Source organism: Dromiciops gliroides, chromosome 3, assembly GCF_019393635.1.
Source record: "Dromiciops gliroides isolate mDroGli1 chromosome 3, mDroGli1.pri, whole genome shotgun sequence".
Classification (NCBI taxonomy): domain Eukaryota; kingdom Metazoa; phylum Chordata; class Mammalia; order Microbiotheria; family Microbiotheriidae; genus Dromiciops; species Dromiciops gliroides.
Genome location: NC_057863.1, coordinates 648,543,766 through 648,615,615, shown reverse-complemented (window position 1 = coordinate 648,615,615; position 71,850 = coordinate 648,543,766). Strand labels below are relative to the sequence as shown.

At 42.9% G+C, this 71,850-nt stretch overlaps 2 protein-coding genes and 1 pseudogene across 2 annotated transcripts in view; all 3 read left to right on the top strand.

Annotated features, from left to right (window-relative positions):
* LOC122748245 (carcinoembryonic antigen-related cell adhesion molecule 21-like) overlaps positions 1 to 16,664 on the top strand; it is a 19,091-nt gene extending 2,427 nt beyond the window's left edge. Inside the window, exons 3-7 of the mRNA XM_043993915.1 lie at positions 432 to 707; positions 790 to 1,062; positions 6,635 to 6,696; positions 16,311 to 16,364; positions 16,578 to 16,664. Coding sequence (XP_043849850.1) covers positions 432 to 707; positions 790 to 1,062; positions 6,635 to 6,696; positions 16,311 to 16,364; positions 16,578 to 16,664 — 752 coding nt within the window. The remainder of the gene's footprint in view (positions 1 to 431; positions 708 to 789; positions 1,063 to 6,634; positions 6,697 to 16,310; positions 16,365 to 16,577) is intronic.
* A 15,022-nt stretch (positions 16,665 to 31,686) lies between these two features.
* LOC122748244 (HEPACAM family member 2-like) lies at positions 31,687 to 67,410 on the top strand. The gene is made up of 15 exons (XM_043993914.1): positions 31,687 to 31,804; positions 32,701 to 33,060; positions 39,029 to 39,304; positions 39,387 to 39,659; positions 45,763 to 45,895; positions 46,479 to 46,528; positions 47,461 to 47,522; positions 49,378 to 49,431; positions 49,640 to 49,699; positions 56,488 to 56,941; positions 62,001 to 62,133; positions 62,738 to 62,787; positions 64,206 to 64,267; positions 66,128 to 66,169; positions 66,381 to 67,410. The coding sequence occupies exons 1-15, from the start codon at positions 31,771 to 31,773 to the stop codon at positions 66,444 to 66,446; spliced, it is 2,109 nt and encodes a 702-aa protein (XP_043849849.1). The 5' UTR covers positions 31,687 to 31,770; the 3' UTR covers positions 66,447 to 67,410.
* LOC122748878 lies at positions 41,895 to 42,947 on the top strand (annotated as a pseudogene).
* Positions 67,411 to 71,850: the final 4,440 nt, after the last annotated feature.

The window sequence follows — 71,850 nt, the reverse complement described above, 5'->3', positions numbered from 1 at the left end:
TTCCCAAGGGTTTTGGAGTAGGGATCCCTCATCAGGCCTGTGATGACCACTGAGGCCCAGAAGCAAAGAATCCCAGAGGCCTCTGGGGGATTTCTGGCTCTGAGGGTTTGTGGTCTGTGAGGGTGACAGTCTGGTTCTTCAATGGGGATCATTCTGGAAATTGTCCTGACCACCTGTCCATGGCAGGATGCATTCAGTGGCTACAAGGTGAGAGGTGAGGGACAGCATTTACTCACCTTCCTTATTAGCACAACTGCTAAATCAGGGGGCATGACTTTCCTCATGGTATCAGGAACCATTGCCATATGTCTGTAATAGAAGTGTTTGGGGATTGATTGGTCTTTTGGTGAGGTTTTTTGTCATGAACACATGACCTGGTGAAGTCACAGGCCATTCCCTCACACATCTCCCTCTTCTTTTTCTTCCTATAGAAAAACCAGCAAAAGCCAAGATCAGTGCCAACAGTACCAACGTCATAGAGAATGGCACTTTGGTCTTCACATGTAGCACAGAAAATGAGGGAATGAATATTCACTGGTTCTTCAATAACCAGCCCCTGTCACTCAGTGAGAGGATGAATATGTCTGAGGATAACCACACCCTCACCATCAAGAGTGTGAAGAGGGAAGATGCTGGGTCTTATCAGTGTGAAGTCTGGAATCCAATTGGTGCCCACAGAAGTGACTCCCTCACCCTGACTGTGAACTGTGAGTGACTTTGAGTCTCCTCCCTCTCCAATACTTTCTCCAGCAAGGACTCACATCTCATCTCCTTTTCTTCTTTACACAGATGGACCAGACCACATTGTGATTCTTCCAAGCCCTGAGAGTGGAGAGATTGAAGTCAGATTCAAAGAACCATTGATCTTAGTGTGTCAAGTTGAGGCTTACCCAGCTGCCCAGTATGAATGGCAAGTCAATGGCACCATGAAGACAGAGTTCTCCCATACCACCTATATCATCAAAAGTGTATCATGGGAAGATGCAGGAAAGTATGTATGTTTGGCAGAGAACAATGTGACCAACTTATCAGTCTCTAAGGATGTTACAATCAAGGTGGTTGGTAAGTGGTCTCTCCCTTCCCTCAGAGAAGAAATTTCTTGACTTGGCTAAGGATGAGAAGTGAGGAGGAGATGCCCAGGCCTAATAATGAAGGCAGTTTTTCTTGGTGAACTGGGAGAGGACATGGAAAGAAAGAACCCGATTCTCGGGAATGTGGTCAAACTTGTAGTGAATATCAGTCCATTTACTGATGTGTTCTACTTGGTAAAAATGGAGACCAACCTTCCTGTCTCCTATAATAATCTTAGAAATTGTCATGTAAAGTACAAGTTCATTCATCATTTGACACACATTTAGGTTTAGACCTTGTGTTGAACACTTTGGCAGGCACTGAGGAGAATACAGGGTTTAGCTAAGGCTCCATTCTATTTTCAGGGACCTTACAATCTAGTAGAAGGATCAGAGACCAAGACAGGTAATGGATGCACAATATTACATGATAGGCATGCTTAGATTTTGGCTGAAATTAAAGTGTTAAATTAATTAATTAATTAAGTGTTAAATTAATTAATTAAATTAAAGTGTTGTAGGACACCTGGGGGGAAAGACCATTCCAGTTGAGGGTGGGGGGCAGAAATCAGTCCAAGTTTCATAGAAGAGCTATTACTTGAATTGTGTTTTAAAGGATGGGGGTGGAATATGTCAGATGAAAGGGGAGAATAATCTATTTCTATGGAGAAATATCTTGAGCCAAGGTTAAGAGCTGGGAAAGTAGAGTGTGTGTCACATCTCTACTTCATTTGTGACTTGATCCAAATAACCTGGATGTGTAAAAATCTGGGGATTCTAAAGTTCCTTTGTAGACCCTCAATTCCAGACAAAATTGGCCTCTGCTCCTATCTAAGGTGATGAGAATATAGGAAATAGAGCTAAGAGTGGTCAGGAAGCATTAAACACATGCTTTTCATATAATGTTCTGTCACTGAGAAACCAGGTAAGGTAGCAGAAGGGAGAGGAGAAAGGCATTCTTCTTGGCCTGGTCTCTGTCACAACCACTCCAACAAAGGCCAAGGGGAAAACTCAGTGAGTCATTTTTCATGCCCATGTCAGCACAGTTACAAAGACCAAAGGCTGGGCACATGGACTAACCAGGAAGGGGACAAGCCTAGAAACTGAATAAGGGACTCAGGATTGGTATTTGGGGAAGAAGTGGTGAGGAATCCAGCAGAGACGAACCTGGGACTGTGCAGAGAACAGGAAGAGAAAGCAACTGACAGCCTTGCAGTCTGGATACAGAGTTAGGTCACAGAATCAGTGCTGACTGAGAAGGGGACCTGTGTCCAGCAGTAGGAGAATCAGGGGCCCCCAGCTGTATAGTGGACAAATAGCTGCAGTTTCATCCTCTATCTGGGTATTAGACCTGAAGCTGAGTGCCCACAGCAGAGAGCTCAGAGCAAGGGGAATCCTGAAATTCTATACCTATAGACCTTTTCGCCTAGTTGATAGACACTGGTGCCAGTAGCAGTTTACCAAAACTCCAACTAGAGACATGTCCGCAGTGGTGTGGCCAAGACCCAAATCTAAGGCAAGAGCTTCTACAAAACTCAGACAAGGAGGGCAGTGATCAGAATTCTCTCTACATAAGACTGCTTAGGGCACACTGAAAGTTAGGAGGTCACCATCCTGAGGCAGTCCTGAAAACTTTAAAGAATACAACACTAAATACCCAGAGAAAACAGCAACAAGATAGCAGAACATTTAAAGCAAGATGAAAGAAGGCTCAGATGTTCCTTCCAGAAGGGTGCAGAGCCTGGCCCTAATAACAATTAGGCTTCAATTCAGGAAGCAAGTTTAGAATATTGAATAAACCAAAATTAATTCTTTCCTTTAAAAAAAACTATTGTGGAGACAGGAAAGTCCAAAATAAAAATTCAGGGGAGAAAAATAATCCAAAATATCTACAAGCACAGTCTCAAATAAAAAAATCTAGCTTGGCCAGAAGGTCAACTACCCTTCCTGGAAGAAATGAAGCAATAATGTTTTGGGTTGGTTTTTTTTTTTTTTTTTGGTGAGGCAATTGAGGTTAAGTGACTTGCCCAGGGTCAGACAGCTAGTGTCAAGGGTCTGAGACCAGATTTGAACTCAGGTCCTCCTGCATCCAGGGCCGGTGCTCTATCCATTGTGCCACCTAGATGCCCCAATAATGTTAAGAATTTAAAATTATTTCATAATTAACACTTATATAGAACTTTAAAATTTACAAAGCACTTTACAAATATTAACTAATTTTATCCTTAGAACAACCCAGGAAGGTGGGCACTATTATTGGTTGGCCCTATTTTACAGAGGAGGAAACAGATTTTAAGTGGGTTGTCCAGGCTCGTAAACCTGGTAAGTGTCTAAGCCTGGATTTGGATTGAGACCTTTCTGACTCCAGTATCAGCCCCCTATTCTGTCTACCTTCCTAGCCATGAAGGAAAGACTTAGAAGGAGAATCAACACCTTGATACAAGAGGCTCAAAAATTACCCAAGTAAAGGACAAAACAACAACAACAGAGGAAGGAAGAACAGTAAGAGGACTATTGAAAAAATGCAGATAGAAATTGATGAGGGCTTGAATTTAGTCACAGTGGTGGGGAGGGAGATAAAGGTAAATTCACAGGATTTACATCTGAGAGGAGTATTATAGATAGATCACCAAGCCCACAAGGTATCATTTTATACATTTGGAAATTGACGTGCAGAAAAGAAAAGGAAGTTGCCTGAGATGCCACAGCTAGCAAGTGACATGGCCAAGATGGTATTTAATGACAATTAGATGGAGACAGTGAATGAAGGACAGAAAACTATTGCAATAATTTGGAAGAGAAGTGATGAGGGGGGTCTGGATTGGAGGCTGAAGGGAGGGAATAGATGTGAGAGATATTGTCCAAGTAGATTCAATGCAAAGAACCATAACATTAAAATTAATTCAACATGAGGTTTGAAGGATAGAGATTGTCTAAGATATTTCCACTTTGAACCTAGGTAACCGAGAGGTTGATTCTGCCATCAACCGAAATAAAGAAGGGAAGTTGGCACAATGTGGGGAGGAAATTATGAGTTCAGAGATTGGATAGGTAGAGTTTGATGCACTTTTCCAATACTCAGGTGTCCAGAATTGTTTGACCTGAAATGTGACCTTGCCATAGGGATACTCAGGATCAGAGGAACAAAGGCCAAGTCAGCTTCATTGATCAACAAGCATTTCTTAAGTATTTACAGAGTACTGGGTCCTGTGTACAAGTACATGTTGGAGACTCCTGAAAAACACTCAAGGTTCTTCTCCTCTTCTTGTCCACAACAGATACGTCTCCAGGTAATGGTAATAGCCCCTCACTCTCTGGAGGAGCCATTGCCAGCATTGTGATTGGTTTTCTAGCTACAATGGCTCTCATCAGGACCCTCATCTATTTCCTGTTCTTCAGAGAGACTGGAAGGTAGGATGATGATCCCTATGGTTGTCATCCCTGTCTGTCCCCCTGAATTGGGGAGAGATATCAGCTTGGTCTTCTGCACCCTGTATCCTCTTCTAGATATGATCAAGCTCCCTTCCCCAAACTCCTACTTTTTAGCACTAATTCACTTGGGTGGTCTCCTCTGGGCTTTCATTCACCCTCATCCCTTACACTTGATTACCTCTTAGAAGCATGTGTTCACTTCCCTATTGGGGTGGGGACTAGACTTTACCATTTTTCTAAGACCTTCAACCAAAGGGACTGAGGTCCAAAAAGGCACAGAGGGAAAGAATGGAAGAAGCAGCAAGGAGAAAGGAGATAGGTTGCTACCCACAACTCAGTGAGAAACCTAGTGAAGGAAAAGGCCACTGAGGCAGATCCAGATTGCATGGACAAGCTGAGTAAAAGACTAATACTACCTTTAGGTGAAGAAACTAACAGTGAGGAGGTTGTATTAAGGAATAAAACATGAAGCCTGAGGGTATCCAAAGACAAGCCTTGACTTTACTCCAACTGTCCCATCCAGCTCAGGCAAATCGTTGACTTTGTTGGGAACGTCAGTCTCACATGTATGTTCTTTTTTGTTTGTTTGTTTGTTTGTTTTTCATGTCCTTTCCTAAGGGACAGCAGACAACACCTTTCAGAGAACTGTTCAGCAACCAAACATGGTAAGTAAAAGCACCAACCAGTGAAACTAGCAATTAATGGTGGCCTTGAGAGATCAAGTTCCAACCACAGTCTTCTTTCTTTATTTTAAGGAAAACCTAGGAGCTGTCCTTCCAGGGATGGCCAACTCCCTTTGCTTTGCTTTGCTAGGAAGGCCATGAAACCTCATACATTTCACCTCTGAAAATAATCCTCTGTTCAATTTATTTTAAACAGCATTTATAAACACATGTACTCACCAGGCATTGTCAAAGCCGCTAAGATTTAGATGACAAAGAACTAAGTTACTATTTGTTCATGGCCTGGGGATGGGGACTCTCAACACTCTCCACTCCCCTTTCTGTTCCTCTGCTCACATTCTGACTCTGTACTTAACACTTGTGTAACCCTGGGGAAATATCCCTCTGCCACAATTTCCTCATCAATATATAGAAAGAGCTAGAGTAGTTGCCTCAGTAGTCCCTCCCACTTCCTTACATCTGCTCCTAAATCATTGCACAAATGCAAGATGACTTTTAAGCACAGGATCAAAGATATTCTGTATTGTTTTATTTTCACCATGGGTCATCCTGGCCAAGAGGTCATTACCAGATGGCCATTCTACTGAGGATGAGCCTCTGTATATTTAGTGATAGAAGCCTTTCCAGAACAGAGGAGCCTTGTAGGGCTACCAGAGCAGGGGAAGAACCTTTGGGGACTCTGGGTCACCTCCGTGCCTTGATAAGTCACCAGAGCTAGGCATTGTGATCACAAGGACACATTCCTTGTCCTCACTGAGCTCAGATTCTCCTGGAACTTTTCTATTCATCAAGGCAGATGCAGAGATGAGTGGAAGTGATAAGATGGGACCATCTACAGCCAGACTCTAGAAGGCTGACTCGTGGAACCCATGACCTTGACTTCTGAACACATATGAGCATGTGCATCCCATTGTAAAAAATTAGGACCCCAGAACCTCAAAACCCTGCATGACAAAGACCCTGGAATTTCTTCACTGGGCATTTTAACTGGTTGTCCCCCATAAATGGAACGGTCTTGCTCCTTCTCTTCTTCACCTCCTGGTTTCCTGGCTTCTTTTCAGTGCCAGCTAATATTACGCCTTTCATGAGAAGCTTTTCATGAGTCCCCTTAACTCCAGTGTCTCCTCTTTGTTGATTATCTCTCCAATGTATCCTGTCTAGATCTTGTTTGCACACAGTTTACAAGTCATCTCATCGTTTACACTATAATCTCCTTTAGGGCAGGGATTGTCTTCTGCTTTTCCTTGTATGCCCAATGCTTAGCACAGTGTCTGCTACATAATAGGCACTAAATGCAGGCTTATTGACTGACTCTTTGTGGGAGATGAGGAAAAAGGAATTCCTCTTCATCTGGTAGTAGGGGAGGGAAGGAGGAGGAGACATTCCCTCATGTAATTAAAGCTGAGGCTACACCAAGGAATTCTTCTGTCTGGGTTTCTGTCCCTCCAGGTGAGAACTCCAACTTGTATGAGAACCCTTCTTGGATAAAAGGCTCAGCTCCATCTGCACAGGTATGGACAGAAGGTCTCTTTCAATCACTTCCAAGACTTTGGGTTGTCTTTCAGGGAGTGGGAAGGGACCCCTTTGTGCAGATCTGGAGATTCTTCCAGGCCCTGAGCCTTAAGAATTTGATGGGCTTAAGAGATTTCAAGATAACGAGAGCACCCTTATGAGCTAGAAAATGTCAGAAGGAGGGTAAAAAGAAGGGTGAGCATTTCCTGGCATTGTGGAGAGACCTGGTTGGGGTCAGGCTGAAGAAGATAAGACATTGGGAATGGATGTGGTGGTTCATGGGGACCTGATAATTATCTTTGTGTGGGGAAGATTAGATTTATTTTTCTTGTCCCCACAGTGCTCACTAGGGAACAAACAATGGAATCTATAGAGGTTGATTGAGGCTTGATATTAGGGAATCTTCTGAGTAATGAGATGTCATGTGTTCTCTTCCCATCACCTCGTTCTCTGCCCTCCAACAAGACAATATTCGAGTTCAAGATATCATCAACCCAGCACTGGACTATAGCAACAGCTTGTTCATTGGTGACCCAGGCTCCAGGGTCTCCTCTCTCCTTCACCCTACTGGCAAACATACACCTAAGGGCAAGTCCCTTCCTGAATCAAGAAGGTTCAGTGGCTCCCTATTGCCAGGGGCATAAATTGTCACCACTGCCTTGTTTGTTTGGGTCAGTTGGTGATTTCACTGGTTTGAGGAAGTCCCATTCTCAACATTGAAAAGCAGTCTTAGAGTTCTCCTAAGGGTTTTGTCCATCTTCTTTTTTCTTTTTTTTTTTTTTACATATAAGGTATTTTATTTTTTCCATTACATGTAAAGATAGTTCTCAACTTTTGTTTATACAAGCTTTACAATTTCAGATTTTTCTCCCTCCCTCCCCTCCCTCCCCCCTTCCCTAGACAGCAGGTAATCTGATATAGGTTATATCTATATATCTATATACATATAGATTTATAGATATATAGACACATAATAACATTAATCCTATTTCTGCATTAGTCCTGTTATAAGAGAAAAAATCAGAGCAACGATGAAAAACCTCAAAATAGAAAAAAAAAACAACAGCACCCAAAACAAAAGAAATAGTATGGTTCATTCAGCATCTATACTCCACAGTTCTTTTTTTTTTTTCCTTGGATTTGGAGATCCTCTTCTATCATGAGTTCCCTGGAACTCTTCTGTACCACTGCATTGGTGAGAAGAATATAGTCCATCACAGTAGGTCAACACACAATGTTGATGATACTGTGTACAATGTTCTTCTGGTTCTGCTCATCTCACTCATCATCAGCTCACGCAAGACCCTCCAGGTTTCTCTGAACTCCTCCTGCTCATCATTTCTTACAGCACAATAGTATTCCATTGTATTCATATACCACAACTTGTCCAGCCATTCCCCAATTGATGGGCACCCCCTCAACTTCCAATTCCTTGCCACCACGTAAAGAGCAGCTATAAATATTTTTGTACATGTGGGTCCCTTTCCCCCTTCCATGATTTCTTTGGGAAAAAGACCTAAAAGTGGAATTGCTGGGTCAAAGGGTATGCACAGCTTTATCGCCCTTTGGGCATAATTCCAAATTGCTCTCCAGAATGGTTGGATCAGCTCACAGCTCCACCAACAATGCATTAGTGTTCCAATTTTCCCACAGGCTCTCCAACATTTATTATCTTCCTTTTTTGTCATTTTAGCCAATGTGATAGGTGTCAGGTGGTACCTCAGAGTTGTTTTAATTTGCATCTGCTAATCACTAGAGATTTAGAGCATTTTTTCATATGGGAATAGATACCTTTGGTTTCTTCATCAGAAAACTGCCTGTTCATATTGTGGCAATTTATTTTGATTTGGGGACCCTACCTTTAGGATGAGATTGGAAAGCCTTAGGCTCTCAGGGTCTCTCCCCCTCCTCAGCTTCAGCTAAGCGAAAAAGCACCGTGGGCCATACAAGACGCCAGGTCAGACAGCTGGGGGGGGGGGGAGAAAAAGCCCCCAGCTCCCTCTGACCTGAGCAGAACTATCGGAAAGATCCTGGATAGCCTGTGCTGAGGCACGTGAAACTTGGAGCGCACCCCACCACCACCACCAATAACCGCAACCCTGGTTAGCATATTAGCTTGGTCTGTGGGGGTGAAGGAAGCCCCGAGATTTAAGTGGAGAGAAGAAAAGGTATATATAGACCTGGGAGTTAGGAGAAAAAGGAAGGAGACTAGGGGAGACGGACTAGAAAGAAGGGGGGCTGACTAAAAGAGGACAGAATAGAGGAGACTTGAGGATGAACTAGGAGAGAGGCTGACTAGAGGGGAGCCCGGACAAGGACAGAGGAGAGTTCGGTTCGGAAAAGGAGAGACGGGTCTGACAAGGTTACAGGCCTTAATACAAACCAGGGAAAGTGTAACATGCCCTGAGGCCGGAGGCGGCTAAGGCCCTTATTGTATTCAAGAAGTTCAAAATGCAGCAGGTGAGAAAGAGACACAGTGGAAAGAGACTGCAGGAAAGCAGTCAGGTTGTACACTTTATTTCCCTGTATTCCTAATTTTAAACAGTATCTCATAAATAAACTCCGCTTTGATTATTTGGTTAAGAGGCTTCTTAATCTTTAGTCTTATCAGTTTGGGAGCAGTGTGGTGGAACTTTATAAATGGCCTACATTAAATTAACGAAGTCAGATAGCCAAATAGTCAAAAGTCCCAGACTAGTCATCCATAGATCAGTCCCCCCAAATTAGGCCCAGTCAGGTCAAAAATATTTCACATTTTAATGGCGACCATGAGGGGAATTATGGCCCAATTATAATTTTTCTAAGTTTATCATTTTTCATATAATCATTATTTTTCATAAGTCCAATTATATATAATTTTTCCAGGTTAGTTATAGTTATGAATAATTAATTTTTTTACAATATTCTTTGACCATTTCTCAATTGGGGAATGACTTGGATTCTTATAAATTTGATTTAGTTCCCTATATATTTTAGAGATGAGGCCTTTATCAGAAGTACTGGCCACAAAAATTATTTCCCAGCTTTCTGCCTCCCTTCTAATTTTGGATGCATTGCTTCTGTTTGTACAAAAATTTTTTAATTTAATATAATCAAAATCATCCATTTTGCATTTTATAATATACTCTATCTCGTTTGGTCATAAACTGTTTCCTTTCCAAAGATCTGATAGGTAGACTATTCCTCTCTCTCCTAATTTACCTATGATATCACCTCTTATGTCTAAATCGTGTATCCATTTTGACCTTATTTTAGTATAAAGTGTAAGATGTTGGTCTATGCCTAATTTCTGCCATACTATCTTCCAGTTTATCCTGCAGTTTTTGTCAAATACTGAGTTCCTATCCCAGAAGCTGGAGTCTTTGGGTTTATCAAACACTACATTACTAGTGTCATTTACTACTGCATTTCCTGAGCCTAGCCTATTCCATTGATCTACCACTCTATTTTTTAGCCAGTCCCAGATAGTTTTGATGACTGCTGCTTTATAGTAAAGCTCCAGGTTTGGTACCGCTAACCCACCTTCCTGTGAATTTTTTTTTTCATTATTTCCCTGGATATTCTTGATTTTTTGTTTTTCCAGATGAATTTTGTTATTATTTTTTCTAGCTCTATAAAATAATTTTTAGGTAGTCTGATTGGTATGGCACTGAATAAGTAAATTAATTTAGGCAGTATTGTCATTTTTTCTATATTAGCTCTGCCTATCCATGAGCAATTGATGTCTTTCCAATTATTTAGATCTGATTTGATTTGTGTGAAGAGTGTTTGGTAGTTGTGTTCATAGAGTTCCTGGGTTTATCTTGGCAAGTAGACTCCCAAGTATTTTATATTATCTACCGTTACTTTAAATGGAATTTCTCTATCTCTTGCTGCTGGACTTTGTTGGTCATGTATAGAAGTGCAGATGATTTATGTGGATTTATTTTATATCCTGCTACTTTGCTAAAGTTGTTAATTGTTTCAAGTAATTTTTGACTTGATTCTCTAGGATTCTTTAAGTGTACCATCATATCATCTGCAAAGAGTGATAGTTTTGTTTCCTCCTTGCCTATTCTAATTCCTTTAAATCCTTTCTCTTCTCTGATTGCTAAAGCTAACATTTCTAGGACAATATTAAATAATAGGAGTGATAATGGACATCTCTGTTTCACCCCTGATCTTATTGGGAAGGCCTCTAATTTATCTCCATTGCATATAATAGTTGCTGATGGCTTCAGGTAGATACTGTTTATTATTTTAAGGAAAGCTCCACCTATTCCTAAGCTCTCCAGTGTTTTTATTAGGAATGAGTGTTGTATCTTGTCAAAAGCTTTCTCTGCATCTATTGAGATAATCATATGATTTTGGTTGGTTTTCTTATTGATGTGGTTGATTATGTTAATAGTTTTCCTAATGTTGAACCAGCCCTGCATTCCTGGTATAAATCCCACCTGGTCATAGTGTATTATCCTGGTGATCACTTGCTGTAATCCCCTTGCTAATATCTTATTTAAGATTTTAGCATCAATATTCATTAGGGAAATTGGTCTATAATTTTCTTTCTCTGTTTTTGCTTTGCCTGGTTTTGGTATCACCACCATATTTGTGTCATAAAACGAATTTGGTAGAACTCCTTCTTCCCCTATTTTTCCAAATAATTTGTATAATATTGGAATTAATTGTTCTTTAAATGTTTGGTAAAATTCACCCGTAAACCCATCTGACCCTGGGGATTTTTTCTTAGGGAGTTCATTAATGGCTTGTTCAATTTCTTTTTCTAATATGGGTTTATTTAAGGATTTTATTTCCTCTTCAGTTAACCTGGGCAGTTTGTGTTTTTGTAAATATTCATCCATTTCATTTAGATTGTCAAATATATTGGCATACAGTTGGGCAAAATAATTCCTAATTATTGCTTTAATTTCCACTTCACTGGTGGGAATATCACCCTTTTCATTTTTGATACTGGTAATTTGGTTTTCTTCTTTCTTTTTTTTTAATCAAATTAACCAATATTTTATCTATTTTATTGGTTTTTTTCATAAAACCAGCTCTTAGTTTTATTAATTCTATAGTTTTTTTGCTTTCAATCTTATTAATTTCTCCTTTAATTTTCAGGATCTTTAATTTAGTGTCTAATTGGGGATTTCTAATTTGTTCTTTTTCTAGCTTTTTAAGTTGCATGCCCAATTCATTAATCTCCTCTTTCTCTTTTTTATTCATGTAAGCATTTAGAGCTATAAATTTTCCCCTAAGCACTGCTTTGGCTGCATCCCACAGATTTTGGTATGTTGTCTCATTATTGTCATTCTCTTGGATAGAGTTATTGATTGTTTCTATGATTTCTTGTTTGGCCCATTCATTCTTTAGAATGAAATTATTTAGTTTCCAATTGATTTTCATTCTACTTTTCCCTGGCTCTCTCTTACATGTAATTTTTATTGCATCATGATCTGAGAAGGATGCATTTACTATTTCTGCCTTTCTACATTTGACTATGATGTTTTTGTGCCCTAATACATGGTCAATTTTTGAAAATGTGCCATGTAGTGGTGAGAAAAAGGTATATTCCTTTCTATCCCCATTCAATTTTCTCCAGACATCTATCATGTCTAACTTTTCTAGTAATCTATTCACCTCTTTCACTTCTTTCTTATTTATTTTTCGGCTAGATTTATCTAATTCTGAGAGGACGAGATTCAGATCCCCCACTAGTATAGTGTTACTGTGTAATGCCTCTTGTAACTCATTTAACTTCTCCTCTAAGAACTTGCATGCTATACCACTTGGTGAATACATATTTAATATTGATATTACTTCATTATCTATAATACCTTTAAGCAAGATGTAATTTCCTTCCTTATCTCTTTGAATGAGATCTATTTTTGCCTGCACTTTGTCTGAGATAAGGATTGCTACCCCTGCTTTTTTTACTTTAGCTGAAGCATAATATATTCTGTTCCAGCCTTTTACCTTTACTCTGTGTCTATCTCTCTGCTTCAAATGTGTTTCTTGTAAACAGCATATTGTAGGATTCTGGTTTTTAATCCACTCTGCAATTCACTTCCATTTTATAGCAGAGTTCATACCATGCACATTCACAGTTATTATTCCTGACTGTCTATTCCCCTCCATTCTATTTACCCCCTTTGTACTTTTCCCCCCTTCTTTCACCCTATTCCTCCTCACCAACATTTTACTTCTTACCCCTGCCTCCCCTGATCTGCCCTACCTTTTTATCACCCCCCTCTCTTTTCTTTACCCTTTTCTCCCTTCCTTTTGTCCTCCCTTCTATCAGTCTCCCCCTTTCCCTTCCCCTTTTGCTTCCCTAAAGAATGAGTTAAGTTTCTTTATCCCAATGAATGTATATGTTTTTCCCTCTTTGAATCAAATCTAATGGGAATAGTGTTGAAACAATGTTCACCACTCCTTTCTTTCCCTCTATTGTAATAGGTTTTTTTTTCCCCACCTCTTCATATGATATAATTCATCCCATTCCACCTCCCCTTTCCTCTCCTCCCCATAGACTCCCTTTTTAACCCCTTAATTCTTTTGTATCATCACATCAAAGACAATTTATATTTATACCCTCTATGTAAAGTCCTTCTCCCTGCCCAAATACATTTACAGTTCTTAAGAGTTATGAGTATTATCTTCCTGTGTAGGGATATAAACACTTTAACCTAATAGGGTAACCTTTTTTGCCCCCTCTGTTTGCCTTTTTAAACTTCTCTTGAGTCTTGTATGTTGAGATCAAATTTTCTATTCAGTTCTGGTCTTTTCACCAGGAAAGACTGAAAGTCCCCAATGTCATTAAATGTCCATCTTTTCCCCTGAAAGAAAACGCACATTTTTGCTGAATAATAGATTCTTGGCTGCAATCCAAGCTCCTTTGCCTTCTGGAATATCATATTCCAAGCCTTGCGGTCCTTTAATGTTGAAGCTGCCAGGTCCTGGGCAATCCTGACTGTGGCTCCATGATATTTAAATTGCTTCTTTCTGGCTGCTTGGAGTATTTTCTCCTTCACCTATTAATTCTGCAATTTGGCTACAATATTCCTTGGAGTTTTCCTTTTGGCGTCTCTTTCAGGAGGTGATCGGTGGATTCTTTCAATCATGATTTTATCCTCTGATTCTATTATATCAGGGCAGTTCTCCTTAATAATTTCCTGGAATATGGTGTCTAGATTCTTTTTCTGGTCATGGCTTTCAGGCAGGCCAATGATTCTCAAATTGTCTCTCCTCGATCTGTTTTCCAGATCAGTTGTCTTTCCAATGAGGTATTTCACATTTTCTTCTATTTTTTCATTCTTTTGATTCTGCTTGACTGATTCCTGGTGTCTCATGGATTCCTTATCTTCCAACTGTCCCAGTTTAATTTTTAAGGCATTGTTTTCTTCAGTGAGATTGTGCACCTTTTTTTCCATTTGGCCAAGTGAATTTTTTTAAGGCACTGTTTTCTTCAGTGAAATTATGTGCTTCCTTTTCCAAGCTGCTGATTCTTTTTTCATAGTTTTCTTGTTTTCCTTTCATTTCTCTCCCCATTTTTTCTTCTACCTCTCTCAATTGATTTTTAAAATCCTTCTTGAGCTCTTCCAGGAAGGCTTTTTGTTCTTGAGACCAATTCACCTTCCTTCATGAGGCTTCAGATGTAGGCAATTTGAGGCTATTGTCCTCCTCTGAGTTTGTGTTGGCTTCTTCCCTATTGATACAGAAGCTCTCAATGGAGAGGGCTCTTTTTTGCTTCTTACTCATTATTGCAGCTTATTTATTTATTTTTTAAGTTGAGGTCTGCTCTGGGGGCACCAGGGTCCCTGTTTTGGGCTTCTTGTGCAGGGGTATAGGTGCTGTGTGACTGGCTTTTTACTCTGAGATCCCCTGCCCTGCACTTCCTGTCTGATTGTGCTTGGCCAGCCAGGCGCCGGACCCCGGCGTCTGATCCCGCCTGACCCGTTTGTGGCCCTCTCGGCCGGTGCAGGTAGGTTTTTCCACTGTCCTTCTTGGCCACCAGATTTTTGAACCAGGTTCCAGGGGCCTCAGTTGTTCAGCTGTGGCCCGCAGCTCCTGCAGACTTGCCCCGACCCCCTCGGCACTGGGTTGCTGCCCTGCGCTGGGCCTCCCTTTTGCCCGAGTCAGACCGACCTTTTCCTGAAGTCTTCTAAATTATCTCTGGTTGGAGGGCTGTGTCTCTCTGTCTCTTTGCAGGTTCTGTAGTTTCAGAATCCGTCCAGAGGTTTGATTTAATGTTCTTTTTGAGGGAACAGAAGGAGAGCTCAGGAAGCTTGCTGCTTCCTCACTGCCATCTTGGCTCCACCCCCTTGTCCATCTTCTTAAGGCCAGTTTGTATCAGAGACCAGATCTGAAATCTACTTTGGATTTCCAGACCATGTCTTTACACCCTACTCCCTGTCCCTTGGATGTGTCTTAGGTCAGTGTTTGCAGCTTCATTACACTTTGTTTTCCTTCCTGAGCTCAAAGGTTCAGACTAATTAGCCCTTCTTTTGTTATAAGAAAGCCACCTTTTACCTGCCCTCTGTCCTTCTCTGCCCAGGTGATGTTGCAGGCCTGGAAGGGGTTCCCTACTCACCTCCATCTCATGGAATCATTACCTTCCTGACTATTTTAGCTCAAGGGTCAGCCCCAACTACAGCTTTCCCTACTCCTTCCTGTTGCCAGTGCCCTCCCTGTGGTCATCCTTCTCTATGTCTTTATTATTTGATTATATGCTTACTAATGGCTTCTTCCCCATAGAATATTATCTCCATGATTGCAAAACTTTCTCATTCCTCCCTGTTACTCTAAAAGAATGAATGATTCCTATTCAAGTCATACTCAGTGCTTACTAAGTGAAGAATTTACTAATACATGGAAAAGTGCTCATTGTCTACAATGAGATTATGTTTAAATTGAGGGAGAGTCCACATATGGAGAAATTGTAGGCAGACAGGGATATTTTGCTTTGGGAAATCACAGGGATGGCAAATGGAATCAGAAGTCAGGACAGAGTTGATTTGATGGTGGGTCCAGCAGTGGAAAGCAGGAGAGAAGGGGTGGGAGGGGGAGGGGGGAATGCCCAAGCTGGGAGTTCCAGGAGTGAAAGGGTCATATCCTGGTGGGCTTCTTTTGTGGATCAATCATGGCAGCTGGTGAGGAGTTGTCAGGGAAGGAAGTGCCTCATGCCTAGAGCCCAGGGCTTGGGTGGTGGGCAGCTACTGAAACAACAAATACTGAGAACATAGAGGTGGAGTTCCAGGCAGGAAACTAATATGTCTTTCCAGGATTTATGATCCAATGTCTGGCACACAGTAGGTGTTAAGTAAGTGCTTGGTGAATGAATGCAGGTGGAACGGGCTACCTGGAACATGGTGTTCTCCACGCTGGGAGTCTCCAAAAAAGGCTGGATGATCTCTTGTCACATGATTCATAGAGGACATTGGTGTTAGGGTTTAAGTCATACTAGATGACCTTTTAAGTGTCTTCTAAAGCAGGGGATCTATGACTGTGAGCTTAGACCCCATTCTGATTGTCACATGTCATAAGGTTCCTTCTTTATCAAGCATTCTCTGTCCTAAATTCCTTTCCACCTCTGTCTTTTGGAAGTTCTTACTAGCTGTTGTTTCCCCTTCCACAGGGCCTGGGCTCCTCCTCTGCTTTTCATGAAGTCCCATCTGAGAGTCCCTATCAGGTATGTGCAGAAGGGGAGGCCAGGCCTCCCTCAGAAAACCAAGGCAAGGGTAAAAATACCAGTTGAGGATGAACTTTTTTGTTGTTTACGGGAGAGAGAACAGGAACCAGGCCAGGATGGAGAGAAGCAGGGACAGGGTTTGAAGAGGGAAGAGTCCTCCTAGTCCCAACTTCTATTCTGGATGCCACTGACATCTCTTCTCTCTATCCCCAGGTATTGAATACCATCACCTTGGATGTTTATGACAGGATTGAGACCTTGAGGAACCCTCAAGCCTATGGAAGAGAAGAAAGTCCCTAAGACTGTTGGGACAGGCTTTCTGTTTCCCTTCATAAAGGAGGGTTCAGAGGCATCTCTCAGGGGAGAAAACTGAAATGCGAATTGAAACACCTCTGAGGTACCACTTCATAACTATCAGATTGACTAATATGACAAAAAAGGAAAACAATAAATGTTGGAGAGAAGGTGGCAAAATTGAAACACTAATGCATTATTAGTGGATTTGGGAACTGATCAAATCATTCTGGAGAAACATTAAAACTATGACAACAGGGCAACCAAACTGTGCATACCCTTTGATCCAACAATACCCCTACTAGGTCTGTATCCCAAATAAATCATTTTTTTAAAAGGAAGAAAAGACCTACATGTGCAAAAATATCTATAGCAGTCCTTTTGGCACAAAATAATAGAAGTGGAGGAGATGTCCATCAATTGGGGAATGGCTGAACAAATTGTGGTACATGAGTGTAATGGAATACTGTTGTGCTATAAAAATAATGAACAGGAAGATTTCAGCAAAACCTGGATAGACTTCTAAGTGCTGATGCAAAGGGAAATGAGCAGAAAGAGAACAATATTGCACACAGTATCAGCAACATTCTGTGATTATCAACTATGAATGACTCAGCTGTTCCCAGCAACACAATGATTCAAGATAAGCACAAAGGGCTCAGAAGGAAAATACAGTCAACATCCAGATAAACAACTGATGGACTCTGAATGCGAATGAAAGCACACTTTTTTTCAATCAGTTCATTCTTTTTCATTTTTTCCTTTGATTTGTTTCTTTTTTCTTTTTTTTTTGTGGGACAATGGGGGTTAAGTGACTTGCTCAGGGTCACACAGCTAGTAAGAGTCAAGGGTCTGAGGCCAGATTTGAACTCATGTACTCCTGAATCCAGGGCTGGTGCTTTTATCCATTGTGCCATGTAGCCGCCCCCTGATTTGTTTCTTTTTTTCACAATTGTAACGTTTGTAGAAATAAGTTTTATGTGATTACACATACTTAACCTATATCAAATTTCCTAGCACTTTAGGAAGGGATGGATGAGGGAAGGAGGGGAAAAATTTGGAACTGAAAATCTTGTAAAAGGGAATGCTAAAAATTGTCTGGACATGTAATTAGAGAAAAAAATAAAATACTATTAAAAACATATTGAAGGGTAAGCTAGATAGTGCAGTGGATAAAGCACCAGACATGGATTCAGGAGGATGTAAATTCAAATCTGGCAACTTTGGATCATTCAGAATCAAAGATCCCTGACTCCATAGACAGAAGAAGATAAGAAATTATAAATATACTTATAAAATAAGTATCATAGGACCATGGAATCCAAGAATTTGAAAATCTTTGTTGTTGTTTGTTTGTTTCAATCAAGTCCTACCCTTCATGGCCCCATTTGGGGTTTTCTTGACAAAGATACTGAAGCAGTTTTACCATTTTCTTCTCCATCTCATTTTATAGATACAGAGCTGAGGCAAACAGGGTTAACTGACTTTCCCAGGATAGCAGAGCTAGTAAGTGTCTGAGGCCAGATTTGAACTCAAGGGGATGGGTCTTCCTGATTCCACACTGTGCCACCTTGATGCCCCTCTGATGTCAAAAACAGACTTTTCCCTCTGGAAGGAACCTTGGATAATATCTAAATAGTTGTTCTGGAGGAATGTGGGCAAAAGTTTTCAAAAAGAATTTTTTGTTTGGAAATTTGGTGAGGGGAAGCCATTCACTATTGGTGAAACCATTTGGGGGGGCAATCTGGAATTATGCCCAAAGATTTATTAAACTATCTATATCCCCTTTGATCCAATGATGCTACCCCTTATTCTATTTCAAAAATGAGAAAGGGGAAAGGAAAATAATCTAAATGTTGTAGAATGTTTATAGCAGTATAGCAGCTCTCTTTGTGGTGTCCAAGAAGTAGAAATTGTAGAGATATCCATCAATTGGGAAATGGTGGAACAGGTTGGGATATAGGACTGTGATAGAGTACTACTGTGCTATAAAAAATGATGAGCTCTGGGCAGCTAGGTGTCACAGTGGATAAAAGCACAGGCTCTGGATTTAGGAGGACCTCAGTTGAAATCCGGCTTCAGACACTTGACACATACTAGCTGTGTGACCCTGGGCAAGTCACTTAACCCTCATTGCCCTGAAAGAAAAAAAGAAAGAAATTAGAAGCTCAATGATCTTGGATAAACTTGGAAAGACTTGCATGAATAATGAAGAAGAAAACAAGCAAAGCCAAGAGAATATTATGTTCCAATATTGTTTGTTTGTTTTTTGTTTGTTTCTTTGTTTTCTTGCAGGGCAATGAGGGTTAAGTGACTTGCCCAAGGTAACACAGCTAGTAAGTGGCAAGTTTCTGAGACCAGATTTGAACTCAGTTCCTCCTGAATCCAGGGTCAGTGCTTTATCCACTGCACCACCTAGCTGCCCCCTCCAATATTGTTTTAAGAAGCATTTGGGGAATAAGGGCCAAGATGGCGGAGAGGAAGCAGCAAGCTGCCTGAGCTCTCCTTCTGTTCCCTCAAAAAGAACATTAAATCAAACCTCTGGACAGATTCTGAAACTACAGAACCTGCAAAGAGACAGAGAGACACAGTCATCCAACCAGAAATAATTTAGAAGACTTCAGGAAAAGGTCGGTCTGACTCGGGCAAAAGGGAGGCCCAGCGCAGGGCAGCAACCCAGTGCCGAGGGGGTCGGGGCAAGTCTGCAGGAGCTGCGGGCCACAGCTGAACAACTGAGGCCCCTGGAACCTGGTTCAAAAATCTGGTGGCCAAGAAGGACAGTGGAAAAACCTACCTGCACCGGCCGAGAGGGCCACAAACGGGTCAGGCGGGATCAGACGCCGGGGTCCGGCGCCTGGCTGGCCAAGCACAATCAGACAGGAAGTGCAGGGCAGGGGATCTCAGAGTAAAAAGCCAGTCACACAGCACCTATACCCCTGCACAAGAAGCCCAAAACAGGGACCCTGGTGCCCCCAGAGCAGACCTCAACTTAAAAAATAAATAAATAAGCTGCAATAATGAGTAAGAAGCAAAAAAGAGCCCTCTCCATTGAGAGCTTCTGTATCAATAGGGAAGAAGCCAACACAAACTCAGAGGAGGACAATAGCCTCAAATTGCCTACATCTGAAGCCTCATGAAGGAAGGTGAATTGGTCTCAAGAACAAAAAGCCTTCCTGGAAGAGCTCAAGAAGGATTTTAAAAATCAATTGAGAGAGGTAGAAGAAAAAATGGGGAGAGAAATGAAAGGAAAACAAGAAAACTATGAAAAAAGAATCAGCAGCTTGGAAAAGGAAGCACATAATTTCACTGAAGAAAACAGTGCCTTAAAAAAATTCACTTGGCCAAATGGAAAAAAAAGGTGCACAATCTCACTGAAGAAAACAATGCCTTAAAAATTAAACTGGGACAGTTGGAAGATAAGGAATCCATGAGACACCAGGAATCAGTCAAGCAGAATCAAAAGAATGAAAAAATAGAAGAAAATGTGAAATACCTCATTGGAAAGACAACTGATCTGGAAAACAGATTGAGGAGAGACAATTTGAGAATCATTGGCCTGCCTGAAAGCCATGACCAGAAAAAGAATCTAGACACCATATTCCAGGAAATTATTAAGGAGAACTGCCCTGATATAATAGAATCAGAGGATAAAATCATGATTGAAAGAATCCACCGATCACCTCCTGAAAGAGACGCCAAAAGGAAAACTCCAAGGAATATTGTAGCCAAATTGCAGAATTAATAGGTGAAGGAGAAAATACTCCAAGCAGCCAGAAAGAAGCAATTTAAATATCATGGAGCCACAGTCAGGATTGCCCAGGACCTGGCAGCTTCAACATTAAAGGACCGCAAGGCTTGGAATATGATATTCCAGAAGGCAAAGGAGCTTGGATTGCAGCCAAGAATCTATTATTCAGCAAAAATGTGCGTTTTCTTTCAGGGGAAAAGATGGACATTTAATGACATTGGGGACTTTCAGTCTTTCCTGGTGAAAAGACCAGAACTGAATAGAAAATTTGATCTCAACATACAAGACTCAAGAGAAGTTTAAAAAGGCAAACAGAGGGGGCAAAAAAGGTTACCCTATTAGGTTAAAGTGTTTATATCCCTACACAGGAAGATAATACTCATAACTCTTAAGAACTGTAAATGTATTTGGGCAGGGAGAAGGACTTTACATAGAGGGTATAAATATAAATTGTCTTTGATGTGATGATACAAAAGAATTAAGGGGTTAAAAAGGGAGTCTATGGGGAGGAGAGGAAAGGGGAGGTGGAATGGGATGAATTATATCATATGAAGAGGTGGGGAAAAAAAAACCTATTACAATAGAGGGAAAGAAAGGAGTGGTGAACATTGTTTCAACACTATTCCCATTAGATTTGATTCAAAGAGGGAATAACATATACATTCATTGGGATAAAGAAACTTAACTCATTCTTTAGGGAAGCAAAAGGGGAAGGGAAAGGGGGAGACTGATAGAAGGGAGGACAAAAGGAAGGGAGAAAAGGGTAAAGAAAAGAGAGGGGGGTGATAAAAAGGTAGGGCAGATCAGGGGAGGCAGGGGTAAGAAGTAAAATGTTGGTGAGGAGGAATAGGGTGAAAGAAGGGGGGAAAAGTACAAAGGGGGTAAATAGAATGGAGGGGAATAGACAGTCAGGAATAATAACTGTGAATGTGCATGGTATGAACTCTGCTATAAAATGGAAGTGAATTGCAGAGTGGATTAAAAACCAGAATCCTACAATATGCTGTTTACAAGAAACACATTTGAAGCAGAGAGGTACACACAGAGTAAAGGTAAAAGGCTGGAGCAGAATATATTATGCCTCAGCTAAAGTAAAAAAGGCAGGGGTAGCAATCCTTATCTCAGACAAAGTGCAGGCAAAAATAGATCTCATTCAAAGAGATAAGGAAGGAAATTACATCTTGCTTAAAGGTACTATAGATAATGAAGTAATATCAATATTAAATATGTATTCGCCAAGTGGTATAGCATGCAAGTTCTTAGAGGAGAAGTTAAATGAGTTACAAGAGGCATTACACAGTAATACTATACTAGTGGGGGATCTGAATCTCGTCCTCTCAGAATTAGATAAATCTAGCCAAAAAATAAATAAGAAAGAAGTGAAAGAGGTGAATAGATTACTAGAAAAGTTAGACATGATAGATGTCTGGAGAAAATTGAATGGGGATAGAAAGGAATATACCTTTTTCTCAGCACTACATGGCACATTTTCAAAAATTGACCATGTATTAGGGCACAAAAACATCATAGTCAAATGTAGAAAGGCAGAAATAGTAAATGCATCCTTCTCAGATCATGATACAATAAAAATTACATGTAAGAAAGAGCCAGGGAAAAGTAGAATGAAAATCAATTGGAAACTAAATAATTTCATTCTAAAGAATGAATGGGCCAAACAAGAAATCATAGAAACAATCAATAACTTTATCCAAGAGAATGACAATAATGAGACAACATACCAAAATCTGTGGGATGCAGCCAAAGCAGTGCTTAGGGGAAAATTTATAGCTCTAAATGCTTACATGAAAAAGAAAGAGAAAGAGGAGATTAATGAATTGGGCGTGCAACTTAAAAAGCTAGAAAAAGAACAAATTAGAAATCCCCAATTAGACACTAAATTAGAGATCCTGAAAATTAAAGGAGAAATTAATAAGATTGAAAGCAAAAAAACTATAGAATTAATCAATAAAACTAAGAGCTGGTTTTATGAAAAAACCAATAAAATAGATAAAATATTGGTTAATTTGATTTAAAAAAAAAGAAAGAAGAAAACCAAATTACCAGTATCAAAAATGAAAAGGGTGATGTTACCACCAATGAAGTGGAAATTAAAGCAATAATTAGGAAATATTTTGCCCAACTGTATGCCAATAAATTTGACAATCTAAATGAAATGGATGAATATTTACAAAAATACAAACTTCCCAGGTTATCTGAAGAGGAAATAAAATCCTTAAATAAACCCATATTAGAAAAAGAAATTGAACAAGCTATTAATGAACTCCATAAGAAAAAAATCCCCAGGGTCAGATGGGTTTACGGGTGAATTTTACCAAACATTTAAAGAACAATTAATTCCAATATTATACAAATTATTTGGAAAAATAGGTGAAGAAGGAGTTCTACCAAATTCGTTTTATGACACAAATATGGTGGTGATACCAAAACCAGGCAAAGCAAAAACAGAGAAAGAAAATTATAGACCAATTTCCCTAATAAATATTGATGCTAAAATCTTAAATAAGATATTAGCAAGGGGATTACAGCAAGTGATCACCAGGATAATACACTATGACCAGGTGGGATTTATACCAGGAATGCAGGGCTGGTTCAACATTAGGAAAACTATTAACATAATCAACCAAATCAATAAGAAAACCAACCAAAATCATATGATTATCTCAATAGATGCAGAGAAAGCTTTTGACAAAGTACAGCACCCATTCCTAATAAAAACACTGGAGAGCTTAGGAATAGGTGGAGCTTTCCTTAGAATAATAAACAGTATCTACCTAAAGCCATCAGCAAGTATATATGCAATGGAGATAAATTAGAGGCCTTCCCAATAAGATCAGGGGTGAAACAGAGATGTCCATTATCACCCCTATTATTTAATATTGTCCTAGAAATGTTAGCTTTAGCAATCAGAGAAGAGAAAGGATTTAAAGGAATTAGAATAGGCAAGGAGGAAACAAAACTATCACTCTTTGCAGATGATATGATGGTATACTTAAAGAATCCCAGAGAATCAACTCAAAAATTACTTGGAATAATTAACAACTTTCTCAAAGTAGCAGGATATAAAATAAATCCACAGAAATCATCAGCATTTCTATACATGACCAACAAAGTCCAGCAGCAAGAGATAGAAAGAGAAATTCCATTTAAAGTAACGGTAGATAATATAAAATACTTGGGAGTCTACTTGCCAAGACAGACCCAGGAACTCTATGAACACAACTACCAAACACTCTTCAAACAAATCAAATCAGATCTAAATAATTGGAAAGACATCAATTGCTCATGGATAGGCAGAGCTAATATAGAAAAAATGACAATACTGCCTAAATTAATTTACTTATTCAGTGCCATACCAATCAGACTACCTAAAAATTATTTTATAGAGCTAGAAAAAATAATAACAAAATTCATCTGGAAAAACAAAAAATCAAGAATATCCAGGGAAATAATGAAAAAAAATTCACAGGAAGGTAGGTTAGCGGTACCAAACCTGGAGCTTTACTATAAAGCGGCAGTCATCAAAACTATCTGGTACTGGCTAAAAAATAGAGTGGTAGATCAATGGAATAGGCTAGACTCAGGAAATGCAGTAGTAAATGACACTAGTAATGTAGTGTTTGATAAACCCAAAGACTCCAGCTTCTGGGATAGGAACTCAGTATTTGACAAAAACTGCTGGGAAAACTGGAAGATAGTATGGCAGAAATTAGGCATAGAACAACATCTTACACCTTATACTAAAATAAGGTCAAAATGGATACATGATTTAGACATAAGAGGTGATACCATAGGTAAATTAGGAGAGAAAGGAATAGTGTACCTATCAGATCTTTGGAAAGGAGAACAGTTTTTGACCAAACAAGAGATAGAGTATATTATAAAATGCAAAATGGATGATTTTGATCATATTAAATTAAAAAATTTTTGTACAAACAGAAGCAATGCATCCAAAATTGGAAGGGAGGCAGAAAACTGGGAAACAATTTTTGAGGCCAGTGCTTCTGATAAAGGCCTCATCTCTAAAATATATAGGGAATTAAATCAAATTTATAAGAATCCAAGTCATTCCCCAATTGATAAATGGTCAAAGGATATGAACAGGCAGTTTTCTGATGAAGAAACCAAAGCTATCTATTCCCATATGAAAAAATGCTCTAAATCTCTAATGATTAGAGAGATGCAAATTAAAACAACTCTGAGGTACCACCTGACACCTATCAGATTGGCTAAAATGACAAAAAAGGAAGATAATAAATGTTGGAGAGGCTGTGGGAAAATTGGAACACTAATGCATTGTTGGTGGAGCTGTGAGCTGATCCAACCATTCTGGAGAGCAATTTGGAATTATTCCCAAAGGGCAATAAAGCTGTGCATACCCTTTGACCCAGCAATTCCACTTTTAGGTCTTTTTCCCAAAGAAATCATGGAAGGGGGAAAGGGACCCACATGTACAAAAATATTTATAGCTGCTCTTTACGTGGTAGCAAGGAATTGGAAGTGGAGGGGGTGCCCATCAATTGGGGAATGGCTGGACAAGTTGTGGTATATGAATACAATGGAATACTATTGTGCTGTAAGAAATGATGAGCAGGAGGAGTTCAGAGAAACCTGGAGGGTCTTGCGTGAGCCAATGATGAGTGAGATGAGCAGAACCAGAAGAACATTGTACACAGTATCATCAACATTGAGTGTTGACCTACTGTGATGGACTATATTCTTCTCACCAATGCAGTGGTACAGAAGAGTTCCAGGGAACTCATGATAGAAGAGGATCTCCAAATCCAAGAAAAAAAAAGAAAAAAAGAACTGTGGAGTATAGATGCTGATTGAACCATATTATTTCTTTTGTTTTGGGTGCTGTTGGGTTTTTTTTTTCTATTTTGAGGTTTTGCATCACTGGTCTGATTTTTTCTGTTGTAGCAGGATTAATGCAGAAATAGGATTAATGTTATTATGTGTATATATATGTGTGTGTATATATCTATATCTATATGTATAGAGATATATAGACATAACCTATATCAGATTACCTGCTGTCTAGGGGAGGGGGGAGGGAGGGAGGAAAAAAATCTGAAATTGCAAAGCTTGTATAAACAAAAGTTGAGAACTATCTTTACATGTAACGGAAAAAATAAAATACCTTATACATTAAAGTGGGGCGGAGGGAAATCTGGTTAAAATAAAAGAATTTTGAAATTAAAAAAAAAAAGAGCCAGGGAAAAGTAGAATGAAAATCAATTGGAAACTAAATAATTTCATTCTAAAGAATGAATGGGCCAAACAAGAAATCATAGAAACAATCAATAACTTTATCCAAGAGAATGACAATAATGAGACAACATACCACAATCTATGGGATGCAGTCAAAGCAGTGCTTAGGGGAAAATTTATAGCTCTAAATGCTTACATGAAAAAGAAAAAGAAAGAGGAGATTAATGAATTGGGCATGCAACTTAAAAAGCTAGAAAAAAGAACAAATTAGTAATCCCCAATTAGACACTAAATTAGAGATCCTGAAAATTAAAGGAGAAATTAATAAGATTGAAAGCAAAAAAACTATAGAATTAATAAAACTAAGAGCTGGTTTTATGAAAAAACCAATAAAATAGATAAAATATTGGTTAATTTGATTTAAAAAAAAGAAAGAAGAAAACCAAATTACCAGTATCAAAAATGAAAAGGGTGATGTTCCCACCAGTGAAGTGGAAATTAAAGCAATAATTAGGAATTATTTTGCCCAACTGTATGCCAATAAATTTGACAATCTAAATGAAATGGATGAATATTTACAAAAACACAAACTACCCAGATTAATGGAAGAAGAAATAAAATCCTTAAATAAACCCTATTAGAAAAAGAAATTGAACAAGCCATTAATGAACTCCCTAAGAAAAAATCCCCAGGGCCAGATGGGTTTACAGGTGAATTTTACCAAACATTTAAAGAACAATTAATTCCAATATTATGCAAATTATTTGGAAAAATAAGTGAAGAAGGAGTTCTACCAAATTCGTTTTATGACACAAATATGGTGGTGATACCAAAACCAGGCAAAGCAAAAACAGAGAAAGAAAATTATAAACCAATTTCCCTAATGAATATTGATGCTAAAATCTTAAATAAGATATTAGCAAGGAGATTACAGCAAGTGATCACCAGGATAATACACTATGACCAGGTAGGATTTATACCAGGAATGCAGGGCTGGTTCAACATTAGGAAAACTATTAACATAATCAACCACATCAATAAGAAAACCAACCAAAATCATATGATTATCTCAATAGATGCAGAGAAAGCTTTTGACAAAGTACAACACCCAATCCTAATAAAAACACTAGAGAGTTTAGGAATAGGTGGAGCTTTCCTTAGAATAATAAACAGTATCTACCTAAAGCCATCAGCAAGTATATATGCAATGGAGATAAATTAGAGGCCTTCCCAATAAGATCAGGGGTGAAACAGAGATGTCCATTATCACCCCTATTATTTAATATTGTCCTAGAAATGTTAGCTTTAGCAATCAGAGAAGAGAAAGGAATTAAAGGAATTAGAATAGGCAAGGAGGAAACAAAACTATCACTCTTTGCAGATGATATGATGGTATACTTAAAGAATCCCAGAGAATCAACTCAAAAATTACTTGGAATAATTAACAACTTTCTCAAAGTAGCAGGATATAAAATAAATCCACAGAAATCATCAGCATTTCTATACATGACCAACAAAGTCCAGCAGCAAGAGATAGAAAGAGAAATTCCATTTAAAGTAACGGTAGATAATATAAAATACTTGGGAGTCTACTTGCCAAGACAGACCCAGGAACTCTATGAACACAACTACCAAACACTCTTCACACAAATCAAATCAGATCTAAATAATTGGAAAGACATCAATTGCTCATGGATAGGCAGAGCTAATATAGAAAAAATGACAATACTGCCTAAATTAATTTACTTATTCAGTGCCATACCAATCAGACTACCTAAAAATTATTTTATAGAGCTAGAAAAAATAATAACAAAATTCATCTGGAAAAACAAAAAATCAAGAATATCCAGAGAAATAATGAAAAAAAATTCACAGGAAGGTAGGTTAGCGGTACCAAACCTGGAGCTTTACTATAAAGCGGCAGTCATCAAAACTATCTGGTACTGGCTAAAAAATAGAGTGGTAGATCAATGGAATAGGCTAGACTCAGGAAATGCAGTAGTAAATGACACTAGTAATGTAGTGTTTGATAAACCCAAAGACTCCAGCTTCTGGGATAGGAACTCAGTATTTGACAAAAACTGCTGGGAAAACTGGAAGATAGTATGGCAGAAATTAGGCATAGAACAACATCTTACACCTTATACTAAAATAAGGTCAAAATGGATACATGATTTAGACATAAGAGGTGATACCATAGGTAAATTAGGAGAGAAAGGAATAGTGTACCTATCAGATCTTTGGAAAGGAGAACAGTTTTTGACCAAACAAGAGATAGAGTATATTATAAAATGCAAAATGGATGATTTTGATCATATTAAATTAAAAAATTTTTGTACAAACAGAAGCAATGCATCCAAAATTGGAAGGGAGGCAGAAAACTGGGAAACAATTTTTGAGGCCAGTGCTTCTGATAAAGGCCTCATCTCTAAAATATATAGGGAATTAAATCAAATTTATAAGAATCCAAGTCATTCCCCAATTGATAAATGGTCAAAGGATATGAACAGGCAGTTTTCTGATGAAGAAACCAAAGCTATCTATTCCCATATGAAAAAATGCTCTAAATCTCTAATGATTAGAGAGATGCAAATTAAAACAACTCTGAGGTACCACCTGACACCTATCAGATTGGCTAAAATGACAAAAAAGGAAGATAATAAATGTTGGAGAGGCTGTGGGAAAATTGGAACACTAATGCATTGTTGGTGGAGCTGTGAGCTGATCCAACCATTCTGGAGAGCAATTTGGAATTATTCCCAAAGGGCAATAAAGCTGTGCATACCCTTTGACCCAGCAATTCCACTTTTAGGTCTTTTTCCCAAAGAAATCATGGAAGGGGGAAAGGGACCCACATGTACAAAAATATTTATAGCTGCTCTTTACGTGGTAGCAAGGAATTGGAAGTGGAGGGGGTGCCCATCAATTGGGGAATGGCTGGACAAGTTGTGGTATATGAATACAATGGAATACTATTGTGCTGTAAGAAATGATGAGCAGGAGGAGTTCAGAGAAACCTGGAGGGTCTTGCGTGAGCCAATGATGAGTGAGATGAGCAGAACCAGAAGAACATTGTACACAGTATCATCAACATTAAGTGTTGACCTACTGTGATGGACTATATTCTTCTCACCAATGCAATGGTACAGAAGAGTTCCAGGGAACTCATGATAGAAGAGGATCTCCAAATCCAAGAAAAAAAAAAAAGAACTGTGGAGTATAGATGCTGAATGAACCATACTATTTCTTTTGTTTTTGGTGCTGTTGGTTTTTTTTTTTCTATTTTGATGTTTTGCGTCACTGGTCTGATTTTTTCTCTTGTAACAGGATTAATGCAGAAATAGGATTAATGTTATTATGTGTGTATATATATGTGTATATATATCTATATGTATATGTATAGAGATATATAGACATAACCTATATCAGATTACCTGCTGTCTAGGGGAGGGGGGAGGGAGGGGAGGGAGGGAGAAAAATCTGAAATTTTAAAGCTTGTATAAACAAAAGTTGAGAACTATCTTTATATGTAACAGAAAAAATAAAATACCTTATATGTAAAAAAAAAAGCATTTGGAGCAAATAAGTTATTTTGTCCATTATAAATACTCAAACTATAAACGGCCTATGAAGAAAGATTCTTTCTGCATCCAAAGAAAGAACTGATAAACAGAAGTATGTATTCAATAATTTTATGTAGTGTGTGTCTGTGTGTTTGTGTGTCTGTATGTACAATGGTAGTTATGGCTAGAATGGAGTGAGGAGGGAAAAGGTGGGGGAAGGAAGTTACATTATGATATCATTGTATAACTGAAAGTAATAGCAAGATGTGCAAATTCATTTTATTCCATAAATTAAAAAAGGCAGGGAGAGGGTAATGAAGATAAGGAAATATTAAGATGCTGAAGCACTTGGGTTCACAGAGCCTGGGTCACAAATCCAGTCACAGGGTGACCTGGCTGCCAGCCAGCTCAGGCACACACAGCACTGCTGCCTGTCCTTCCTCTCACCCCTGCCAAACCTGAGTGCTCTGTCCCCTGGCTGCTTTGTCCCTTTGATTTTAGCTTCTTCCCAAGAGAGTTGCCTATGAATATCAGCTTAATAAAGGGAAGCTGCCAGGCTGGGACATCGTCTCCAAGGACTCCTTCTTCCTTCATGAAGTTGATTCGCTGTATAGGAAGCAATTTTCTCATAAACATACATGAACAGTCTAGCATCTATGGATGAAGGAAGATGTCACTGACATCCCAGAAGTGAAGGGAACCTCCTGAGAGTCTCTTGTCCTTACCCACTTCGTCTGTTTCTCTCCATCCTGACTCAGTGTCTTGGCTCCATCAGTAACAAAAAGTCCATCCTCAGCCTGCATTTCTGCATCTCCCTTAATCCCTTTGTGAGGGCTGGGCATCACAGGACCATGGAATTGAAGGTGGAAGGGACTTCTGAGGCAAGCTAATCTGGTAACCCCTCTTTACAGAAGAGGAAACTGAGGCATGAGGATGTATTCCCAAGGTCATGAAGGTATTCAGCACAGAGCAAGAATGGGGGCAGAATAGAGCAATAGGGAGTGGAGAGTGTTGAGAGTCACCTTCTCTAGGCCAGACACAAATAGTCACTTATTCTGGATCCTCTAGATGTGAGGGTCTGTGACAGTGCCTATGAGTGTACAGACCCAGAAATACTGTTGAAACTGAGGGAAGTGGAAGACTACTGGAAGCACAGAATTGTATCAGTCTTGCTCATCTTCCTAATAAAGAAAATGTAAGGGCGTTGGCCCTCACTGGAAAAATAGCTCATACCTGCTCCTTTCAGAGATAAAAAAGGAATCTGTGGTTGGAGTCATATATTCTATGGCCCCCACAAGGTGCATCTTTCTTCTGTTGGGACCTTTACTTACTGTGCTTAAGTGAGGAATGGTCCTTCTCCTGAAGGTGGCTTTTTCTGGACCTTAAGAAAGAACAGACACATAGGAATGACCCTCCCCAGTAAAGTAACAGAGCTGTCTGAGACTGAAGAGATAATTGCAGCAGAGCCAAGACTTCTCCTTGTAATCCCTCAATCTTCTTGGCTTCTCCAGGTGCTCTAGGCTTCTTGGCCCTCTCTGAGGCCTTTGGTGTGAAGAAGAATCATCTCTATGTCCCCATCCTCAGATCCTTCACCTCTAGGGTATTTCTTCCACTCATACTATGCCTGATTCATTACCTTATCCCAAAGACCTCTTTCCCCCTCACCTGGGTGCTTTCTATAACCCACTTAGAGGCTGACAGCTCTTGCTCCATCTCTCTTTGAAATCATTGCCAACCCCCTCTCCCTGTCCTCCTTGCTGCATCTCCATTCTTTCCATCTCTTCCTAGATGTTGACTCTTTTGTTTGGGGGTTGTGGGGCCTGGGAAATGTCTAGGTCCAGTCCCTCTCCCCCGAAAAAGGGGAATTGAAGACTGTTTCCCATCTTCTTGTCTCCAAAATGAGCCTTCTATCAACTGAATCTGTTAGCTGGGACATTTTGTGTGGAGTCATACAGTATGATGCCCTCTATCTGCTACCCCATAGGGGAGTCAACTCTAGTAGGCTTAATTCCCAGTATCCTCTTCCTGTTTGACCCTCCTAGAAGGCACAGTAAAACCCTTGAGGGCACTCTCCCCTGGCCTGATAGGAAAGGATATGCTAACTAGGCTGCATCATAGAAGCCCAGAATAGGTATCAATGTCCATTGCCTCTGCCCACCATTCTCTGTGCTCAGTCTAGGGTCTAAATAGTCTCTATTCTGGGAGGCAAATAAGGAAGGTCAAGTTGAGATAGAAATCAATAGTAGGTAATGTGGAGTCATCCATGTGTTCCTTGGGGACAAAACTAACTTCTCCAGGGACAGTGGGAGGGATCTGTGCAGGGGAGGGGCTCACTGGGAGACCCAGGAAACCACAGCAGCAGCTGAGAGGGGAAGAAAGAGGAGGAAAAGGGGAGGGAGGAGAAAGTCAGAGGAGGCAGAACAGACACAGCTCTGGGCTGCAGGCAGGGACAGCCTTGGTCTGAAGCCCAGCAGGGACACTTCCAAGGGCTGCTCTTGCTCTCAGGAGGGGAAGGCAGAGATTCCTGGCAAGGACAGAGGTGGTCACACACAGTGGGCAGCACAGACTGATGGACAGCCCCTGGAAGAGGCTCCTGATCACAGGTGAGACACCAGCTCTGCTGGAGCCCAGGGCAGGAGAGGGAGCCTGGGGGATTCTGGCCCAGAGACAAGTGAATCAAGACAAGGCCCAGGAGGAAGGAAAGCAGTTCCAGGGGGTCTGTCCCAGACACAGTCTCTGCTGCCCTGGCCAGGGCGGTTTGTGCTGAGTCAGGGGCAGGGGAGAAGTAGCAGCTCAAGGGTATTAGTCCACATCCCTGAGAGTCAGGGCAACATCCAGGCCTGGAGTTGTGCAACCTCTGAATAAGATGCAGCATCTTTACAGTCAGAGGAGACCTGGGTGTGGATCCCAGCTCTGGTGGTTACTAGCTTTGGACCTTGGACTGGTCACTTGCCCCTCTTAGCTTATGTTTACCTGGAATACCCCTTTCCCCAAGGACTGTTTTGAAGCCAAACTTTCAGCTTCAAAATGTATCCAGGGATTAGTGAGACATGTTGATCTGGATTCAAATGCTGCCTTTGCCATTTCTTATTTCACATCAGGTACATGTGTTACCTTAATTGGGCCTCAGTTTCCTTAATTTTAAATTGGGTCATTTGGTTCAGGGATCTCTAAGTTTCTGTCCAGCTGTAAGATCTGATTTCTATCCTCAACCACAACATTTTATTGATTCATTTCTCCCTTCAGTGTCTTGCCTTCCACATTGGCATCAAGACCATGAAGGAATAATCAAATGTGGCATGGACCAAACTCTCAGATGCTCTGCAGACACTGATGCACAAGCACATGAATCCCCTTCAAACATCCCCCTCTGAGCCCCCAGCAGACCCTGGGGCGGGCTTAGGAGCCTCTGCACTTACCATTGGGACAGCTCAGTGACCTGGGCCTGTCAGGGGGTCAGGGGACCCTGCTGACCTCTGCCTCCTTCCTCCCCTCTCAGCCTCCATCCTCAGCTGCTGGATCCAGGCATCGTCTGCTCAAGGTGATCCTGTCACTGTTGTGGCAAGTCCTCCCTATGGGACAGTGGGCGGCAGAGTTATCTTGGACATCTGGGGGTTCTCAGGGGAGGCTCTCAGCTATAATTGGTACAGAAAGACAACAGAGAACTCCAACAGGATCGCTGTCTACCTTGTTCCTTCGGGAGTGCAGACACCAGCAGATATCAGGGAGAAGGTCTTCTCCAATGGCTCCCTGCTCATCCCGGATCTCACCTTCAGTGACACTGACCTCTACATTGTATCCATTGTTGATTCCAATACTAGCCAGTCATTAATAGCCCAAGCAAAATTAGCAGTGTATGGTAAGTGCTGCCCTTCCCTTGGGCCCACCCCAGTGCTCTCCCTCTGACTGGGCTGAGAGCTCTGCCCTAAGCAACTTACCCAGGGACCAGGAGAATCCAGAACAGGACCCACCCCCACATACAGTAGACCAAGGAGGTGAGAACCCCCCACACCCAGAGCAGCCTGGTCATGGGTCCCATAGAGCACAGGAGAGCTCAGAGGCCCTGGGCATTCAGTATGTGGGAGGTAACTTCCTTCTTCCTTCCAGCTCTCCCAGCCACACTGGAACTAGGAGGGGCTCCTGAGGGCTCAGAATGGCACCTGGCACCCTCCCCTTATGCCTAAGACAGGCGGCCTGTGCTGAAGCTCACCTACCCCAAGATACTAAAACTGCATGAGGCAGGGGGTGGCTTGTTGGGAGAGGGGACAGTCACTGACCTCCCTTGCCAGCTGTGCCCAGTAGAGCTCACACCCAAACTACACACTCCCCAAGAGCCTGGCTGCCCGGGTGTCCCAGGACCATGTGGATGCCTGTTCAGCCTGAGGATTCCAGGGCTGGGAGAGGGACCCCAGAGGGAGGACACCTGTATTATCTTCATTTTATAGAGGAAAGGCCAAGTCAGAGGGGCCCAGGCTTCCCTGAAAGACAGACTGGGACAGAGGGGCCCAGCTCCTGCTGAGGTCTCAGCTGGATGAGGAGAAGACTAACACCATGTGGGGAGCAAAGGGGTCACTTGGGGCTCCAGACAGAGACAACTTTCCCAACCAGGAGAGCTTCCCAATTGGAGAATGGGTTAACAAGACCTACAATTTATATAGGGCCTAATGCTGGCCAAAGTGCTCTATGGGGCATATTACACATGATTCTCTCAAAGGCCCTGTAATGTAGGTGCTATGTATTTGTTAAGGGGGAAAAATGAAACTGAGAGAGATGACTTGGTCAGAGTCATGAAGCTGGTCAGTTGATGAGGTAGGATTTGAATTCTGGCCTTGCTGACCTCCATGTCCACCATTCCATCCCTTGTACACCCTATATGCCTCCTATCATGAAGGTCACCTCAGGAGACAGTGACCTCCTGACTTCTGGGAGTCTTCAATCAGAGACTAGATGCCCTTTTGCCAGGGGTGTTTGAGTGCAGATCCCTCATCAGGCCTGGGTTGGACAAGGTGACCTCTGAGCCCCTGAAGCAAAGAATCCCAGAGGCCTCTGGGGATTTCTGGGTCTGAGGTTGGGATATCTATGGGGGTGGGTGACAGCCTAGGACACCTGGGCTTTTTCCCATGGGTGTCTTTCTGGAAATAATCCTGGGCATCTTTCTGTGGCCAGATGCTTTCAGTGGCTACAGGGTGAGAGGCAGGAGCCAGGGTTTGGAGAGGACCCTGCCAGTCGTCCCCAGGGGCCTTTCTGTCCCTCGGCTCCTGGGAAGAGGATATTGTGGGAGGAAGGACCAAGAATCATCCTTCTGTTATCCACAAGCATTTATTAGGCACCTACTATGTACAAAGTCACTGGGCTGGGTATGGGATGCAAAAAGCAAAGATATAACCCTCTTCTCTCTAGGAGTGGACATTCTACTGAGAAAACATGTAAACATTTATGTGGAGTGAACATGAGGACAATAGGGAGCAGTTCAAGATGGGAGGTTTCCTGGGTAGAGGGAATCCCTGGGGGACCCAACCCCTCCACCAGTGAAGGTTGCCAACTTGTCTGCAAATCCTGGTCTCCCGGAGTCCTCCAGGCACTGAGTGGGGCAGCAGCTTGCCCAGAATTAAGCAGCTGGTATGGGTCTGAGGCAGACTTAGCACCCAGGTCAGGCCACTGGACTCTCTGAAGAGCCTGAGAAGAACGATGCCTCAGAGGACCCAGTGATAGGAACTGAGATGAATTGGGATGGGACCAGGACTGCCTCAGTTCCCCTGCAGAGTGTTATCAGTCCTGGAGGCACAAAGGATTGAGCCCTTCACCAGACACAAGGGGAATTTGGGCTCTCCAGAACTTCTAGCTTCTTCTAGAAGGGATGGGCCCCAATTCCCATTATTTTCCCATTGGTTTGATGGGGGTATTGGAGGGGCACAAAGAAAGGTAGAGAAACCCAGTCATGCAGGGATGATGGAATCCTCCATTTAGCCCTGGAATAGGACCTCAGATATGCTTTAGTGCAGCCCTCTCAGCTTCCAAAGGAGACTGAGGCCTTTGGAGGGGAAGAGACTTGGCCAAGGTCACACTGGTAGGAAGGAGCAGAACCAGGATTTGAACCCAGGGTCTTCTAAGTCCAAATCAAAAGCACTTTCTACTGCTCCCCATACTGTGTGTAGGTGGCCTGTGTCCTTCTCCTCCCTCTCCATGTTCCATCCTTCTTAGCTCCTATCATACTTGCTCAGGATCCCAAGGGAGAGTATGACCTCAAAGTCTGGCTATACCCCTCTCTCACTCCAGCCAAAGACCACTTAGTGACCCCTGCCTCCTTATAAAAACATAACAGCTCGTGTCTAAGCAACACCTTATGTTCTACAAAGAACTTTTCAGGGATAGCCTCATTTGATCCTCCCAACAACTGTGAAGTGGCCACTATTATCACCATTTTACAGGTGAGGAGCCTAAGGCACAGGCAGGTTAAATGACTTGCTGATAAGTCACATAGCTGAGTTAGGATTTGAACTCAGATCTTTCTAAGTCCAACATTAGTCACTCTGGCATGCCAGGAATAAGACTCTTTGGGGATGCCAAGGCACATCCCATAAAATTGCTACTGTGGCTTTCTTTCTCAGGAGAATGCTCACTGCCCAGCATGTCTTGACCACCCCTCAACCTCTCATTTCCTTGGCCAATCCTACTTGGCTTTATTGGATTCAAAGCTCCCTCAGTATCTGTTTAAAAGATGAGTCCCCACTCTTCCTCACACTAAACCTCTTATCATGAATGAAGGGAAAGTCTGGGAACTCTACCAAAACAGGGAAGAAAGGTCAGGAGAACTCAAATATTTCTAATTTAGTCCTGTTAGGAAAGTGTGTAAAAAAATTAATAACCTAACTTAATCTAATCTAAAAAATTTATAACTGTACTTATATGAAAAATTATAATTATATGAAAAATGATAACTTTAGAAAAATTATAATTGGGCCATAAATCCCTTCATGGTCACCATTCAAATGTAAAAATATTTTACCTTACTTGCTGGGCCCTAATCTAACTGGGAGACTAATTTGGGGGCTTTTGACTGGCTGGCTATCTGACTGCTATTAACTTAGTATGGGACGTTTAAAAATTTCTCCACACTGCTCTGCTACCAAATTGATAAGCAAACCATTAAGAAGCCTCTTAATTAAATAATCAAAGCAGGGTTTATTTAAGTGAATAAATTTAGAGTTAAATGTAGAAACATGAATAACAAAAATAAAATACAACCTGTCAGCCTTTAAACTTTCTGCCACCTCTCGCCTATGGGTTTGCTGGCCACTGCCGCCACTTGGACTGGTTCCTTTCATTTTCTCCTTTATTCCAGCTCCCCTGCTTCTCTTTCACTGCTCATTTCCTTTCTTCTAACTCCAAGCCCCTTTCACTTTGTTGACTCCCCTTACCATCTAACTTTCCTCTCTATACTGCTGCGCTGAATCCCTGCGTCTCTCTCTCACAGACCTCCTTGTGTTCTCTTAGTCCTCCGGCATCCTCCAGCGTCCTTTTTCTGTCCGTCCTCTTTCTGTCTAATTCCCTGGTATATATCTTCCTTCTCTCCCTTCAAACTTCAGGCTCCCTGCGCCCCGCACATGCCAAGCTAATCCACTGGCTGTGCTAGGGCTGTGGCCAGGGGCCTCAAATGCACACCACACCCAGGGCTTGAGGGGACCGTGCCCCCTGCTGCACACCTGGGACTTCTGCATGGGCTGCGCTAGGACCTGGCAGGACAAGCCTGGGATCTCTGGGGTAGATCCCCTCAGGGCAGAGGGAACTGGGGCTTTTTCCCCAGCCATCTGACCTGACATCCTATAAGGCCCACATGGCTTTTCAGCTCCACTGAAGTGGAGGGGGAGGGGAACCAGCTCCTCTTACACAGAGAAAAACTCTGAGGGCCTAAGGCTTTTTAATCTCAGTCCAAAGGCAGGGTCCCCAAATCACAATAAATTCCCACAAAAGTAATCCTTAGATATCTGTGGAAGGATGACCCAAGAAGGGAGTCTACTGAATTTGGCTAGGCATTATTCAGGGACACACACCTTTCCCGGGGGCAAGGCTGACCTGACAACTATGGAGAATGCAGGGATAAGGGAAAGCTGGTATCTGGGCCCTTCTTGGGCTTTGGAGGCTCAGGGAAAGTCAATCCTTCTTGGCTCAGCTTCCTTGTGTAACAAGACATCTTGTGTTGTAGGAGAGGAAACTCCTAGGGAAAGGAGACAGCCCAAAGCAGGGAATTCAAGAATATTCTGTAAATGGGTATGATCTACCCCATGGGCAAGACACAGGCCTAGGCACAGGAGATGCTCTTGTGGGTTAGTAACCCCTGGACTTCAACCAGGACTTCTGTATGCAGCTGCTAAGTGATCTATTCCAAATCTCTTGCTTTTCCTTTTTTCCTTTGGACCTAAGGTAATGCTTCTCTCTCTGAGCACCAGGTCCCCATGGCTTTTCCCTAGCCATTCCTCTCAAACCTTCACCAATATCCCCATCAATGTGTGGAGGTGACCCTAGCTTCTGGAAGCCCGGGCTAAGGGAGCACCTCAGCAAGCTGGCATGGAGAATGAAATGAGATCAAATGAAATTATTGGATATCAATGTGAGGTCCTGCCCTTGGGTCTAAAATGTCCAAGGCATAAATAAGCACTGGTCCAGATAATGAAATTGCTAGTCACCATAGGAAAAACAGTTAAATCAAGTATGGGTAGTTGGCTTAGAGAAGGGGAGATTGGGGGCCGGCAGGACACCTGACTTTTGGATGCAATGTGGGATTCCCTAAAGAGAGACTAAGCTCCCATGAAAGATGGGATCACCACAGAAATCCAGAATCCACTGGTGAGACAGCCATTCATCTGAAAAAGACTTGGGGTTCTGAGTGGACTGCAAGCTTAATACTTGGGTCAAAGGGATGAAAAGGCAGCCAACAAACCTAATGCAATTGAAGCATGTTCACTTCCAAAGGTAAGGGGATAACAGTCCTTCAAGACTGTCCAATGGCACCCAGAGAATTTGATTGGTGTATAGAAGACAACATTAGTATACTGGTGAGTGTCCAAAGTAAGGCAACCAGGTTGGTGAATGGTCTGGGGTCCATATGAGCTGTAGGTTAGCCGAGGGAACTTAGAACTTGGGGGAGACATATGATAACAATTTGCTGGACTATTCTGAGAAAGGTAAATTGGAGGTCTTCCCTGTGTCCTCAGAGGGCAGAACCAGGAGCACAGAGGCAAATGGAGATGGAGAAAAATGAATGGCCCATAAGGCCCCATACAACTGTATGTTCTGTGCTTCCACGGAAAACTCTCTAATAGCTAGAACTGTCTGCCTCAGTTTGCTAAACTGCAAAATGGAAAAATAAATTATAGCCTCTACTTCCCAGGGTTGTTGAGAAGATGAAAATGGATCATATAATATTTAAGAAACTGTATGACAATAACAATGATCATAACGATGAGGATAATAATAGTATTTCTAGAGCACCAAAAATGTGCAAGGCATGTAGTAGGCACTTCATAAATGCTTATTCCCTACTCCCATCCCCACCTGACTCACGAGACTGTGCATGTCCTAGGACCTGTCTTGAGGAGGAGATAGACCAGGACTCCCACTCTATGCCCTGTATTTCCTGCTCACCTTATTAACTAGCACAACTATAGAACCAAGGGGCATATCCCTCCCCTTTGTAACAGGGTCATTACTTTATGTAGGTAATGGAAATGTTTACACTAGGATTTTGGTGTTTTTGTCAGGAAGACATGACCTGGTAAAGTCACAGGCCAATCACTCACACAACTCTATCTTCTTTTTTTTTTCTACAGGAAAACCAGCCAAATTTAACTTCAGGGCCAACAGTACCACCATCTTAGAGAATGGCACTGTGGTCTTCACATGTAGCCCAGAAAATGAGGGGACAAACATTCTGTGGTTCTGCAATAACCAGCCCCTGTCACTCAATGAGAGAAGGAAGATGTCTAAGAATAACCAGACCCTCACCATCAAGAGTGTGAAGAGGGAGGATTCTGGGTCCTATCAATGTGAAGTCTCGAAGCCAATCCGTGCCCACAGAAGTGACTCCCTCACCCTGACTGTGAACTGTGAGTGACTCTGAGTCTCCTCCCTCTTTAATCCTTTCCCCAACAGTGACTCACAACTCATTTCTCTTCCTTCTTTGCCCAGATGGACCAGACCACATTGTGATTCTTCCAAGCCCTGAGAATGGGGTGATTGAGATCAGATTCAAAGACCCACTGATCTTAGTGTGTCATATTGAGTCTTACCCACCTGCTCTGTATGAATGGCAAGTCAATGGCACCATGAACTCCGACTTCTCTGGTAACACCATTGTCATCAAAAGTGTATCCTGGGAAGATTCTGGAAAGTATACCTGTTTGGCAAAGAACAATGTGACCAACTTAACAATTTCTAAGGATCTCACAATCAGGGTGGTCGGTAAGTTGTCTCTCCCTTGCCTCAGAGAACTTTCTTGGTTTGGACAAGGATGGGAAGCCAGGAGGAGGAGCTCAGGTCCATGGAGGGAAGTCTTTCATGGTGAATTGGGAGAGGACAAAGAACCTGATTCTAGGGACTGTTGTCAGATTTGTAGTGAATGTGAGTCCATTTACTGCTATTTTCTACTTGGTAAAAATGGAAAGCAACCTTCCTGTCTCCTATAATAATCTTAGAACCTGTCATGTACAGTAAAATTCATTCATCATTCAACAAACATGTAGGAGCAGACCCTGAGCAGAGCACTGTACCAAGCACTGAAGGAGAAACAAGGTTTAGCTAAGACTCCATTCTTAATTTCAAGGCCCTTACAATCTAGTAAAAGGATCAGAGTCCAACACAGGTAATTGGTACACAACATTACATGATATGCATACTTAAACTGTGGCTACAAAATAAAGTGCAATAGGAAACCTGGGGAGAAAGTCCATTCTCCTTGGTGGGGAAAGAGGGTGGGCAGAAATTAAGACTGATGTCATAGAAGAGCTAGCACTTGAGCTGTTTCTTAAAGGAATGGGAGGGGGAAACTATAACAGTCCTAGGGAGACAAGGGAGAATATTCTATTTCTTTGGAGAAATAGCCTGAGCCAAGATTCAGAGCTGGGAAAGTACAATGTGAGCCTGTGGAATATAGACCAGTGCAGGCTCAGCAGACAAGGCATGGCCAGGAGAAGGATTAGAAGCATTAGGCTGCCTGAGTGTTCTTAAGGTTCTTGAGCGCCAGGCTCAGAACACCAAAGGTCACTGAGCAGGTAAAAGGGAGTCCCTTGAAAACTTATCATCAGAGAGAAGAGGAAATGATCACACCCATGTCTGCTTGGTCTTCCATTCCCCAATACTGGGCTGACCAGTAGGATTGAAACTGACTCTCAAGGCTCAGAGTTTTGTTTGATGTGGCCATTGTCACATCTCTACTCCATTTGTGACTTGGTCCAAATAACATGGATGTGTAAAAATCTGGGGTATTTAAAGGTCCTTTTCATCCCCTCAATTCCAGGCAAAATTGGCCTCAGCTCCAATCTAAGGTGATGAGAATATAGGAAATACAGCTGAGAGTGGTCAGAAGGCAGTAAAAAAAAATGCTTTTAATAGAAAGCTTTGTCATTGAGATACCAGGCAAGGTAGCAGAAGGGAGAGGAGAAGGGGGCGGATAGGTGGCGCAGTGGATAAAGCACTGGCCCTGGATTCAGGAGTACCTGAGTTCAAATCCAGCCTCAGACACTTGACACTTACTAGCTGTGTGACCCTGAGCAAGTCACTTAACCCCCATTGCGAAGAAGAAGAAGAAGAAGAAGAAGAAGAAGAAGAAGAAAGAAAGAAAGAAAGAAAGAAAGAAAGAAAGAAAGAAAGAAAGAAAGAAAGAAAGAAAGAAAGAAAGAAAGAAAGAAAGAAAGAAAGAAAGAAAGAAAGAAAGAAAGAAAGAAAGAAAGAAAGAAAGAAAGAAAGAAAGGCATTCTTCTAGGCTGGGTCTCTGTCACAAGCACTCCAAGAAAGGCCTTGAAAGAGCAAAAGACCAAGACTCAGTGAGTCATTTTTTCTGCCAAGGTCAGCATAGTTTCAAAGACCAAAGTCTGGGCACATGGACTAACCAGGAAGGGAAAAGAAAACTGGAGCCTAAATGAGAGCCTCAGGTTCTGTACTTGGGGAAGAAGTAGTGAGGGATCCAGCAGAGATGATCCTGGAACTGTGCAGGGAACAGGAAGAGGAGCCAATGGTAGCCCTGCAGTCTGGATACAGAGCTAGGTCTCAGAGTCAGTGCTGACTGAGAAGGGGACCTGTGCCCACAGGTGGGACCAGCCATGGCCAGAGGCTGTGTAGTGGACAATGAACTGGACTTTTATCCTCCATCTGTCTCTGAGATCTGCAGCTGAGTACCCAGGGCAAAGAGCTCAGAACAAAGGGAAGCCTGTAATTACATACCTCCTGCACCTTGCAGCTAGCTGACAGGGGCTGGGGCTAGCAGCAGTCTACCAAAACTCCAACAAGGGACAAGTCTGCAGTTGTGTTGCCAAGACCCAAATCTAAGGCAAGAGCTTCTAAAAACTCAGACCAGAACGGCAGTGATCAGAATTCTCCCAATGTAAAACTTCTTTGGGCACATTAAAAGTTAGAAAGTCACCACCCTGAGCCACTCCTGAAATCCCTAAAAAAAAACAGAAAGCAATGTAACTGAGAAAAATGGCTGGGGCAACAGCTCCAGACTTTGTGGCCACCACTGTAGCCACCACCATGGAGGCCTCCTCAACCAAGGTGTCATCGTCTGCCCTGCATCTAACTTTGTTTCCTACATTTTCATCTACTACCACCATCCTGCCCCCAATATTGGTGTTGATGCCCCTGTTACCCTGGAAACCCGATTACCCAGTGAAGATGGACTTCATGGGTACAGGTCACATGGTCGAAGCTATTACAATGGGTATCATTGTGTCAGGAAAAGTGGAAGCTCACAACAGAATAGCCAATGCTCCAACAGACAAAAACCTGTGGCATTTTCAGAATTTGGGCTGTAAGACAACTCATTCCAACACCAAAGTACTTCACAAGTGCTCCACAGTTTGTTTGGGGTTATTTTTTGCCCCCAAGCCCCACATCCTGACTATTGTATTGGCTGAGGTTTCTCCTGCTGTCCCCAGGAAGCATGTTCTTAGTGACTGCTGGTGTCTCTCTGCCCACCCTGGAGAAGCTGCTACTCCCTAGGTCAAGGGTGCTCTGGATCAGGTCTAGTCTACCTTGCAGAGTCCAGGAAGGTTCGGTGGTAATGGTTCAAGGCCGCCATGCTGAAAAGTGTGAAACTGAATACCTGCAACAGCTTTTATCTGTCTATGGTCTCTCCGAGGAGGTACCAGAGGCCTAGATCCACATAGGACTCAGTGGCAGTGGTAAAGCCTATGGCTGCATGTTCTCTGAGGCTCTGGAAGAAGGTGCCATCATATTCGGCATGCCAAGTGATCGGGCTCACCAAATTGCTGCCCAAACACTTCTCGGTGCAGCCAAATTGCTTTTACAAAGTGGACAGCATCCTTCCCAGCTTTGATTTGAAGTGTGCACCCCTCAGGGAACCACTATCTCTGGGCTCCATGCCTTGGAGCAGGGTGGACTATGGGCTGCTTCAATGAACACAGTGGAAGCTGCCACCCAGTGGGTACAGGAACTGAATATGCAGTAGGGATCTTGGGCAACAGCCATCTCCTTCCCCAACCTTGCCCTTGCTCCTTCTCTCCCAGAGGTTGCAAGAGCTAACAGTGTGGGAGAAGGGAGAGACCTCTCAGCTGTGGGCAGAAACCCCCTGAGCAAACCAGCTGCCATCTTTCTTCCCTGGGCACAGGACCCTTTCCTTGAATGTGTACTCCAGTCACTCCCTGCCTCCCCACACAAAAGGAGTCCAGGTTGATCTGCTGTTAGGCACATCCTCTCCACCCTGGGATATATGTGGATATACACTGGGAGGACAGCTGCTTCCCCTTTTTCTCTTGCTAGACTTGTCCCACTCTGCTCATAGGTTTTGTTGGGACCCTTCCCAAGAGTCTAGTGGAAGAGGAGAGTAGTAGCCCAACCGTTCCATTCCAGTCCCTGCTTCCCCAAGACCTTTCCAAACAGGCAGGAAACAAGAAAGGTCCCCAGGTTTAGGCACCAGTTGATTTTATGTTGACTCAGCCTGACTGCAGCTCCAGCCTCAATTTTCTCATCTGCACAGAGCAAACTTCTAGGCAAAATCACCTCAGTAAAGCTCCATGGGACCTGTTGGGAAAAAGCCAATACTGAATGCCCAGAGACAATAGCATCAAGGTACCAGGGAATACAAATCAAGACCAAGGAAGGCCCAGATATCCCTTCCAGAAGTGTACAGAGAATAGTTCCAATAACAAAGTACCAGTTCAGGAATCAAACTTAGAATATGGAATAAACCAAAAAATCCCTTTAAAAAAACTTCTTATGGATACAGAAAAGCCCTGGTTACAAACTCAAGGGGAAAAAAATCAATCCAAAATATCTACCAGTAAAGCCTCAAATAAAAATGTAGCTTGTCCAGGATCACAGAGCAAATAAGTGTCTCAGCCTGGATTTGAAGTGAAGCAATCTTGTCTCTGAATCCAGCAGCCTATCCTGTCTACATTCCTTGCTATGGAGCAAAGACTTAGAAAGGAGAATTAACAACTTAATACAAGAGCTTCAGAAATTATCCAAGTAAAAGGCTTCCTGAAAATTAGAATAAACCAATCAGAAGCTAATGAACCCATGAGAGAACAAAAACTATTTTTAAAAGTCAAAATATTGAAAAAATAAGAAAAAATATGAGGTAATTCAAAGGAAGAAGATAAAAAGTAAAAATCTGGCCAGGAAGATGAATTATGGAGAAATCAGGAATAAAAAAAATGTTTGGACATTGTTTCAAAAAAAATCATGAAAGAAAACTGTCTAGAAGTATGAGAACCAGAAGGCAAAGGGAAAATAGAAAAAAATTCTCCTCCTGAAACAGAAAAGACTAAATGAAAACTCCTAGAAATATCAAAGCCCAAATCCAGAGTTTCCATACCAAATTGAAAATACCATAAAAATCCAAAAGGAAATTGTTCAAGTTCCAAGGACTCACAGTAAATATCACACAAAGTTTAACCACTATAACTATAAACGTTTGGGAATGTTGGAATATGATATCAAGGACATTAGAATTTTTAAAAGTTGGATTTCCTGGACCTCTTACATTATTATACAGGAATAGAGAAGAGCATACATAGTTCTCAGAAGTGTGTGGCACTTAAAAAAATCTGACCATGTATCAGGGCATAATATCTTTCCAAACAAATGCTAAAAATAAAAATATTAAATGCATCTTCTATTGATCACAATGCAACAAAAATTAGATTCAATAAAGTGACTTTGAAGAAAAGATTGAAAGTAATACACCAAATAGATTAATTATAAAGAACTGGTGGGTCAAGTTCTGTTTTGTTATTTCTTCTCTTTTCCAGAGCTAGTGATCCCATTTCCATGAGCAAACCTTAGCCCATCCTGTAGCAAATGGTGCTCATTATCATCAATGACAATACATAGGACACATGACATACAGAGATCAATGACATGGATTGGAATAAAGATTAGAGGCAGGAAAAAAAACAGAAAGGAGGTTGGTGAAAAAAAAATCAGATGGATATAGATGAGGCCTTACATTTGGCCAGTTTAGTTGGGGGAGGTGGACATAAAGATAAATTTGCAGGATTTAAATCTGGGATGAGATTGATCATCTAGCCTACAATGCATCATCTTATAGATTGGGAAATTGATGTCCAGAGAAGAGAAGAAACTTGTCCAACATCCCAAAAGTAGCAAGAGACAGGGTCAGGATTCTAATCCAGGTCTCCAGTTTTCAAACTCAGAACTCTATCTGTTTCAGTGCACTGCATTTCAGGGATGATTTGAAGGTTTTCAAAGATAAAGTGACATAATTAGGATGGTATATGAGGAGAAGTAGAAGGGGACAGTGGTATGAAGGTTGAATCAGAGAGGTAAGAGAACAGAAACAAGAATAATGGTTGGAAAACTACTGCCAAAATTTGGAAGAGTTAAGGGAGGGGGGTTGGAAGAGAAGCTGAGAGGACAGGTAGATGAGAGATATGCTCTCCCAATAGAATCAATTCAAATAACCATAACATTATGGATATTGATTTGTCAAATGTGAGGTTTGAAGGAGAGAAAAGGTCAAAGATATTTTCAGATTTGAACCTAGATGACTGAGAGGTGGATTCTGCCATCTGCTGAAATAGAGAATGGTAAGAAGAAAATCATGAATTAAGAGATTCGTATGTAGACTTTGATGCGTTTGCTCAATATTCAGGTGTCCCCAATTATTTGTCAGATATGCTACAATGTGACCTTGCCAAAGGGATGCCCAGGCCCTCAGGAACAAGGGCTAAGTCCACTTCATTGATTAGCAAGCATTTCTAGAATACACAAGGAATGCCAGGTTCTGTGCACCAGTGCCAGGCACTTCATGTTGGAGACCCCCAAAAAACACTCACGGTTCTTGTTCTCTTCTTGTCCACAACAGACACATCTCCAGGAAAAGGTTATGGCTCCTCACTCTCTGGAGGGGCCATTGCTGTCATTGTGATTGGAGTCCTAGTTGGACAGGCTCTCATCCAGACCCTCCTCTATTTCCTGCTCTTCAGGAAGACTGGAAGGTAAAATTTGGTTCCTATGGTTGTCCTTCGGGAGAGATTCCAGGAAGGTATCCTGCACCCCCTACCCTCTTCTAAACTTAGTCTACCTCTGTTTCCCAAAGTCTTACCTTTCAGCAATAATTGCCTTGCATGGCCTCCTTCTCTGGGCTTTCACTCTCCCCCATCCCTCACCTTTGATTGCCTCTTAGTAACAGCTGTTCACTTGCCCACTGGTTAAGTAACTAAAATTAACCATTTCTCTCAGACGCAAACCAAGGAAATGCAGGTCCAAGAAGGTACAGAGGGAATGGAGGGTGGGAGACACATGAAGAAAAAAGAGAGGTTGCTACTCACAACCTACTGAGAAACCAAGTGGAGGAAGAGGCCATGGAGGCAGATCCAGACTCCATGGAGAAGTGGAGTAGAGACTAATAGTACCTAATGGTGAAGAAACTAACAGTGAGGGGGTTGTGTTTAGGGTTAAGACATGAATCCTGAGGGTATGCAAACACAAGCCTTGATTCTATTCCAATCATTCCGTTTGGCTTAGGGAACTCTATTGCTTTGATTGGGAATCAGTCCCACATGTCTCTTCTTTCTCAAGGGCCAGCAAACACCACCTTTCAGAGAAGAACTATTCAGCACACAAATGTGGTGAGTAAAACCACCAACCAATGAAACTAGCACTTAATGGTGGTCTTCAGAGATTGGGCTCCAACCACCATCTTCTTTTTTTATTTTATTTGGTTTTTTGTTTTGTTCTTGGTGAGGCAATTGGGGTTAAGTGACTTGCCCAGGGTCACACAGCTAGTAATTATTAAATGTCTAAGGCCTGATTTGAACTCAGGTCCTCCTGAATCCAGGGCCAGTGCTCTATCTACTGCTCCAAATAGCTGCCCCTTCTTTCTATATTTTAAGGAGAAGCTAGGTGCTGTCCTTCTGAGGATGGCCAACTCCCTTTGATTTTCATTGCTAGGAAGACCATGAAGCCTCATACGATGTGACTCTGAAAATCCTCCTCCATTCAATTCATTTTAAACAGTATTTGTTAAAACATGTACTCACTAGGCACTGTCACAGCCCCAAAGACTTAGAGGACTAAGAGCTAAGTTACTATTTCTGCAGGGCCTGGGGATGGAGACTCTCAACACTCTCCACCCCCTTTTCTGCTCCTCTGCTCACATTCTGACTCTGTCCTTAGCATCAGTGTGTCCCGGGGCAATACGCTTATGCCACAATTCCCTCCTTAGTGTAGGGCTGGAGCAGCTGCCTCAAGGGGCCCTTCCACCTCTATAGCTAGGCTCCAAGGCAAGATGGCTTTCAACACAGCATCAGAAACATTGTGCATTTTTTCCCATCCCCCACGGGCTATGCCCAATGCTTAGCACAGTGTCTGCCACATAATAGGCACTAAATGCAGGCTTATTGACTGAATCTGTGGGGAGATGGGAGGAAGAAATTCTCCTGTGTCTTCTTCATCTGTTTGCTGAGTGAGTAGGGGAGGGAAGGAGGAGGAGTCAGTCCGACCTGGAATTCAGGCTCAAGATACACCAAGGAATTTCCTGTCTGAGTTTCTGTCTCTCCAGGTGAGGATGCCACCATGTATGAAAATAGTGTTTACCCAAAAGGCTCAGCTCTGCCTGCACAGGTAAGGACAGAAGGTCTCTTTCTATCACTTCCAGGACTTTGTGGTGTCTGTCAGGGAAGGGGACCCTTTGTGCAGATCTGGAATCCTGACCCTCCTGCCTAGTTCAGCTCAAGGGCCAGCCCCAACAGGAGCCTACCCTGCTCCTTCCTGTTGCCAGTGTCCTCCCTCTGGTCATCCTTCTGTATATGTTTTGTATCTGATTGTCTGCTTACAAATAGCCTCATCTCCAAAGAGTACGACCTCTATGAATTCAAGACCTTCTCATCTTCTCTGTTCATCCCATGAATAAAGGCATGAAGGAGGAAAAGTCACTCATGAAGTGAATGATTCATATTCAGATCATATTCAGTGCTTATTGTGTGACAATCACTCTGCTAAGTGAAGAATTTACCAATACATGTCAAAGTGCTGATTATCCTCAAGGAGATTATGTTTAAATTCAGGGAAATTCCACTTGTGCCATTTGAAATATTGGGGGGAAGCCTTTTCCTGTTCTTAGTTATTGGGGAACTTAGCTGGGGTTTCTAATATATTGCTACTTATAAATTAGAGGCTATTGCCACCAGTTTCAGCAGCAAACATTTATTAAATAATATTAAATATTAGGAAAGAGTTGACTACATTTAACACAAGTTGAAAACCCCCAGCATCATAAAGAGAGAGAAAGACAGCACATGGCTCCAAAGTAGAGTTCAGAGGTCCTTTTTATCAAGAGAGAGAGAGAGAGAGAGAGAGAGAGAGAGAGAGAGAGAGAGAGAGAGAGAGAGAGAGAAGAACCAATGGCTGGCTTACCCAGGGTTCCCAGATACAAGAGAGGGTAAGTTTCTTGGAGACCAGATGAGAGGTGGCTCTTTCACACTACTCAAGGCAAAATGATGCTAGCATCATTCAATTCTATTGGTTAACTGGACCTGAGGATGGTTCATATGAAAATGAGTGGTACTGTGCTGAGGCCAGGGTATAGTGAAAGACAGACCCTCTGAAGGGAAAAGTCTTTCAGATATGTATGGTTTCTGTTATCTCTACTGTGTTAGTCTGATCTCTAATGCACCTTTGGGGATGGCTCTGAGAAACCAGTCAGAGTTCCTGAGTGGGGGTAGGGTCACTGGGTCTCCCCAAAATCATTTATTAGTCATTATTTCCTCTCACATATATGGAGGATTGGTGCCCAGATAGGGACATTTTGGGGGGGGGGAACTACAGGGCTGGCAAATGGAATCAGACAGTCAGGGCAGAGTTGATGATAGTTCTAGAACTAGAAAGCAGGACAGAAGGGAAGGTTAGGGTGAGCAACTCCAAGTTGGAAGTTCCAGGAGTAAAAGGGTCAAGTCGTGGTGGACTTGTTTTGTGGATCAGTCACAGAAGCTGATGACAAGCAGTATGGGAAGGAAGTGACTCATGGTTACAGATCAAGGCTTGGGTGGTGAGTACCTGAAGAGTCAATCACCACTCAGGACAGAGAGATTCTCTTAGCAGGAATTGCAGGCAGGAATAGAATAAGTCTTTCCAGGATTTATGGCACAATGTCTGGTACATAGTAGGTGCTAAGTTCTTGGTGAATGGACCCAATGTGGAATAGGCTACCTGGGACATGGTTTCATGCTCCACACTGGGAGTCTCCAAGAAAGGCTTATCACATTAGTTGTAGAGGACATTGGTGTTAGGGTTTAAGTCACACTAGATATTATTTTAAGTCCATTCTAACATACAGGGAAACATAACTGTGAGATCTCTAAAACCTTTGCTTATTGTCACCTGTCATAAGGTTCCTTCTAGAACAAGCATTTTCTGTCATAAATTCCTTTACAACGCTATTTTTGGAGGCTCTTACTAGATTTTGTTTCCCCCACCACAGGGCCTGGGGTCCTCCCCTGCTTTTCCTGAAGTCCCATGTGAGAGTACCTATCAGGTATGTTCACAAGGAGGGCCAGGTCTCACTCAAGGACTAAGGGAAATCAAAAAAATACTGGTTGAGGATGAACTTATTTCTGATGATAGTGGGAACAGGAACAGGGCCAGGATGGAGGGAAGAAGGGATGGGGTTTGAGGAGGGAAGAGTCCCCCTAGTGCCAGCCTCTATTCTGGATGCCAGTGACATCTCTTCTCTCTATCACCAGGCACTGGATATCACCACAGCATATGTTTATGAGAGGATCAAGCCCTTGAAGAACCCTCAAGCCTAAAGAAGAGAAGAAAGTCCCTAGATATGTTGGGACAGCCTTTCTGTTTCCCTTCATAAAGGAGGGTTCAGAGGCAACTCTCAGGGGAGAAAGCTGAGACATCTGGATCAATGCAAAGATCCAGCTGGGAGAGAAATAAAAAGGCTGAATTTGGGGAGAGGGAATACTTCCAGGGCCCCAGGGACACCCAGATCTCTCAGAGAAAATTAAGAGGAATGAAAGAAGCTAGAGCTCAGTGTGCCTGGGCTGCTTAGAAGCCAAGGCACCTGGTGGAATATTTGGGTCCATAATCTGTTGCTCCCCAAGTGCTTCAATATTTTGAAGCTTCCATATTTTTCTGTCTTCCTTATCCATGTAAAAGACCATTTAGAAACTTCATGTTTATTCCTACTGAACTAAGCTGTAGATTACCCATTCTATCAGAATGGTCCTAAAATGTTGAGATTCTCAGAGTCAAAATCTTCTCTCCTGAGGTTTCATGAAACCAGGAATGTTTGGTTCTAGACAACATGATCTCAAATATGGACAAGATCATCGGGGTCCACCAGAGGCAGAAGAGGCTGATGGCAGTGGAAACCCCAACAATGTATGAAGAAAACATTCCCAGAAGGCCAATGGTGACTACAGGGAGCAGGACCAGTCATGGCAGAAAGAAAGGCCAGGAATGGGCTCTGATGAAAGGGAACCTTGGAGTCCAGTAGTGAGCCCTCCTCATGGAGTACTTCACTAAGGAAAGAAGGGACTTTCAGGGTCAGGAGCTGAGTGGCAGCCCTTAGCTACAGAGATCCTCAACACAGGAACCTCACCACCATTTTGTTTGTACCCAGTCCTTTCAGGGAAGCTTTATTTATCAGAGAATTCATCTCATATTTTTGTTTTTAGAGGGGATGTTTTGTACCAATTGTTTTTACTATTTCTTATCAGTAAATGCCTTTGTTATCTTTCTGTCTGGTTACTAAGGGGGAGCACAATGGTAGGAGCTCATGAGAAAGAGTGTTAAAGACCCTTTACAGCTGTGAGAAAATAGTCATAAACTTCCATCTGGGGCCCTAAAAGTCAGCAGTGAGAGAAGGAGTTGGGTGAGGTTCTACAGTAACAGGTGGGTGTACCAAGGGGAGCAAGGACAGAAAAAAGAGCTGTAAGTACATGAATGTTTATAACAGCTATTATTGCAGCAAAGAACTGGAAAAAATTGCATCCCTCCAGTGGGACAAGGATTAATGAACTGTGATATATGAAGATCATGGAATTTTGTTGTGACATAAGAAATGTTAATTTGATAGATTCAGAGAAATATGGAGGAAATTATATCAAGTGATCCAGTGAAGAGAGAACAGGGAGACCAATTCCTAGAGTAAAAACAAGAATAACAGAGGTGAAGACATCCAGAAAGCCTCAGAACTTGGGCCACTGAGGGGCCAATCATGACTTCAAAGATGACAGATGAAATGTGGCTCCCACCCTTTGGCCAGGGGGACAGTGGGCATAGCCATTGGTAGATGGAACTCAGCTTCCCTGGCAGATCAGGGGATACACAGGCTTCTAGGCTTATCCTCACAGAGCAGAGGGGGAAGGAGGATGAGGAGCCCATTATAAATTTGTCCTCATTGATCCTGCAGGACATGGCCCCAAAACGTCTAGAACCAAATGCCCTATCCTTCCAAAGAACCCTACTGAAGCCTCTTAGGTAAATGGAGTAAGAAGCTGTGTCCTCTCTCACCTGTATTTCAATAGTCCCATAGCTGAGCCTTGGTGGTACATGAGGCAGAGGAACATGGAACACTGGATTTTGGTCCAGAAGACCTAAATCTGAATCCCAGCTTTTCTGTTTCTCCCACTGGGCCCCAGCACAAGCCACTATTGTCTTTGACTTCCTTTCTTCCATTGTCAAATGAGGTTGTAGGATCAGTTCATCTCTGTTGTGCCTATTGCTCAGTTATGTCTAAACCTTCCTGAGCCCATGGACCATAGCACAGCAGGCCTTTCTATCCTCCACTATCTCCCAAAGTCTTCCATGACACCATCCATCCATCTCATCCACTGCTCTCCTTTTCTTCCTTTTACCTTCAATGTTTCCCAAAATCAGGGTCTTTCCCAATGAGTCCCATCTTCTCCTTCTGTGGCCAAAGTATTTGAGCTACAGTTTCAGCTTTCAACCTCCCAGGAAATAGCCTGAATTCATTTCTTTAAGTGTTGTCTGATTTGAACTATGTGCTGTCTAAGGGACAGTCACAATTCCTTCTCAGTCCAACAATTCTAAAGTGTCACTTCTGCCATGCTCAGCTTAGAGAGTCCAACTTTCACAGGCATTCATCACTACTCAACAAAAAGGATAGATTTGACTATATGGACATTTGTCCGCCAAGTAATGGTTCTGCATTTTAGTGTGCTGCCCAGATTCGCATGACTTTTCTTTCAAGGAACAAGTGTCTTTTAATTTAATGCCTATAGTCACCATCTCTAATGATCTTGGAGTCCAAGAATATGAAATCTGACATTGCTTCCATTTCTTCTTTCACTCTTTGCCAGGAAGTGATGGGACTAGTTGCCATCATCTAAGTTTTTTTTTCTTTTTAGTTAAGCTTCACAGATCAAACTTTAATTAGGCCCAAAGAGTTACTAACCTATCTATGTACCCTTTGATGCAGCAATGTCACTACTTGCTCTATGTCACAGATGATTGGGGGAACAGGAAAAGCACCTATAGCTTCTAAAATATTTAAAGCAGCTCTCTGTGGTGGTAAACGACTGGAAATTGTAGGGATGATCATGAGTTGGGGAATGGTGGAACAATTTGTAGTTGATGATTGTAATAGAATACTACTGTACCATAAGAAATGATGAACACAATGATCTTAGAAAAACATGAAATGACTTGCATGAAGTATTGAAGAATGAAATGAGCAGAACCAAGAGGACATTGTATACAGTAAGAGCAATATTGTTGTTGTTTTTCTTTTTCTGGGCAATGGGGGTTAAGTGACTTGCCCAGGGTCACACAGCTAGTAAGTCAAGTGTCTGAGGCCGGATTTGAACTCAGGTACTCCTGAATCCAGGGCCGGTGCTTTATCCACTGCACCACCTAGCCGTCCCCAAGAGCAATATTGTTTTAAGAAGGACTTTAAGAGCATAAGTTATTTTGTCTATTATAAATACTCAAATTAAGTATAAAGGGCCTATGAAGAAAGATGCTTGCTGCAACCAGAGAAAGAACTGGTAAACAGAGGTATGTATTCAATAATTTTATGGTTTGTTTGTGTGTATCTGTTCATAATGGTAGCTATTGTTAGAATAGGGTGAGGAGGGAAAAGGTGGGGGAAGGAATTTAGATTGTGGAGTCATTGGATAACTGAACATAATAGCCAGATGTGCATAGTAGATTTGATCTTTCACATACACTCATCTTTTTTTATTGTACTCTGTTAGGAAAATGGCCATTTTATTCCATACATTAAAAAAGAGAGGGAGAGTGTAATGAAGATAAGGATATATGAAGATATTGAAGCCCTTGGGTTCACAGAGCCTGGATCACGAATCCAGCCACAGGGTGGCCTGGATGCCAGCCAACTCCGGCACACATGGCACACACAGCACTGCTGCCTGTCCTTCCTCTCACCCCTGCCAAACCTGACTCCTCTGGCTCCTGGCTGGTTTCTCCCTTTGATTTTAGCTTCTTCCCAAGAGAGGTGCCTATGAATATCAGCTTAAAGAAGGGAAGCTGCCAGGCTGGGACATCATCTCCAAGGTCTTCTTCCTTCATGAAATTCATTCCTTTTATAGGAAACAACTTTCTCATAAACATCCATGAACAGTCTAGCATCTATGGATGAAGGAAGGAGTTGTCACAGACATCCCAGAAGGGAAGGGAACTCTATGAGGGCCTCCTCTCCTCACTGCTTTTATCTCCTTCTCTCCTTCCTGGCTCAGTGTCTTGGCTTCATTAATGAAAAAAGTCCATCCCCAGCCTGCATTTCTTTCTTTCTTTCTTTCTTTTTTGTTTTTGTTTTTTTTTAGTGAGGCAATTGGGGTTAAGTGACTTGCCCAGGGTCACACAGCTAGTAAGTGTCAAGTGTCTGAGGCTAGATTTGAACTCAGGTCCTCTCCTGACTCCAGGGCCAGTGCTCTATCCACTGTGCCACCTAGCTGCCCCCACCAAGCCTGCATTTCTGCATTTCCCTTAATCCCTTTCTGAGGGCTGGGCATCACAGGACCATGGATTTGAAGGTGGAAGGGACTTCTGAGGCAAGCTAATCTGGTAACCCCTCTTTACAGAAGAGGAAACTGAGGCATGAGGATGTATTCCCAAGGTCATGAAGGTATTCAGCACAAAGCAAGAATGGGGGCAGAATAGTGTAATAGGGAGTGGAGAGTGTTGAGAGTCACCTTCTTTAGGCCAGGCACAAATAGTCACTTATTCTGAATCCTCTAGATGTGAGGGTCTGTGACAGTGCCTATGAGTGTACAGACCCAGAAATACTGTTGAAACTGAGGGAAGTGGAAGACTACTGGAAGCACAGAATTGTATCAGTCTTGCTCATCTTCCTAATAAAGAAAATGTAAGGGCATTGACCCTCATTGGAAAAATAGCTCATACCTGCTCCTTTCAGAGATAAAAAAGGAATCTGTGGTTGGAGTCATATATTCTATGGCCCCCACAAGGTGCATCTTTCTTGCGTTGGGAGCTTTACTTACTGTGCTTAAGTGAGGAATGGTCCTTCTCCTGAAGGTGGCTTTTTCTGGACCTTAAGAAAGAACAGACACATAGGAATGACCCTCCCCAGTAGAGTAACAGAGCTGTCTGAGACTGAAGAGATAATTGCAGCAGAGCCAAGAATCATCTCTGTAAGCCCTCAATCTTCTTGGCTTCTCCCAGTGCTCTAGGCTTCTTGACCCTCTCTGAGGCCTTGGGTTTGAAGAAGGATCATCTCTATGTCCCCATCCTCAGATCCTTCACCTCTAGGGTATTTCTTCCATTCATGCTATGCCTGAATCATTACCTTGTCCCAAAGACCTCTTTCCCCCTCACCTGGGTGCCCTTTCTATAACCCACTAAGAGGCTGACAGCTCTTGCTCCATCTCTCTTTGAAATCATTGCCAACCCCCTCTCCCTGTCCTCCTTGCTGCATCTCCATTCTTTCCATCTCTTCCTAGATGTTGACTCTTTTGTTTGGGGGTTGTGGGGCCTGGGAAATGTCTAGGTCCAGTCCCTCTCCCCCCAAAAAGGGGAAGTGAAGACTGTTTCCCATCTTCTTGTCTCCAAAATGAGCCTTCTATCAACTGAATCAGTTAGCTGGGACATTTTGTGTGGAGTAGTACAGCATGATGCCCTCTATCTGCTACCCCATAGGGGAGTCAACTCTAGTAGGCTTAATTCCCAGTATCCTCTTCCTGTTTGACCCTCCTAGAAGGCACAGTAAAACCCTTGAGGGCACTCTCCCCTGGCCTGATAGGAAAGGATATGCTAAGTAGGCTGCATCCTAGAAGCCCAGAATAAGTATCAATGTCCATTGCCTCTGCCCACCATTCTCTGTGCTCAGTCTAGGGTCTAAACAGTCTCTATTCTGGGAGGCAAATAAGGAAGGTCAGGTTGAAATAGAAATCAATAGTAGGTAATGTGGAGTCACCCACATTCCTCTTGGGGACAAAACTAACTTGTCCAGGGACAGTGGGAGGGATCTGTGCAGGGGAGGGGCACCCTGAGAGAGCCAGGAAACCACAGCAGCAGTTGCAAGGAGAAGAAAGAGAAGGAAAGGGGGAGGGAGGAGAAAGTCAGAGGAGGTAGAACAGACACAGCTCTGGGCTGCAGGCAGGGACAGCCTTGGTCTGAAGCCCAGCAGGGACACTTCCAAGGGCTGCTCTTGGGCTCTAGACAAGGAAGAAACATCTCAGGAGGGGAAGGCAGAGATTCCTGGCAAGGACAGAGGTGGTCACACACAGTGGGCAGCACAGACTGATGGACAGCCCCTGGAATAGGCTCCTGATCACAGGTGAGACACCAGCTCTGCTGGAGCCCAGGGCAGGAGAGGGAGCCTGGGGGATTCTGGCCCAGAGACAAGTGAATCAAGACAAGGCCCAGGAGGAAGGAAAGCAGCTCCAGGGGGTCTGTCCAAGACACAGTCTCTGCTGCCCTGGCCAGGGCTGTTTGTGCTGAGTCAGGGGCAGAGGAGAAGTAGCAGCTCAAGGGTATTAGTCCACATCCCTGAGAGTCAGGGCAACATCCAGGTCTGGAGTTGTGCAACCTCTGAATAAGATGCAGCATCTTTACAGTCAGAGGAGACCTGGGTGTGGATCCCAGCTCTGATTGTTACTAGCTTGGGACCTTGTACTGGTCACTTCCCCCTCTTAGCTTATGTTTACCTGGAATACCATTTTCCCCAAGGACTGTTTTGAAGCCAAACTTTCAGCTTCAAAATGTATCCAGGGATTAGTGAGACATGTTGATCTGGATTCAAATGTTGCCTTTGCCATTTCTTATTTCACATCGGGTACAAGTGTTACCTTAATTTGGCCTCAGTTTCCTTAATTTTAAATTGGGTCATTTGGTTCAGGGATCTCTAAGTTTCTGCAGGACTAGGATCTGATTTCTATCCTCAACCACAACATTTTATTGATTCATTTCTCCCTTCAGTGTCTTGCCTTCCACATTGGCATCAAGACCATGAAGGAATAATCAAATGTGTCATGGACCAAACTCTCAGATCCTCTGCAGACACTGATGCACAGGCACATGAATCCCCTTCAAACATCCCCCTCTGAGCCCCCAGCAGACCCTGGGGCGGGCTTAGGAGCCCCTGCACTTACCATTGGGACAGCTCAGTGACGTGGGCCTGTCAGGGGGTCAGAGGGACCCTGCTGATCTCTACCTCCTTCCTCCCCTCTCAGCCTTCACCCTCAGCTGCTGGATCCAGGCATTGTCTGCTCAAGGTGATACTATCACTGTTGTGCCAAGTCCTCCCTATGGGACAGTGGGTGGCAGTGTTATCTTGGACATCTTGGGGTTCTCAAGGGAGGCCGTCAGCTATAGGTGGTACAGAAAGACAGAAGAGAACTCCAACAGGATCGCTACCTACACTGTCTCTTCTGGAGAGCAGACACCAGCAGATATCCGGGAGAAGGTGTTCTCCAATGGCTCCCTGCTCATTCCTGACCTCACCCTCAGTGATACGGACCTCTACATTGTAGCTATTTTTATTTCAAGCACCACCAGACTAATAAGAGGAGCACAATTGACAGTGTATGGTAAGTGTTGCCCTTCCCTTGGGCCAAACCTCATCCCACTGCTCTCCCTCTGACTGGGCTGAGAGTGCTCCCTTAAGTTCCTCACCCAGGGACCAGGAGAATACAGAACAGGACGACCCCCACATAAAGTGGACCAAGAAGGTGAGAACACCCCACACCCAGAGTAGCCTGGTCATGGGTCACAGAGAGCACAGGAGAGCTCAGAGGTCCCAGCTGCTGAGGCCCTGGGCAGTCAGGATGTGGGAGGTAACTTCCTTCTTCCTCCCAGATGTCCCAGGCCACACTGTGAAATTAGGAGGGCCCCTGAGGGCTCAGAATGGCACCTGCCCCCTCAGTTGGGCCTGAAGAAGGTAGCCTGTGCCTGAAGTTCACTTGCCAAATGACATTGAAAATCCATGTGACAGGAGGTGCCTTGTTGGGAGAGGGGACAGTCACTGACCTCCCTTGCCAGCTGGGACCAGTAGAGCTCACATGCAAATTACCTACTCCCCAAAAGCCAGAAGCCTGGCTGCCCAGGTGCCCAGGACCATGTGTATGCCTGTTCAGCATGAGATTTCCAGTGCAGTGAGAGGGACCCCAGAGGGAGGACACCTGTATTAGCTCCATTTTCTAGAGGAAAAGCCAAGACAGAGGGGGCCCAGGCTTCCCTGAAGAACAGACTGGGACAGAGGGGCCCAGCTCCTGCTGAGGTCTCAGCTGGACGAGGAGAAGAATAACACAATATAGGGAGCAAAGGGGTCACTTGGGGCACTAGACAAGAACAACGTTCCCAACCGGGAGAGCTTTCCAAATGGGGAATGGGTTAAGAAGACTTATAATTTATATAGGTCCTAATCCTGGCCAAAGTGCTCTATGGGGCATATTTCACATGATTCTCTCAAAGGCCCTGTGATGTAGGTGCTATGTATTTGTTAAGAGAGAAAATGAAACTGAGAGAGATGACTTGGCCAGAGTCACGCAGCTGGTCAGTGGATGAGGCAGGATTTGTATTCTGGCCTTCCTGAAATCCATGTCCACCATTTCATCCTGTGTCCACCCTATATGCCTCCTACTGTGAGGTTCACCTCAGGAGACAGTGACCTCCTGACTTCTGGGAGTCTTCAAGCAGAGACTAGATGACCATTCGCCAGGGGTGTTTGACTGCAGATCCCTCATCAGGCCTGGGTTAGACAAGGTGACCTTTCATCCCTGGAAGAAAAGAATCCCAGAGGCCTCTGGGGGATTTCTGGGTCTGAGGTTGTGATATCTATGGGGGTGGGTGACAGCCTAGGACACCTAGGGCTTTTTCCCATGGGTGTCATTCTGGAAATCATCTTGGGCATCTGTCTGTGGCCAGATGCTTTCAGTGGCTACAGGGTGAGAGGCAGGAGCCACCATTTGGGGAGGGCCGTGCCAGTCATCCCCAGGGGTCTTTATTTCCCTTGGCTCCTGGGCAGAGGATATTGTGGGAGGAAGGACCAAGAATCATTCTTCTGTTATCCATAAGCATTTATTAGGCACCTACTCTATACAAAGTCACTGGCCTGGGTATGGGATGTAACAAGCCAAAAATATAAATCTCTGCTCTCAGGAAGTACACATTCTACTGAGGAAACATGTAAACGTTTATGTGGAGTGAACATGAGGACAAAAGGGATCAGTTCAAGACTGGAGGTTTCCTGGGTAGAGGGAATCTCTGGGGGACCCAACCCCTCCACTGGTGCAGGTTGCCAACTTGTCTGCAAATCCAGGTCTTGCAGAGTCCTCAGCTTCCTTGTGTAACAAGACATCTTATGTTGTAGGAGAGGAAACACCTAGGGAAAGGAGACAGCACAGAGCAGAGAATTCAAGAGCATTCTGTAAATGGGTATGATCTACCCCTGTGGGCAAGACACAGGCCTAGGCACAGGAGATTCTCTGGTGGATTAGAAACCCCTGGACTTCAACCAGGTTTTCTGCATGCAGCTACTAAATGACCTATTCCTAATCTCTTGCTTTGCAAGGGTAGACTATGGGCTGCTCCAATGAGCAGAGTGGAAGCTGCCACCCAGCAGGTACAGGAGCTGAAGAGGTGGTAGGGATCTTGGGCAACTGCCATATCCTTCCCCAGCCTTGCCCTTGCTCCTTCTCCCCCAGAGGTTGTAAGAGCTAACAGTGTGGGTGAAGGGAGAGACCTCTTAGCTGTGGGCAGAAACCCCCTGAGCAAACCAGCTGCCATCTTTCTTCCCTGGGCACAGGATCCTTTCCTTGAATGTGTACTCCAGTCACTCCCTGCCTCCCCACACAAAAAGGAGTCCAGGTTGATCTGCTGTTAGGCACATCCTCTCCACCCTGGGATATGTGTGGAAATACACTGGGAGGACAGCTGCTTCCCCTTTTTCTCTTGCTAGACTTATCCCACTCTGCCCATAGGTTTTGTGTGGGGCAAAATGAATTCTAGATTGGGATCCTTCCCAAGAGTCTAGTGGAAGAGGAGAGTAGTAGCCCAGCCTTTCCATTCCAGTCCCTGCTTCCCCAAGACCTTTCCAAACAGGCAGGGAATGGTCCCCAGGTTTAGACACCAGTTGATTTTATGTTGACTCAGCCTGACTGCAGCTCCAGCCTCAATTTTCTCATCTGCACAGAGCAAACTTCCAGGCAAAATCACCTCAGTAAAGCTCCATGGGTCCTGTTGGGAAAAAATACTGAATGCCCAGAGACAACAGCATCAAGATACCAGGGAATACAAATCAAGACCAAGGAAGGCCCAGATATCTCTTCCAGAAGTGTACAGAGAATAGTTCCAATAAGAAGGTACCAGTTTAGGAATCAAACTTAGAATATGGAATAAACCAAAAAATCCCTTGAAAAAAACATATTATGAAGACAGAAAAGCCCTGGTTACAAATTAAATGGAAAAGGGCAGCTAGGTGGCGCAGTGGATAGAGCACTGGCCCTGGATTCAGGAAGACCTTAGTTCAAATCTGGCCTCAGACACTTGAGACTAACTAGCTGTGTGACCCTGGGCAAGTCACTTAACCCCAATTGCCCTGCAAAAAAAAAATTAAAAGGAAAAAGTCAATTCAAAATATCTACAAGTAAAGCTTCAAATAAAAATGTAGCTTGTCCAGGATTACAGAGCTAATAAGTGTCTCAGGCTGGATTTGAATTGAGGCCTTCCCGTCTCTGAATCCAGCTGCCTATCCTGTCTACCTTCCTTGCTATGGAGCAAAGACTTAGAAAGAGAATTAACAACTTAATACAAGAGCTTCAGAAATTATCCAAGTAAAAGGCTTCCTGAAAATTAGAATAAACCAATCAGAAGCTAATGAACCCATGAGAAAACAAAAACTATTTTAAAAAGTCAAAATATTGAAAAAATAAGAAAAAAATATGAGATACCTCAAAGGAAGAAGACAAAAAGTAAAAACTTGGCCAGGAAGATGGATTATGGAGAAATCAGGAACAACCAAGAAAAAAAAGTGTTTAGACATTCTTTCAAAAAAATTATGAGAACAAACTGTCTAGAAGTATGAGAACCAGAAGGCAAACGGAAAATAGAAAAAATTCTCCCCCTGAAAAAGAAAATACTAAATGAAAACTCCTAGAAATATCGGAACCCAAATCCAGAGTTTCCATACCAAATTGAAAACAGTATAAAAATCCAAAAGGAAATTGTTCAAGTTCCAAGGACTCACAGGAAAGATCACACACAGTTTAACCACTATAACTATAAACATTTGGGAATGTTGGAATATGATATCAAGGACATTAGAATTTTTAAAAAGTTGGATTTCATGGACCTCTTACATTATTGTACAGGAATAGAGAAGAGCATGCATAGTTCTCAGAAGTGTGTGGCACTTTAAAAAACCTGGCCATGCATCAGGGCATAATATATTCCCAAACAAATCCTAAAAGGAAAAATATTAAATATATCTTATACTGACCATATTGCAACCAAAATTAGATTCAATAAAGTGTCTTTGAAGAAAAGATAGAAACGAATACACCAAATAGACTAATTATAAAGAACTGGTGGGTCAAGTTCTGTTTTGTCATTTCTTCTCTTTTCCAGAATGAGTGAACCCATTTCCATGAGCAAACCTTAGCCCACACTGGAGCAAATGGTGCTCATTATCATCAATGACAATACATAGAGCACATGACATACAAAGATCAAGGACATGGATTGGAATAAAGATTAGAGGCAGAAAAAAAACAACAGAAAGGAGACTGTTGGAAAAAAATCAGATGGATATTGATGAAGGCTTAAGTTTGGTCAGTTGAGTGGGGGGTGTGGCATAAAGGTAAATTTGCAGGATTTAAATCTGGGATGAGATCAATCATCAAGCCTACAATGCATCATTTTATAGATTGGGAAATTGACATCCAGATAAGAGAAGGTACTTGTCCAACATCCCAAAACTAGGAAGAAAGAGGGTCAGGATGCTACTCTAGGTCTCCAGGTTTCAAACCCATAGTTCTCTCACTTTCTGTGCACTGCATTTCAGGCATGGACTGATTTGAAGGTTTTCAAAGATAAAAGTGACATAATCAGGATAGTAGTATATGAGGACAAGTAGATGGGGATACTGGTATGAAGGATGAATCAGAGAGGTAAGAGAACAAAAGCAAGAACAATGGTTGGAAAACTACTGCCAAAATTTGGAAGAGGGAAGGGGGTGTGAAGGGAAAATGAGAGGACAGGGTAGAAAAGAGATATGCTCTCCACTGAGAATCAATGCAATTAACCATAACATTATGGCTATTGATTTGTCAAATGTGAAGTTTGAAAAAGAAAATATAAAAGATATTTTCAGATTTGAGCCTAGATGGCTGAGAGGTTGATTCTGCCATCTGCTTAAATAGAGAATGGTAAGGAGGAAATCATGAGGTCAGAGATTGTATGTAGACTTTCATGTGTTTGCCCAATATTCAGGTGTCCCCAGTTATTTGTCAGATATGCTGCAAGGGGACCTTGCCACAGCATTTCTAGAGTATATAAGGAATGTCAGTCTCTATGCACAAGTGACAGGCACTTCATGTCAGAGAACCCTGAAAATCACTCACGGTTCTTGTTCTCTTCTTGTCCACACAGACACATCCCCAGGAAAATGTGATGACTCCTCACTCTCTGGAGGGGCCATTGCTGGCATTGTGATTGGAGTCCTAGCTGGACAGGCTCTCATCCAGACCCTCCTCTATTTCCTGCTCTTCAAAAAGACTGGAAGGTAAAATGTGGTTCCTGTGGTTGTCCTTCCTCCTAGTCCATCTCCCTAAACAGGGGAGAGGTTCCAGCAAGATCTTCTGCACCCTCTACCCTCTTCTAAACCCAGTCCACCTCCCTTTCCCAAAGTCCTCCTTTTCAGCAATAATTGCCTTGGGTGATCTCCTCTGGACTTTCACTCTCCCCCATCCCTCACCTTTGATTGCCTCTTAGTAACAGCTGTTCACTTCTCCACTGGTTAAATAACTAGAACTACCATTTCTCTCAGACCCAAACCAAGGAAATGCAAGTCCAAGAAGGTACAGAGGGAATGGAGTGTGGGAGACACATCGAGAAAAAAGAGAGTTTGCTACTCACAACCTAGTGAGAAACCAAGTGGAGGAAGAGGCCATGGAGGCAGATCCAGACTCCATGAACAAGTGGAGTAGTAGACTAATAGTACCTATTGGTGAAGAAACTAACAGTGAGGAGGTTGTATTTAGGGTTAAGGCATGAATCCTGAGGGTATGCAAACACAAGCCTTGATTCTACTCCAATCATCCCTTCTGGCTTGGGGAACTCTATTACTTTGATTGGGAATCAGTCCCACATGTATCTTCTTTCTTCAGGGCCAGCAAACACCACCTTTCTGTGGAGCACCATTCAGCATACAAACGTGGTGAGTAAAAGCACCAACCAATGAAACTAGCCCTTAATGGTGGTCTTCAGAGATTGGACTCCAACCACCATCTTCTTTCTTTATTTTAAGGAGAACCTAGGTGCTGTCTTTCTAAGGATGGGCAACTCCCTTTGATTTTCTTTGCTAGGAATGTGACTCTGAAAATCCTCCTCCATTCAATTCATTTTAAACAGTATTTATTAAAACATGTACTCACCAGGCAATGTCACAGGCCCCAAAATTTAGAAGAGTAAGAGCTAAATTACTATTTGTGCAGGGCCTGGGGATGGAGACTCTCAACACTCTCCACTCCCTTTTCTGCTCCTCTGCTCACATTCTGACTCTGTACTTAGCATCAGTGTGTTCCTGGGCAATATGCTTATGCCACAATTCCCTCCTTAGTGTAGGGCTGGAGCAGCTGCCTCAATGGTCCCTTCCACCTCTATAGCTAGGCTCCAAAGCAAGATGGCTTTCAACACAGCATCAGAAACATTGTGCATTTTTCCCATCCCCCACGGGCTGCCAATCCCACAGGAGTCCTCCCCAAATGGCCTATCTGCTGAGGATGAGCCTCCCTATACTCAGGGACAGAAGCCCTTCCAGAATGGAGGAATCTCACAGAGTGGCCCTACCAATGGCATAGCTTTCAGCACCTCTGGGTCACCTCCTGGCCTTGATCAGTCACCAGAGCCAGGGGTTGTGATTAAAAGGATACCTTCCTCTCCCTCATTGAGCCTCTGTTCTCTCCAGCAAGGCAGCTTCAGAGATGAGTGGGGATGACAACATAGGGCCCAGGAAGAGCCAGACTCTAGAAGGTCAGGTCTTAGAACCAAAGACCTTGAAATCTGATCAGATCTGACAATGCACATCATATCACGACATCTTAAAGCCACAGAACCCCAGAACCCTATATGACAAAGACCCGGGGGTTTCTTCACTGGGCATTTTCTCTGCCTATTCCCAATACCTGGAACACCCTCCTTCCTCTTCACCTCCTGGATTCCTGGCTTCCTTTGCGTTCTAGCAAATGTTTTCCCCTCAAGAAACCTTTCCAGATTCCACTTAACTCTGGTGCCTTCCCTTTATTGATTACCTCTCTGATTTATCCTGTCTAGATCTTTTTTGTACACAGTGTGCAAGTGATCTCATCCTTTAGACTATAATCTCCTTGAAGGCAGGGATTGTCTTCTGCTTTTCCTCATATGCCCAAAGCTTAGCACAGTGTCTGCCACATAATAGGCACTAAATGCAGGCTTATTGACTGAATCTGTGGGAAGGTGGGAGGAAGAAATTCTCCTGTGTCCTCTTCATCTGTTTGCTGAGTGAGTAGGGGAGGGAAGGAGGAGGAGTCAGTCCGACCTGGAATTCAGGCTCAAGATACACCAAGGAATTTTCTGTCTGAGTTTCTCTCTCTCCAGGAGAGGATGCCAACATGTATGAACATAGTGTTTACCCAGAAAGCTCAGCTCTGCCTGCCCAGGTAAGGACAGAAGGTCTCTTTCTATCACTTCCAGGACTTTGTGGTGTCTGTCAGAGAAGGGGACCCTTTGTGCAGATCTGGAATCCTGACCCTCCTGCCTAGTTCAGCTCAAGGGCCAGCCCCAACACTCTGGTCATCCTTCTGTATATGTTTTGTATCTGATTGTCTGCTTACAAATAGCCTCATCTCCAAAGAGTACGACCTCTATGAATTCAAGACCTTCTCATCTTCTCTGTTCATCCCATGAATAAAGGCATGAAGGAGGAAAAGTCACTCATGAAGTGAATGATTCATATTCAGATCATATTCAGTGCTTACTGTGTGACAATCACTCTGCTAAGTGAAGAATTTACCAATACATGTCAAAGTGCTGATTATCCTCAGGGAGATTAGGTTCAAATTCAGGGAAATTCCAAATGTGCCGTTTGAATTATAGGGGGGAAGCCTGTCCGTGTTCTATGTTATTGGGGAAGTTAGCTGGGGTTACTAATATATTGGTACTTAGAAATTAGAGGCTATTGCACCAGTTTCTGCAGCAAATGTTTATCAAATCATATTAATTGTTAGAAAAGAGTTGACCACATTTAACACAAGCTGAAAACCCCCAGCATCAGACAGAGACAGAGACAGAGACAGAGAAAGACAGTACATGGCTCCAAAGTAGAGTTCAGAGGTCCTACATTACTGAGAGAGAGAGAGAGAGAGAGAGAGAGAGAGAGAGAGAGAGAGAGAGAGAGAGAGAGAGAGAGAGAGAGAGAGAGAGAGAGAACGAGAACCCATAGCTGGTTCACCCAGGGTTCCCAGGTGGAAGAGAGGGTAAGTTTCTTGGGGACCAGATGAGAGGCAGCTCTTTCACACTACTCAGAGCAAAGTGGCTAGCATCATTCAATACCATTGGTTGACGGGACCTGAGGGTGGTTCATATCAAAATGAGGGGTACTGTGCTAAGAACAGGGTAGAGTAAAAGACAGACCCTCTGTAGGGAAAAGTGTTTCAGATAGGTGTGGTTTCTATTGCCTCTACTGAGTAAGTCTGATGTCTAATGCACCTTTGGGGCTGGCTCTGAGAAACCAGCCAGAGTTCCTGAGTGGGGGTAGGGTCACTGGGTCTCCCCAAAATCACATTATTAGTCATCATTTCCTCTCACACATAGGGAGAAATGGTGCCCAGATAGGGACATTTTGCTTTGGGAAACTACAGGGCTGGCAAAGGAAATCAAAAGTCACGGGATAGTTGTTGATGGTTCTAGAACTTGAAAGCAGGAGGGAAGGGAACAGTAGGGTGAGCAACTCCAAGTTGGAAGTTCCAGGAGTAAAAGGGTCAAGTCCTGGTGGATTTGTTTTGTGGATCAATCATGGCAGCTGGTGACAAGCAGTCTGGGAAGGAAGTGACTTATGGTTACAGATCAAGGCTTGGGTGGTGGGTACCTGAAGAGTCAATCACCACTCAGGACAGAGAGATTCTTATAGCAGGAGTTCCAGGCAGGAATAGAATAAATCTTTCCAGGATATATGGCACAATGTCTGGCACATAGTAGGTGCAAAGTTCTCAGTGAATGGATGCAATGAGGGATGGGCTACCTAGGACAGGGTGTCCTGCTCCACACTGGGAGTCTCCAAGAAAGGCTAGATGACTCCTTATCACATGAGCTGTAGAGGACATTAGTGGTAGAATTTGTCACACTAGATGTTCTTGTAAGTCTCTTCTAACTCAGAGGATAAACAACTATGAGATCTCTAAGGCCGTTGCTGATTGTCACATGTCACAAGGGTCCTTCTACAATAAGCATTCTCTGTCATAAATTCCTTTCCATCTCTGTCTTTTGGAGGCTCTTACTAGCTCTTGTTTCCCCTTCCACAGGTCATGGGCTCCTCCCCTGCTCCTTCTGAGAGCCCCTATCAGGTATGTGTATAAGGGGAGACCAGACCTCAATCAGGGACCAAGGCAAATGTAAAAATATTGGTGGAGGATGAATTTCTTATTTTTCATGAGAGAGTCAACAGGAACCAGGTCAGGATGGAGGGAAGTAGGGATAGGGTCTGAAGAGGGAAGAGTCCCCCTAGTGCCAGCCTCTATTCTGGATGCCAGTGACATTTCTTCTGTCTATCAACAGGAATTGGATATCAACACAGCACATGTTTATTACAAGATTGATCCCTTGAAGAACCCTCAAGCGTAAGGAAGAGAAGAAAGTCCCTAGGGATGTTGGGACAGCCTTTCTGTTTCCCTTCATAAAGGAGGGTTCAGAGGCATCTCTCAGGGGAGAAAGCTGAGACATCTGGATCAATGCAAAGATCCAGCTGGGGGGGGGAACAAAAAGGCTGTATTGGGGAAGAGGGAATACTTGCAGGGCTCCAGGGACACCCAGATCTCTCAGACAAAATTAAGAGGAATGAAAGAAGCTAGAGCTCAGTGTGCCTGGGCTGCTTAGAAGCCAAAGCACCTTGTGGAATATTTGGGTCCATAATCTGTTGCTCCCCAAGTGCTTCAATATTTTGGATCTTCCATATTTTTCTGCCTTCCTTATCCATGTAAAAGACCATTTAGAAACTTCCATGTTTATTCCTACTGAACTAAGCTGTAGATGACCCATCCTATCAGAATGGTCCTAAGATGTTGAGATTCTCAGAGTCAAAATCTTCTCTCCTGAGGTTTCATGAAACCAGGAATGTTTGGTTCTAGACAACATGATCTCAAATATGGACAAGATCATCGGGGTCCACCAGAGGCAGAAGAGGCTGATGGCAGTGGAAACCCCAACAATGTATGAAGAAAACATTCCCAGAAGGCCAATGGTGACTACAGGGAGCAGGGCCAGTCATGGCAGAAAGAAAGGCCAGGAATGGGCTCTGATGAAAGGGAACCTTGGAGTCCAGTAGTGAGCCCTCCTCATGGAGTACTTCACTAAGGAAAGAAGGGACTTTCAGGGTCAGGAGCTGAGTGGCAGCCCTTAGCTACAGAGATCCTCAACACAGGAACCTCACCACCATTTTGTTTGTACCCAGTCCTTTCAGGGAAGCTTTATTTATCAGAGAATTCACCTCATATTTTTGTTTTTAGAGGGGATGTTTTGTACCAATTGTTTTTACTATTTCTTATCAGTAAATGCCTTTGTTATCTTTCTGTCTGGTTACTAAGGGGGAGCACAATGGTAGGAGCTCATGAGAAATAGTGCCAAAAACCCTTTACAGCTGTGAGAAAATAGTCATAAGCTTCCATCTGGGGCCCTAAAAGTCAGCAGTGAGAGAAGGAGTTGGGTGAGGTTCTACAGTAACAGGTGGGTGTACCAAGGGGAGCAAGGACAAAAGAAAGAGCTGTGAGTACATGAATGTTTATAACAACAGCTGTTATTGCAGCAAAGAACTGGAAAAAAAATTGCATCCCTCCAGTGGGACAAGGATTAATGAACTGTGATGTATGAAGATCATGGAATTTTGTTGTGTCATAAGAAATGTTAATTTGATGGATTCAGAGAAATATGGAGGGAATTATATCAAGTGATCCAGTGAAGAGAGAACAGGGAGACCAATTCCTAGAGTAAAAAGAATAACAGAGGTGAAGACATCCAGAAAGCCTCAGAACTCAGGCCACTGAGGGTCCAATCATGAATTAAAAGATGACAGATGAAATGTGGCTCCCACCCTTTGGCCAGGGGGGCAGTGGGCATAGCCATTGGTAGACTGAACTCAGCTTCCCTGGCAGATCAGGGGATACACAGGCTTCTAGGCTTATCCTCACAGAGCAGAGGGGGAAGGAGGATGAGGAGCCCATTATAAATTTGTCCTCATTGATCCTGCAGGACATGGCCCCAAAACGTCTAGAACCAAATGCCCTATCCTTCCAAAGAACCCTACTGAAGCCTCTTAGGTAAATGGAGTAAGAAGCTGTGTCCTCTCTCACCTGTATTTCAATAGTCCCATAGCTGAGCCTTGGTGGTACATGAGGCAGAGGAACATGGAACACTGGATTTTGGTCCAGAAGACCTAAATCTGAGTCCCAACTTTTCTGTTTCTCCCACTGGGCCCCAGCACAAGCCACTATTGTCTTTGACTTCCTTTCTTCCATTGTCAAATGAGGTTGTAGGATCAGTTCATCTCTGTTGTGCCTATTGCTCAGTTATGTCTAAACCTTCCTGAGCCCATGGACCATAGCACAGCAGGCCTTTCTATCCTCCACTATCTCCCAAAGTCTTCCATGACACCATCCATCCATCTCATCCACTGCTCTCCTTTTCTTCCTTTTACCTTCAATGTTTCCCAAAATCAGGGTCTTTCCCAATGAGTCCCACCTTCTCCTTCTGTGGCCAAAGTATTTGAGCTACAGGTTCAGCTTTCAACCTCCCAGGGAATAGCCTGAATTCATTTCTTTAAGTGTTGTCTGATTTGAACTATTTGCTGTCTAAGGGACAGTCACAATTCCTTCTCAGTCCAGCAATTTTAAAGTGTCACTTCTGCCGTGCTCAGCTTAGAGGGTCCAACTCTCACAGGCATTCATCACTACTCAACAAAAAGGATAGATTTGACTATATGGACATTTGTCCGCCAAGTAATGGTTCTGCATTTTATGTGCTGCCCAGATTCGCATGACTTTTCTTTCAAGGAACAAGTGTCTTTTAATTTAATGCCTATAGTCACCATCTCTAATGATCTTGGAGTCCAAGAATATGAAATCTGACATTGCTTCCATTTCTTCTTTCACTCTTTGCCAGGAAGTGATAGGACTAGTTGCCATCATCTAAGTTTTTTTTTTCTTTTTAGTTAAGCTTCACAGATCAAACTTTAATTAGGCCCAAAGAGTTACTAACCTATCTATGTACCCTTTGATGCAGCAATGTCACTACTTGCTCTATGTCACAGATGACTGGGGGAACAGGAAAAGCACCTATAGCTTCTAAAATTATTTAAAGCAGCTCTCTGTGGTGGTAAATGACTGGAAATTGTAGGGATGATCATGAGTTGGGGAATGGCGGAACAATTTGTAGTTGATGATTGTAATAGAATACTACTGTACCATAAGAAATGATGAACACAATGATCTTAGAAAAACATGAAATGACTTGCATGAAGTATTGAAGAATGAAATGAGCAGAACCAAGAGGACATTGTATACAGTAAGAGCAATATTGTTGTTTTTTGTTTTGTTTTTTCTTTTAGTGAGGCAGTTGGGGTTAAGTGACTTGCCCAGGGTCACACAGCTAGTAAGTGTTAAGTGTCTGAGGCCGAATTTGAACTCAGGTACTCCTGACTCCAGGGCCAGTGCTCTATCCGCTGTGCCACCTAGCTGCCCCAGCAATATTGTTTTAAGAAGGACTTTGAGAGAATACGTTATTTTGTCTATTATAAATACTCAAATTAACTATAAAGGGCCTATGAAGAAAGATACTTTCTGCATCCAGAGAAAAAACTCATAAATAGAAGCATATGTTCGATAATTTTACATGTGTGTGTATGTGTCTGTGTGTGTAATGGTAGCCATTTCTAGAGTGGAGTGGGGAGAGAAAAGGAAGTTACATTATAATTTTGTTGCATGTCTGAAAGTAATAGCCAGATGTACATAGTAGATTTGCATGTTCATGCATACTCACCCTTTTATTGCACTATTTTATGAAACTGGTAGTTTTATTCCATAAATTAAAAGAGAGAGGGGAGGGGCAGCTAGATGGTGCAGTAAAGAGAACACCGGCCCTGGAGTCAGGAGTACCTGAGTTCAGATCTGGCCTCAGACACTTAACACTTATTAGCTGTGTGGCCCTGGGCAAGTCACTTAACCCCAGTTGCCTCACAAAAAAAAAGAGGGGGGGGGGGCAAAGAAGATAAGGAAATATTAAGATGCTGAAGCACTTGGGTTCACAGAGCCTGGGTCACAAATCCAGCCACAGGGTGACCTGGATGCCAGCCAGCACTGCTGCCTGCCCTTCCTCTCACCCCTGTCAAATTTCCTTCTTCTCTGTCTCTTGGCTAGTTTTCCCGTTGGCTTTTAGCTTCTTCCCAAGAGGGTTGCCTGTGATCATCATCTTAATGAAGGGAAGCTGCCAGGCTGGGACATCATCTCTAAGGACTCCTTATTCCTTCATGAGGTTGGTTAGTTTTGTAGGGGCCAATCTTATTATGAACATCCATACTCAGCCTAGCATCTACCGATTAAGGAAGCAGTTGTCACAGACATCCCACAAGGGCAGGGAACCCCATGGGGGTCTCTTATCCTTACCTCTTTTATCTCCTTCTCTCCTTCCTGGCTCAATGTCTTGGCTCCATCAGTAACAAAAAGTCCATCCCTAGCCTGCATTTTTGCATCTCCCTTAATGCCTTTGTGAGGGCTGGGCATCATAGAACCTTGGATTTAAAGGTGGAAGGGTCTTCTGAGGGAAGCTAATCTGGTGTCCTCTCTTCAAAGAAGAGGAAACTGAGGTATAAGACTGTTTTCCCAAGGCCATACAGGTATTTATCACAGAGGCAGAATGTGAGCAGAATAGGGGAAGAGGGAGTGAACAGGGTTGAGTGTCACCATCCCCAGGCCAGGCACAAAGAGTCACTTAATTCTGAGTCCTCCAAATATAAGGGTCTGTGACAGTGCCTATGAGTGTTCAGACTCATAAATACTGTTTAAATTGAACAGAGTGGAGGACTTCTGGAGGCACGGAATAGTATCAGTCTTGCTCATCTTCCTACTACAGAAATAGAAGACAGTTGGCCTTCATGGGAAAAATAGCTCCTACCTTCTCCTTTCACAGACAAAAAAGGACGCTGTGATCAGAGCCATATGTTCCAAGTGTGGAAATTTATTTTGATTTGGGGACCCTACCTTTGGGCTGAGATTGGAAAGCTTCAGGCCCTCAGGGTCTCTTCTGTGTGGGAGGGGCTGGTGCCCCTCCTCCTCAGCTTCAGCTGAGCCAAAGAGCCCCATGGGCTGTACAACACACCAGGTCAGACAGCTGGGGGGAAAAAGCCCCCAGCTCCCTCCGACCTGAGCGGAGCTATCTGAAAGATCCCAGATAGCCTGTGCTGAAGCATGGGATGCTAGCGCACCCCCCACACCAGCCACAACCCTGGCTAGCAGATTAGTTTGGTCTGTGGGGGCGAAGGGAGCCCCGAGATTTGAGTGGAGAGACCTGGGAGTGAGACAGCGGTGAGGATGGACTAGATAGAGAGATAAGATTGAAGTGGGGGCGAGGGCGGACAAGGACAGAGCAGTTCGGACAAGGAGACAGGGAGCTGAGAAGAGGTCAAGAGCGTGGCTGACGAGATAGATTAGAAAGGAGAGACAGGGGACTAGATGAACAGCAACGCAGGATTTAGGAGCAAAGGCAGCAGAAGACAGATTGAACAGGAGGCAGCAGAGAGCACAGAAGGGGTCAGCACAGGGTACAGGTTGGAGAAAGTGAAGATTAAGAGGAGTTAGAAGAAAGTAGCTGAGCAGGGAAAGTACATACCCTGAGGCGGGAGGCCTTATTGTATTAAAAAAGTTCAAAGCACAGCAGGTGGGAAAGAGAAGCAGTGGAAAGAGAAGTTCCCCAAGGCAGTCAGGTTGTATGTTTTATTTCCCTGTATTCTTAATTTTAAATAGTATCTCATAAATAAACTCTG

Bases quoted from the DNA above. Each gene is read 5' to 3' on its own strand.
- LOC122748244 (XM_043993914.1), top strand. From the start codon at position 31,771: ATGGACAGCCCCTGGAAGAGGCTCCTGATCACAG. The intron at 39,305-39,386 runs GTGAGTGACTCT...TTCTTTGCCCAG, and splicing joins CCTCACCCTGACTGTGAACT to ATGGACCAGACCACATTGTG. The intron at 62,134-62,737 runs GTAAAATGTGGT...TTCTTTCTTCAG, and splicing joins CTCTTCAAAAAGACTGGAAG to GGCCAGCAAACACCACCTTT.